Source organism: Haemaphysalis longicornis, unplaced genomic scaffold (genome assembly GCF_048455015.1).
Source record: "Haemaphysalis longicornis isolate Haplotype H1 unplaced genomic scaffold, Haemaphysalis longicornis Haplotype H1 scaffold_9, whole genome shotgun sequence".
Lineage (NCBI taxonomy): Eukaryota > Metazoa > Arthropoda > Arachnida > Ixodida > Ixodidae > Haemaphysalis > Haemaphysalis longicornis.
In genome coordinates, this window is record NW_027526460.1 from 121143924 (window position 1) to 121216012 (window position 72089).

The 72089-nt window shown below is 47.0% G+C and overlaps 1 protein-coding gene across 1 annotated transcript; it reads right to left on the reverse strand.

Annotated features, from left to right (window-relative positions):
* Positions 1 to 3135: 3135 nt before the first annotated feature.
* On the reverse strand, positions 3136 to 57458 carry LOC144152681 (uncharacterized). The gene is made up of 12 exons (XM_077684063.1): positions 57370 to 57458; positions 41560 to 41586; positions 31330 to 31383; positions 29757 to 29918; positions 27562 to 27600; positions 24864 to 24998; positions 21654 to 21892; positions 20482 to 20606; positions 19067 to 19181; positions 16073 to 16249; positions 13474 to 13590; positions 3136 to 3419 (listed from the first exon to the last, which is right to left on the reverse strand). The coding sequence occupies exons 1-12, from the start codon at positions 57398 to 57400 to the stop codon at positions 3237 to 3239; spliced, it is 1404 nt and encodes a 467-aa protein (XP_077540189.1). The 5' UTR covers positions 57401 to 57458; the 3' UTR covers positions 3136 to 3236.
* Between the last annotated feature and the right edge of the window lie 14631 nt (positions 57459 to 72089).

Genomic DNA, 72089 nt, shown 5'->3' on the forward strand with positions numbered 1-72089 from the left:
GACAAAGTTGGAGGGTGTCTTCGAAGATTTACCTCAAAACAGAAATTGTGACGGACGACGCTTCCGTATTTTCATTACCTACGGCTGAAACGTGTTTAATTTCATAGAAATGCTCTTACTACAGTCATCGGGAATCGTTGATAGAATAAATACCGCATAATAGTAGAATGTCATTACTTGTCGTGGAGAAGCATTTCTTCACAAGAATTGCAATGGTTGCTGGCTAGTTGGTAAATGGTTTTTCAAAAACCAATTCCTGCGTGGCTGAAGGACGCAAGACAGGAGGGTGCCCGAAACCTGTACTCAGCTTCACAACTGAATGCTGCGATCGGTTTACAAGCTGCCCCCTACGCTTGAAAAATCATGCACACCTCCGTCTAACGACGATGATAGTTTATCGCAAAGCTCTATCGTATGGGTTTCCTTGGTTGCCTTCTGGATTTAATCTGACTAGTTGAGCGTCGAATTTGACCAGCACGCAGTTTGGTCTTTTGATCGCAGCGTCTTTGACTTTGACCATTTCCAATTCGATTTCGCACGAAGAAAGCTTTGCGTTCAACCATCATAATCATTAAACGGAGGGCTAGATGATTTTGCTATTTAATTTTGAACTTCCATGCCCCCTCTCCAAATCTAAACTTTTTCCAGCGTGTCGGAAATGTGTCTGTGGTGGAGGACTCGGGCTCATGCACCCATATTTGAGGCAACTAATCGCGCGTTTTTGGTGTCTTCACCAGGCATTACACGATTTTTTTAGGTACTCTGTAAAAAATACTTACGCATTAAAAAGCACCGGCTGATGTAAACACTGCCACATTTTTTAACTATCGGGGCCAGCCTTTATTCTAGGCAGGTGGCAAAACGTGAAGCGGGGGAGTAATGGTTTGTAGCTTGGGCTGTTGAGTGGGTGAATAACTTTGGCTCTTGATAAAATGACCACCACAAACGTGGGATTTCCAATTAGGCTTTCAGGCTCCCATGCTGTCACAGCGTCGCTCACCCAAACCGAAGGTACAAAGCTCACAGTTACAGAAAGTGTAAACTACCGCAACATTTCTACGGCTACACGGTAATCCATCTCGTATGCAGGTGCCTTTCTATTTAAAGCACACGTATCGAGGTATTCCAGCGCTAAGGCTGGCGTGGAAACCGTAGTCATTGAAACCAGTGAAGATAATTTAAAGTGGTAGAAATTAATTCTAATATTGCTAATAGTTTTATTCCTACTCAGATCGCGCAGAGCCAGGCGCAGAGCGCTGCAAAAAGCGCTCGTGTCAATGTAGCCCTTCCCCAACCTTGCAAGCATCCAATACGTTTGCGTAGCCGTGATTGCATTTAAGAAAAAAATAATACTAATAATAGTAGTTTTATTCGTACTCAGAACGGGTACAGCCAAGCGCAGATCGCTGCAAAAAGCGCTCATGCTATTGCAGCCGATACCCAACTTTAGACGCTTCCGACAAGTTTACGTAGTCATTACTGCATCTAAGAACCCAACAAATCAGTTTAGACTTCGTTTCATCTCACATGTCTGCTCACAACGCCACCAAAACACACAAAGCACCGAAGCAAACACGACAAAAACAACGGGAGGCTGTGTAGTCCAATGCACCGACTCATTCCACTGAAGAGGGGAGCGCCGAGTGGTGGCGCCACCCGTCCAGCTGCCCGGTCCCTACACTCCTTACCACGCACAGCGTCTTCCTCCTCACTAATATAGGGCAATGCCGCGCTCCCTTCGGCTACCACCTGTGCGGCGCACTAGAGACATTCATTGTTTCTACCCACCAATCATGTGTGTCCCTAATCTGTGACGTTGAAATCTGCCCTTCTGATTGAACATAGCAAAACCCAAATATAGCTAAACCCCACATAGCAACTACAACCAGGGTTCAGTATTCGCTAGACTTCCCTTTTCGCCGAGTGTGAGGGCTCTGAATTTTTTAATTGCCCGAGAGGTGGTCAGTAACTTTCAAAGCTAACCGGCAGCTGCCGTACGGCGCATGGAGTAAACTCATCTGTGCAAAAATAAAAAAAGAATGGTATTTGTTTTGCATCTCCAAATATACGTTATGCGAACCTAGGTGACACTAAGGAGACTCTTACGGTGTTTTTATACTTTTATTGGTTCATCATCCGATAACCTAAAGGCACGTAAAATAAATCCGCGACTTGAGTTTTAATAGCAGGTAATTTCATCTCAGCAGTTTCAGTGCTGCCAATTCGATAACACAACCAAAACTGTTTCACCTTATCAAGCTCGACACCAATGCCGGATAAGGAAAAGGCCTTTAGAATGCCATCTTACCGTTACACCTGTGAAATGGTCTTATTTGTCGTCAGCACTTGCTTACCGAGCGTAATGACGCACCACAGAATGCAATATAGAATGGCATCTACGTGAGCCATCATGACGCTTATTTGGAACTGGAGCAAAGTGTTACACCGACGTTGAAACCTTAAGAAATAACCGTCTTGGGTACACGTGCTGGCAGGCACACGCAAAACAGATATCTTCGGAACCTCCGGTTATGTTGATTGCTTCGATAGGATCGACCAGGTACTCATTTGGTTACTCCTATCAATTCTGAACCTCCATTATTTCGTTTCTTGTGGTATTTTAGGCGTCAAACTTTCCACCTTACGCCAGCACTCATGACATAAATTGCGCGGGTATGGTAGAACAATGCAAGCGTGTTGAAACTTCTAGCACTCACGATTTTTTTTCATGCAGTTCCAACCCAAACTCCTCTGCTCCAGTGTCACGAAACTAGGCTTAGACGTAAAAAAGGTGTGGATATTCCACCCCATTTAGAGTACCGTGCTTTTCTTTTTCTTGAGTACACATTTAACGAAAATAAAGCGAACCGTAAATACAGAGCCCACAACTACAACCATTATAAGTAGTGCCTACACGCAAGTGGTGTCTACAATTAGCGTCTATAGCCAGAAAAAAATTGTTTGGGAGCCGTTGATGCCTCCTCCAGGCGTTACCACGATAGCGCCAGCCACAGGCCACACGCCTGTATTTATTTTTCCTCTCTCGTGCTTCTGAATATAACTTTGGACCAAAAGCTTACAATGAAAGGAAACGAAACAGGAGAAAGGAACAGCGAGGGTACGAGTGAAGAGGCGGGTATGCAGCAGAGGACAGCTCTCATCCCAAGGCAGGTTTATGGGCATCTAAAAGGCTGTACAGTGAGTGACATGGATGGTGAAAGCGCGGTGCCCGGTGCTCAGAAGTCGTGTCCGAACAAATCGATGTCCTCGTCGATTTGTGTGCGCTTGTTCAGGATCTCGCGGATGGCCTTGAGACGAGGGAAGGCGATCTTCCCGTGGCACATGCCGTAGTAGTCCTCGTAGTCCACGTAGTAGGCGGCCAGGCACGTCCTGTTAGCCTGGTCCAGGATCAAGTCCACCTGGAGGCGGCAACACATCGCTGAATCAGTAAAGCTCGGAACATCATCATATCCCTGAAGCACTAAATAATTCTCCTTTAGTTTGAAGGTTTGTTTGGAACTTGTTCAAGTTTGTTTTGTTTGAAACTGGCTTAACGTGGCAACTAGGGTCATTTAAGGCGCACCCCCCCCCCTAAAAAAAAAAGCAATGGCATTGACCTTTTACAGCAAGCACTTCGGCCCACCCAACACAGTTGCTCTGGCGCCGCATTTGTTGTTACGGACTTTGACAATTTACGTTTTTTTTTCTAGACTACCATGGTTCGCCGCCAAGTATGTCCCAACAGAAACATAAATGCAAGGAGAACGACCATAATTTCATGTCGACGCAGTCGGAGCTCATGCTTTTTGTCGCCAAGCAAAACAAAGTTCGCGATACCGTTTCAGGGTCGTGCTAAGTACGACAAGTACATCACACATGGTGTAGAAAAACCAGCGAAAAAAACGTTTTGATGTTTTACCACAATTGCGGCTCGGAATGTGTTTTCAAAGTTAGCGCCCTCTGCTAGTATGACGTACGCTGCTGAAGCCACCCTGAAGGGTACGAATATCTGTGAAATCTTTAGCGACACATTTTGTCCCGCAAGGTGAAGGTTGAACGAATTAGTCGTTACATTATGATCGAACAGTGACACAGCATCGCAACTGAAAGCCTGCCACAAGAGGGAGGTTAGTTAGTTCTAATCTCAGTACTTAAATCATATGTAGCGTTCTAATCGGCGACATCAATTTTTATCGCGCAAAGCCAGGAATAAAAAAGGTTATTTCAGCATTTCTGACAAAGGTTACTACATGAGTAGCTAAGCAAAAATAAAAATAAAAATTGCCACGTGTCTGCTCACTCTCCTCCACATGTCGTCGAAAGACGACAGTCTTCTACTGCCTCTGCCACCTAAACGCCTCCCTTCAGTTCCCTGCCTACCGCTCACGCTCTTCTTCTCCCGTTTTGCTTCTCCGACGTTAATAACTGAGGAAATTCGCTATTTAAGTCAATTCCAATTTTCCGCGTTCTACTACTCCCGTCACATTCCGGAACCTTTCGCTACAACTGGGCTTTTTTTCTGAACAATTATTTTGACAAGTATGAACAGTGCCACCAGATGTAGTTCGGAAATATTTTGCTTAATAAACGTCTGGTTCAGGGTTTCTTATAACTTTTCTCCAGGGGGCAGAATAGACAGACCGACAGACAGACAGACAGACATTTTTCGAGTTTAAGCAACCCAAGAAAGACTGTTGTCCTTCAAAATAAAAAGTGAGTACGACAAAAAATTGCCGCGTCACATTGGCTGCCCATTGAATTCTGTTGTGCATAATGAAAAGGAAAAATTAAACTTTAACAGCCTTATGCATGAGAATTCTGAAAAATATTTCATGTGGTGGCTTGATCACTAGATCTGAGCGTTTAATACCTCACTGTACGCGCTAAGTATTTCTTATTTCGTGGACAAGCGCACTTCACGTTACTTGTTTCGTGGCACATCGGCTATTTTCCCGACTATTGTATGCGCCATATGAAAGTTTTGACATGTGTGATTATATAGACACTAGATAACAGGCACAAGGCGCAAGCTAACCGGTAACAAGAACGCAAAACAAGTGCGCAAGGTTAACCTCGTCAGCTTTCCACAAGTCAAGTGTCGCTTAACACTAAGCCCTGCACCTTTTCCATCACACCTTCAACCATAAGAAGTGGTTAAGGAGAAACATACAACTTTCACATCCATGGCTGCGTTTCGTCGTTTTACAGCCCTTCATAATCATCAACTGTCCAATCACAGCCAACCATTTTAGCGTGGGCTAGAAATGAAAGATTTCAAAACAAACTTTAAACAATATCAATACATGCAGAGTTCTCCCACACTACATGATGCCACAGCCCTAAGGCTTTTCTGATCTAAGAGATCACGCAGATATAGAAAAAGGTAAAGCTGTAGGACAAACTAATACGGACGAAACGCGTGAGCATGAAGCCAGACGACGGATGCAAATCAAGACAGCGCCTCAAGAACATTTATGGGCGATTTTTCGAAGTTCTCTGAAATTTAGCAAGAAATACCTATCCGGACGAGCAGCCATGTTCAAAGCACACTTGAAAAAACCATCAAATTCTCTTTCTGAAGAGAAAGATTGCGAAATCCACCCTCCCAAAGCCCAATATCCAAAGTCTTAAAGCCAAAGTCCACTTCAACTAAGCCAAAGCCTAAGGCGAACGCCGGCACAACGAACCCAAAGGACATACTGAGGGACTCGAATGCAATGATGAAACGTCCATCATCATCAGCGATTCTATTACGACACGAATGTGTCTTTTAGTGATATACCGTATCGAGTTTTGTGAGGGAAGATTTCCCTGGCTACGTGCGTGGTATGAGGGATGTGCCTTTGTGCAAACCCATTGTGTAAAGGTGACTTTCCTGCTGGGCATTCTGGCGTAGCTACATAACCGTCAGTGAAACAAAGAAAACTTCTCTTTAGTAGCATGTCCGTCTCGTGCAATCGGAAAGACGTCGGCTTCATAACGCGAAGGACCCGGGGTTGATGTCTGTCACGAGAAGCGTTTTTTCCTGAGGCGCTTCGTTTTTTGGAACACCATCACGAGTATGATATGCCTTTGTGGAAGCCCACTGTATAAACGTGGCTTTCCTGCAGTGCGTTTTGGCGTAACTACATCGCCAACAGTGAGGGATAGGAAGCTTCGGTTTAAAACGTACTCACGTACTCGGATTCGCCCGTCAAGCCGCGCCAGCTCTCATTTAAGGGCAAGGGCACCAGGGAATACCACGCCAAGACACGCGTTCTAAAAGGTCGAACCACCTGACATCGCTCAACATGGATGCATCCATTGCGGGCCCGATAATAAAATTCGAGTGCAAAGGCCATTCGTCCTGCAGTGGACAGGTTGGTGATGACAAAGATGCCGAATTGTAAGTAATGTTCTGATGGATTCCTACATACCCCTCCTCTCATCATAACGTACTCACCGGGCCTTTTCATATGCTTTTCCCCGTGTTGTTTCCAGAGTGGGTCATCATCATCATCATCATCACAATCCTATCTACGCCCACTGCAGGGCAAAGGCCTCTCCCATTACCCCGGTCCTGTGCTAACTGCGACCAATTTATCCCCGCAAACGTCTTGATCTCATCGGCTCATCTAACTTTCTGCCGTCTCTGCTACGCTTGCCTTCTCTAGGGATCCACTCTGTTACCCTTAATGACCAACGGTTATCTTGCCTTCGCATTACATGCCCTGCCCACGTCAATTTCTTCTTCTTAATTTCTACTAATAGGGCCTTAACATGCGTTTGTTCCCTCACCCACTCCGCTCTCTCCTTGTCCCTTAATGCCACCCCTACCATCTTCCATTCCATTTCCCGCTGAGTCGTTCTCAATTTAAGCTGTACCCTCCTAGTGAGCCCCCAAGTTTCTGCCCCGTAGGTGAGTACCGTTACACTGTCCAGCGTGCGTACAGTGTGGGTACAGTGATTACAGTCCAGTGTGGGTACACTGTCGTAATCAGTAAATATATCCGCCTGTGGCGTGTTTGCCTTTCTAGATGACGTTACGGGGTTACGACGACTCCGTTGCAAAACGTCTGTGCACTCCAGCCCAGGCAGGTGGATGACCAGCGGAGCGGGTCGAGAGTTATTAATTGGCACCAAACGCCCACTCAGACCACGTCTTCGAGACAGGGAAGTCTTCGGCGGAGTCATTAGTAGGCTTCCGTCTGCGACTCACAATTTGGGAGGGCCAACTTAGAAACTCCCGCCGATCTCAATATAGTCGGCTTCATCTGTGAACACAAATGCATTGCTCGGAGGACGTCTTTGTGGGCATTATGCGTCATCCTGTATCAAAATATGAAGCTCCGGAGGTGAACACAGAACCCAGACCAAATGGAGAGGGTTGCCGAAATGAGGAGTGATAGGGTTGGCTGTGCAACACGCAATGAGGGAAAGCCAGCTTACACAGATGAAACTCACAACGATCTCCATCGTCCAGTGCACTCCTAGACAAATTCATGGCGCTCGGAGGCGGTTATTAAAGGCGATAGCCTTTTTTTGCTTCTTAAACGCTGAAAGTTTGGTCTGCCAGTATGTCTGTTTGTCTGTCTGTCTGTGACTCGATTCAGCCACCCGGCCTAAGTGAAACATACTGGGTCTTATATACCCATAGTCTTATATACCCACAACGAAATCAAAAAATCTAAAATAACATTGTTGAACAAGAACGAAACATTACGCAAATGTGAGGCAGAAAATCAAATCATAAGTGATATTTGCAGTGTTCCTTATTAAATTTATGGATGCTTGGTTTTTACGATATCAAATTAAATACTAAATCAACTTGAGAAAATCGTCGCCTGCTCTTCCCCGCGCCACTATAGCTCCTGGCGGAATTTTAAGAAATCAAACAGCAACAGTATACGAAAGGTTCCACTAGATAGGTCCCATGTTCCGCTTGGAATGCATGTGCAGAAGGACAACGTGGTTCTGTAAACATTGTAGTAGGGTGCCTCGAGTTACGCGCGTCTCCGTCATACGGCAGCGCTGGCATCGAAGCATCCGACCTAGTGCAATAGAACACGGTAAATTTAAGTTGACTTGAGCAAGCCTCTAGCATATTATCTTAAGAACGATACGGGAGAGGAAACGCATGATAAATGATCGCGAAAGAGAATGGAGGCGTTTGCATGGCAGGGGCGCCAGTCAACTATCGTCCTTCGTCGATATTTGCAAGGAAACGAGCAGATACACGGCCATTTTTTCGGTGGCAACATACCGCATCATTTAACAAAGTATGAAGGCTTGGAGGAGAACAGGTCGCAGCGAGAGTCTGTGCAAAAGTTAGCAGGAGTAAGTGGGCTTCGTTGTGCATCACTCAATGTGAAGACCAGCTTGCAAAGACCAAGTTCACACTGATCTGGTCACATTGAAGTCGGTTTCACTTCTAAACCCAAACACATCGCTGTGAACACTTTGTTCTACGGGAAGATACCCCATCTTATATAAAATGCGCAGCGCCGGGGGCGAACATGTGACGAAAGAAAGGGTGAGGTGAAGAGAGGAGGAACAGCTTCTGTCGTCCTGCGGACGCCAAAAATAAACACGGTTGAATTGGCCTGTTACAGATCGTGCTGTCCAAATTGCTGGATAGGCGTGCTCCACCAAGCTGGCGATTTAGCTAGATTGCGGTGGTAACTCGCCCATTCCATATTTCAGCAATCACAGCCAATACGAATTACTCGTGATTCATTCTTCTGTGGACAGAATGTAACAATGCATGTCAGCAGCTCTTCTCGATTCGCAGAATAAGGCATGTGTGCCTCATAAGAAATCATAAAAATATGTATTCATTTGAATGGCTCTAGGCAAATATATGGTACGTTTTACCTCCAGTGCAACCCGTTGGCATTCTTTTGTCACCCAAAAGCTTATCAAATATACGTTGGACCATTTGTTAGCAAATAAAAGGCTCAATCCATAACGTGAGTTCTGCCCTCTTAGTGCACACATCAGTATTGGCGGTGAGCGCGAACACAGGCGGCGCTGCGAAGCCCGCCTCCATGACGTCAGCTTAGGGATTCTCGCATTTGTCGTCTGCTTCACTCAGGCTCGCTCTCTCTGCTGTTTCTTTGCGCTCGGTCAACGTCTGATGCTTGCCCGCACCAGAATTGGCGTGTGGGTAACTTTTTATCATACGAATAGGCTTAAAATCGCATACACTAACTCATGGTGTCAATTAAAGTATAGTTTTGGATACCGCTACGGGAGAAACATTTCCGGCGCCACCCCAATCCTTGCGAAGCCGGTCCTGAGCTGAGCGTGAAGAGTCGGAGCTAGGCGTCAGCTTCTCAAGTAAGCATTAGAACAAAAGGAACAGTCAGCTGCTACAACAGCGAAAATGGAAGACCAAAACAAATTCTAGGCCTTCAGGGCTGTTGGCTTTGGCAGAAGGCATTACGATTCCCGGTAATCATATGTAAGGTAACACAGTTTTTGCAACCTTGCCGAACGCTCGAACGTGTTTTGTCACATCACTTTACGTTGTCAAGGCATGAAAATTTGCCGACATGCACTGTAGACTGCAAAAACTTTAGGTTGAGTTCCAAATAACCCAGTGTGTATATACGCGCGTGCTGTTTCTATACCAGGCATCTAACCAGTATGGAGGTTTATTGAGCAAAACGAGTCACGTCTTCGTTAAATTTATAGCAACACATATATGTTTGTTAAGACCTGGAGGGATATTTCGGAACATTTTGCACAGCCATATCTTCCCGATATTCGGATATGCGTCATAGGAAAACTGCACTCAAGAGGAGGAGGAGGATAAAGGGGAGGAGGGGAAATCTTTATTTAACAATTAAATCGATCTCGTTAGTGGGACAGGTCCTCAGTCCCGGACAAGAGAGTAAAAGTAATTTTCTTCGAATCATAGAACGCCATCCCGAGTAGAATAGGATTTGTTCTTCGCGCCTGGAAGGGTTGAAAAGCAATAAAGACCTACTTGGAATTCTTCTTCGGTCTCGATTCTTGTAATATATGCAGGTATACTATTTATTACGTTAGTTAGCGAGTATATCATGCCTGCAACACTGTAATCATGTCATCATTGTTCGATTTGAGAGTCAGTTCGTTATGATAACGATATAATTACGATATAAATTCGGAGCACAAAAGCCGCCTTCGAGTACTGTGGACCACGTCGTTTAGGGCGCGATCGCGGGGGCGTAGCACAAACCTTCTCATTGTATTTGCATGTGAATAAACAAAGCACGTTGCGGATATGCACCTTCTTGCACGCAGCCGTAATGAAAGCAAATTTGTGAATAATGGAATGTATGACATACAACATGAAGGAAGTATCCACACGACCTTTGTGAGCCTCCCAAACTCCCGAAACCTCCTAATAAGAAGTTGGTGACGGCGCAGAAAAATTAATGCGTTGGGCAGAAAAAAAGCAAGAAACATTAATCTGATACAAGGCAACAATGAAAGAAACAGACGAAAGCCGCTTTATTTCCTTCTGTGCGATGCGCGTGTAGAGGCCGATGCTTGGTACGTAGCATTAAACTGTTGAGTCTTCATAGGAGCATCTCAAAAATACTGCAGGGAAGTTTACGCATTTTAAATACTTATCGAGAAGCTCTGATCGCTGATCCTCACGAAGAAGCAAGAAAGGACGAGTTGCAGACGATCTTCTGACCGATACTCTGAAGAAATCTCTTTGTGTTTTGCAAACTTGGGGGGATAGAGCTTCAAATTATTCAGGTGCGTCATAAGCTGGCAAAATAACTTAGTCGCTAGAAATACGCTTTTTAACGCACTACAGCAACGAAGCGGGCGATTTCTAGCCCAGGCACTGTTGCCCCTCACAAGCGGAGTGTAGCAGAAGACAGCGGCGCGAGTCCCTAAGCCGACGTCAGAGCCAGGGGGCGCCACTCAAACATCTCACCGCCAATAAAGGAATGCACTAAGTTCTTTTCTAATGACCGGTCTGTGGTATTTTTAGTTGAAACTTAACGTTGCGTTCGACCTCAGGAGCAGGAGTACACACATCCGTGTAAAGGAATGCACTAAGTTTCTTTCTAATAACGGGTCTGTGCTATTTTTACATGAAACTTAACGTTGCGTTCGACCTCAGGAGCAGAAGTTACATAAAGGCACTGTTTAAATAAAAACAGCAGATCTGCATACGGCAGATATTCTCAGGTAATGACTGGCAGCCTACCATTGTCCCTGAAGAAGAAAGTGTATGACAGCTGCATATTACCGGTACTCACCTACGGGGCAGAAACTTGGGTGCTTACTAAGAGCGTTCAACTTAAATTGAAAACAACTCGGCGGGCAATGGAAGGGAAGATGATAGGTGTAGCATTAAGGAACAAGAAGAGAGCGGAGTGGGTCAGGGAACAAACGCGTGTTAAGGACATATTAGTAGAAATTAAGAAGAAGAAATGGACGTGGGCAGGGCATGTAATCTTGCGAAGGCAAGATAACCGTTGGTCATTAAAGGAGCCATGAAGAGAAAATGCAAGTTGGTTTTATTCGAAAGATTTCGTGTTTTATAGTGCCCCCAGCGCTTGTCCGGATACCAACGGTGCTTTATTCACTGAGAAATTAAACCATTTAGGTTAAAATTTTGATTTTCCCGCTCAATCGTGCGTTTTCGTGGTCCCAAATGACATCACAGGAACCGACCGCTCTGCAGCCTAGAGTACCTTCATTCACGCATCCGCCGTACAGGGTAGAGACACGTATACGCTGGCGCCGCCATTTTCGGTTGCTCGCTCGCCGCCGAAGCAAGTCATTGTGTCAAAACCGCGCTAAAATTATCGCCGCAACGCGGTTTACTGAAGAAGTTTGAATCATATTGTCTGTTTCGCGTTGCTAGGTCTCGTGGGAAACGAAAAGAATAACGCGTTGAGCCCGTTGGCCCAATTGCGGCGGCACGGGACCGTTCAAAGGTTGTCACCACCCTGTACAGCGGTGTTGGTTTGTTCCCGCGTTTCTTTACGTTCCGTAACCTAGATGGCGCCACCATACCGTGGCAAGCGTTTGGTTTGTTTTTGCCCGCATTTAAACCTGGCTTATTTTTGTTCTGGGAGAAAATTTTCGTTCCCTGAAACAGTGCTCGCTCGACAAATGGGGTCACGTAAGACACCGTTGCTTGCGTCAATCGGCCAGTGTCGTCTGAGACAACCCCAAGCCCCGTAGTGCTGTGCAGCTAAACCAAGCATGCTGTGCGCAGTACGAACAGCAGAACGCATCAGTACTTCTATGTTTACATGTGCTTTCGTAACTTCCACTGTTTGTCCCATCATTCTTATTGCTTTGTAAAGAATGTGCCCTAAATTTAAGCGCAAATCGCTCGTTCGTCTAGTTTGTAAGCTCTACCTAATTTTCGTCTGCTTCTGCCAGCCTCCGCCAATCGCAAAGCTTAGCTCATGTGACATCATAGGTTCTGTTGCGGGAAATGAGCTGGTGGGTCGCATGACCATTCCCGTTTTTCCTAATTATGTAGCTTATTTGAGCGAAGTTTACGTTAAAAGTGGTGTCAGTATGATTCTAACGAGACAATCTTTTGAGTGAACCAAACTTGTGTTTTCTCTTCATGGCTCCTTTAAGGGTAACAGAGTGGATCCCTAGAGAAGGCAAGCGTAGCAAGGTGGCGGCAGAAAGATAGATGGCCAGATGAGATCAAGAAGTTTGCGGGGATAAATTGGTCGCATTTAGCGCAGGACCGGGGTAGTTGGAGAATAATGGGAGATGCCTTTGCCCTGCAGTGGTCGTGATGATGAGTGTTTAAATTCCGCGAACTTGCTATCACGTCTTTGTAATGTCGGAAAATTTTACTTTGATACAGTTTTCTTTTTTTAGCTATGTGTTGTTTTTACAAGCAAGGGAACCACAATTCGGCATATTCAGTATGAGAGTCAGCCATCATCCGTCAATTAGTATAAAAAGGAAAAAAAAAAAAGAAAAAAAGTTTCCGGAGTCATTCCTGCGAAAATTCACATCAATCTAGATATATACTTCCCTTTACACAAAAGCGTAATAGTCGTGACTTTACCCAACAATGACTAACTAAAATTCCTACGATGCTGATGCAGCGCACACTCATAGTAAAATGTCCACATGCCGTTCCAGAAGTTCCAAGGCCTCCAATAAGTAAATGAGCCGAACGCTCCACCGAAATCGAAATATTTTTGCTCTAATTACAACCAACAACTCATGGTAAAACTTTGAAGTATATTATTTGTGCATTGCAATTTTTTTGGCATGACCTGGGAACTTTTGACAAAGACTGTCGTGCTGTGATCGCTGGTCGTTTCCTGGAGACGTCAACCGAGCAAGACACAGTTACAATAAGGCTTTCCGATGTGAGCAGAGGAATTATACGCTCCTTTGAATTTAAAACGAAAACATCATCAAACTACTGGTTGCTCCTCTGCACTTCTAAACGCTGCATGAACTTTCGGTTCCCCGAGAAAGATGACAGATGCTTGCCTTCCTGGTCACAGTGATGTCTGTGTCGAAGGATTGCCAGAACTTGATCTTATGCCGGAAGGACGACATGGCCGAGGGATGCGTCTTCACATTGCTCCATCCATGCCCGATGCAAGTCTGGAAAATTAGCGCAATCAGTTATTCGAAAAAAATGAATGCCGTTCCACTCAACGTGAAAGCTGTCGGAAGTGCAGAGCAGTGATTCGCCATAATGGCATGTGGCGCCATTATCCGCTCACTCTTACCACCCATCACGCTCTTCGCCGCCATGTCTCACTCTGTTGATGAGTGGAATGGAGGTTTCGTCCAAAGCAATTCAAAGTTCCCGCCCTCGCAGCACTCGCACGCACACTGGCTAGAACGGCACTAGCGATAGTTTCGTTGTTTTTGTGCTTGCTCTTTCATCCTGCACGAGTCGGTGCCTTACTGCGTGCTTTGGAACGCGTCGTTTTTAGCCGACACTTTTTTTCGCGTACTACCACAAAAACCAACCCAACAGGCGTTCTTAACTTAATAGACGTGGTAGCTGCCGGTTATTTACACAGATTTTGCCTCAAATATAAGTGCAGTTTTCTTCGCCCTAAACAACGGGGATTTGTACGACAAGCGTACCGGTTCAGTAATTTAGAATGGTTATAGCTATATAAACCACTTGGTTTTCGAAGCCTATGTAAGACGCCATTACAGTAGAACGTCGGGCTCTTCAGGAGCCCATATTTCGCTGCGCGGTCTCATTCCGGCAGTCGCGTGACGTCGCAGCATTACAGCGAGCAAGCTACGACGATAGAGTGAGCCCCTAAGGTGCTGTGCACTTATAAATGGTTGAGGTTAAATACTTCTAAACATAGTTACCACGAGTGAGAGAAAATACTTTGCAATAAATGTTTCGTGAAAGTTTGCCTTTGCTTGATACTCTGGAGGTTGCCGTCTAGCTATCTGTACTGGACGATCGGATTCATCCTGATTCTTGCCCTGAAGTGCACCCGCGCACAGCCCAACTGGTGTGCCAGAGGCAGTGACTGAGGTACCAAGCACGCGAACAGCCAACGGGAACGGATGAGTGCGTGCATGGTGTGTCCCTCTAGTCCTAAACTCACTCAGCGCAATGTTTCGGTTTATTTATTTATTTATTTATTTATTTATTTATTTATTTATTTATTTATTTATTTATTTATTTATTTATTTATTTATTTATTTATTTATTTATTTATTTATTTATTTATTCATTCATTCAATACTGCAGGCCATAGGCGGCCGAAGCAGGGGTGGGGGTGTGCACAAATTGTTACATAAATAGTAGAAATAGACATCAAAGGTAAACGTACAGAAGTGCATTGCACGAAAAGGAAAAGTTGAGAAAAAAAAAGCCAGAAGATGCAAGTGCGATCTAATAGGTCGGAGAAAATAAGGAAAAAAGAAAAAGGTGGGGGTCGGGGTGAGGGATCATTATGCAAATATAATAAAGAGTCAATCTTGTAACCGTTCGGTAAATGAACCTACATTTCTTGACAAACATTTCGGGAGGCCGCGCATTCCAGTAACTTCTATTACGAGGGAAAAAAACAGTGTTCGAATTTGTTTGCGCGAGCAAAAATCGGAGTCAATTTTGCAGGGTGATAGTTCCTGGTCCGCCGAGATGAAGGAGGCTGTAAGTGCAATGAAGGGTCAACTAGAAATTCGCGGCTCCTGAGTTGGTAGAGCAACTTGTCTCGCAATTTTCGGCGAGCCTGCAGTGTTTTTATGTTGTTTATTTTCATTAAATTAAATATAACCCCCGCCTAGTCACGTTGCTCGCTTGCGCTCAACCGTACGCACAGATTGCCCAGCAGCCTATATGAATAGGCTAGCCGCCACCCGGCAGACCAACTAAGCACCTAGGCCAGCCGCCAGGGCGATAAGCCGCTGGTGAAGCCGACGTTTCACCCTCGCCTAGTCCCGTGGTACCACAGCGTAGAAGCTCCGAGCGAGCAAAGCAATAATAAAGAAAGCTGCAGGTTATGCGTCGTCTTCTCAAGGTCATTTCGATGCGATGAATGACCCTGAAAGATGTAGCGCAGTAAAGCTTTAGCTATAAAAGCGAACTCGATTCATAGCTACAACGGCAGCGTGGAAAGCAATTTTGAAGCAACCCATGGTATGCGTTTATCAAAGATAGCCAACCGTGGTTACATTTCTTAGCGTAATCAGTAAACGTGAATTAGTAACGGGCCCTGGAGAAGGCTAGATAATACGGCGCCATTCTTTTGTAACCCTCATTAGGCTTATTTGCGACTTCAGTGCGGTCGTGTCTAGCTTTTTTCTTGATCCGTTTACACTCCATTGCGCGGCACGCTAACCAACCAGCCAAGCCTTCCGTATAGATTACATTTGATGTTTTCGTTATTGTTTCTAAGTTTTTCTTTTATTCCTTTAAGGTTACTGTTGAAGTTACTGTTTAATGAACGACATTGACATAAAATTTCGGCCAACTTATAACTTTAGTCCTGAACTCAGCGAGTGGGTTACGAATTGAGTGCAGCAATGCTTCCAGCAACGAGGTCGTCGCTTGAAAATGACCGTGTTTTTAAGACGGCGAGGTCCTTTAAGAAGTGCCTCCTACCTCGGCGTAGTTCATCCAGATTTCCTCGAAGCAGGCGTTTCCGGGCTGCAGGTGGTCCACCGTGCCTGAGATTTTGAACAGAAGCGCCACCATGCTGAGCGACATGCAGACGCTTCCCTTGGTCTTGGCCGTCGTTCGCGGGGGCACCATCGCCTTCAGCCAGTTGATCCCCATAGTCTGCGATACGGCAAGGATGGCTTCCATAAGCGCACGCTGTACATCGGAACCCTTCACCCGCTGACACAGCCCATGCTGAAGGGGCATCGTTATCTCAAAGAAAAGAAGTAATCCCTAGCCCCGGGCTCAAACAGTTACCCTGGAGTCGGCCAGTGATATGAACTCTGCTGGGCGAGCACGCCAAAGAAAATCATAGAGAAGCCGTTCTCCGCTTTGCAATGCACTTATTACAACGAAGCTGTTTGTCTAACCCCGCGTAGTTCTCGCGCCCGTGTGGAACGAAAACTCATGAAATAGGATCAGCATCCAATGGGCAGTACGATTAACGTTTGCTGGTGACTTACGCAGCTCGTTGGGAGGCGGCGCCTCTTTCTCGTGCGTGCCTTAATTTACTCACCAGCGTGTGTTCAGAGTACCCAAACGTTCATAGAAAAGATAGGCCTCCATATTTCGATACAGGACGCCTTATATTGCTCCTGCAAAATGTCTTCTCAACAATGCATTAACGTTTAGAAGTGAAGTCGCCATTAGGAGGTGGGTGTAACCTTGGTCTTTGTAGCCAGGCTTTCCCGCAGTGTATGTTGCGCAGTAACGCATGGCCAACTACGGAGGGAGTATAGTTACAGCCCCCCCCCCCTTTGTACCCCCCCCCCTCCTTTACCGCAGCCTCTTTACCGAGCCCCGTAGATTCCTCGCCATGAGCGGCGTCTCTCTACCACCTTGCATTGCGCAATGCAGCCCGCTCTTCGGCGGCTGCCTGAGCCGCGTACTAGAGTTTGCGTTGTTATTAGATTCTTAGCACTCCGTAGGCCTAGTATGTTCCGGGATCCGACTGGGCACTTTGGCATTCGTTCCAGTTGGGAGGATTACTTCCGCGGGCTGGCCCTCGCCATCCTCGCGCATTTGTTACGTTGGGGCGTTTCCTCCGATTGCAGGCCCAGTCGGATCCGGGTCAACACGGTAGGAACGGAACAGACGGAGCATACAGCGTGCTAGAACTATCTATTGATGTAGGCGCGGTATAATAAAGCGTCATTATCTACACTCTACAATTGCGCGTGTCCTTACTCCGCGTAGTAGAGGGCGGACCACTGTCCTTAGAACTGAACATAGCAAATCACCAATATAGGTACCCTCCAACATAGCAAATGCAACAAGACCACCAGCTTCGTTGCAATTCTCTCTTCGCAGGAAGGAACGGCTGTGATTGTTTCAGCTCGTCGTAATGCATGGTGGGACTACCGGACACCGAGGACGTCTAAAATGTTGACATTATTTATTCTGCGAAGGAACGTTTGACATACACCTGAATGCAGCCATACGGCTACAAAGGAAAGCTATACAGCATCCTCAGAAACTTCGCAGTTGAAGAAAAGTTCTTCCTGGTTCAGGATTCGTTCCCGGGACCACCGCTTAAAAGGAGCAGTCGCTCTACCAACTGAGCTAAACTGGGGGCTAGCAGTTTGTAGCGCGAGAAGGAATTCATCAACAAATCGAAGTGAAGGACAGGTGTTATTCGACCACATTTAGGGGAAATCCCCAAGGGGGAGTAAGTTTCCGCAAAGGAAAACCTTCCCTTGTAGCCATTTGGCTGCATTCAGGTGGATGCCAAACTCTCCTTCGCAGAAACCTACTTCACCTTTGGGATTTCCCCTAAATCTGGTCGATTATCCATTCTGCTTAAAGGGCCATACCGCGATTCTCAACCGCGTACGTTTACCCTCGATTCCAGACCTTATACAGAGGTTGAATGAAGTAGAGGATTGGCTATTAGCAGAACGACTGTTTAGATGTGACGCCACCGCCCCTGTGTACGTTAAAAGTTACTTAAATGTGGAATTGTCCCGAGCAAACGCGTTGCATGTTGGGGCCATTTAGCCTGCCATGGCCCACCGATCTGGCACACCCGGCCACCAAGCGGCGTATGTGCATTGTTTCGACAGTATCCAACAGAGTGTATCTGGTTGCCAGTGCGTCGGTCATGTGTAGTGCCGCCGCAACAAAGCCATTGTGACCGTCGTTACCAAATGACGACTGTGCAGCTCCGCTGGTCATCCACATTCCCAGGGAGGAATGACCTCCAATTTCTACCTCCTGTTGCATTGTTTTTTATTTTCTGTACATATCCGCTCTGCTCTTCTTTTACACATCTTTTTTTTTTTTTAATTAGGGCTCCAGGGTCGTGGAATACAACCTATTTGCTTAATGCCTCCGTGCTCCGTATGCTTATTAAAAGCGTCCGCAAATATTCTATACTTCGAGTGCATTTATCTCGGCACTAGTATTCCTGCAGCTTGTAAAAGTGTTTGTACAAAAAGATCTCTTCCTTCATTAAAAATAAAACTTGCTGCCATCTCATCTCTCATGGTTTTTTTTTTACAATACATTTACAACTACGCACCAAACTAAAAATGTCTGCTTAAGATATTCAGCGCTGGTACAGGGTTGGTGCTCATGCCAATTGGATACCAATGATTCTCAGCGAAGACCATTTGTTTTGATCTGGGTAACCCGTCTTGCAGCGGGCAAAAAAACGAACTGAGGTTTCATGCCTCAAAATAGCCCCTCAAGTAACGATATGGTAAATTAGTGTGGTAAAAGAGCTGCTGGGCGACATATTTTAGTGAAGCAATTAGCACGATTACGTTACACTGTAGCAGAAAGGAATGTTGGGCTGGTCGGTGTGGATTCACGATGTTCAAAACAGTGCAAGAAAGACATGAACAAAAGTTGCTTGTCCATCGTCGTTATCTTTTTTTTAACTGTCTGTTTTGCACTGTTTCGAACTAAAGGAATGGCGGAGCCGGGCGCACTCACCATCGGGACGCTGGGCGTAAACGAGCCATAGCTGTTGAACGCGGTCGGGAAGACTGTCTTGCACAGAGGAAGCGGTCGCTGGTAGTGCGTCTCGATGATGAAGATGTCCACTTCTCTGATTAAATGAGAAACGACACAGAACAATGCTGCGTTTACGTGCGATTAAAGACCTCATATAGTCTTTAAAAGGACTAAAAGTGAAACCATGCTCTGAAAAACCCCGTGGAGAAAACTGGGCCCCCAAACACCACACTCACAAGAGAGCAATGACAGATTAGATGTGACGACAAACGTTCCCCTGTGTCCGGTGATGGGGGCACCTGTTACCTCATTGAAACCTTGTTAAATACATTTAGCTTCCCGTTGTTTAATTCTATCCGAATATAAACCAGAGCATCCAGTCTAACATTTTCAGCAAGAACTGAATCATTGACGACGCGACTGCGCCGGCGAAATGGTCTCAATTATAGACTGATCTCCCTCTCATAGTAAATCCGCTCGCATTGGTCAGACGTAGCCAGCGTATTGACTGTCCGCTTTATTCTCTACGCTTCCATAAGTCATCACACCTATCGGTGCCACCTCATGGGCCATTTTATGGAGCCGGTAGGATAAAATACGCAGTTTCAAATGCAACGGAAAACATTCCTTTGTCCCTAAAAATCCTAAATATGTTATCATGAGTCACGAAGAGCACAGCCTTTCGAATGACGCCAAGGGCAGCGTTTTTTTCATGATCCCTTTCGACCCCTTTTCCTAGATTTCCGTCGGTATTTTGTTACATTTATTAACCAGTGATGGTTATGGATAGTTCGAGGGGAATCCTCACAACAACTATAAATGGGGTGGAAATTCTAAACTGAGCCTTGTTTAGTTCTGGGCCCTTCAGAACTTCTATTCGGGGAGACCTTCCAGTTGTGGTGTGTTCGTGGCTTTTTATCGTGCCACTCAAGGTATTTTTCTAATGCAGGTTACATTTTTTTTATGTTTGCTTCCAAATATTGAACGATGTTTTTCGTCTTTTTTTTTTCTATTTCTCACCGTCTTCATTGTTCGGGTGTTCTTTTGCTACTTCGATGCCCCCAATGCGTAATTAGCCCTGTAACCTATAGGGCAAAAAAAATGAATCAAGTATCCTTTCTGTTCGACAAAAATATCTTTTGTGAGCTCGCATGCTTGCTGGAGAGCAACCGCAAGTCTGATAGCGCATTTAGAAGTGCTGTTTCGTAAGAGAGGTCATTTCCTCGTATGCATTCCTACCTACATGAACTAGTGCTGTCCTGTTATTTTCCGGTCCGCATTCCGGCCCACTCTACACAATGACGGCATCCATCGGCAGCTGGAGTTGCGACCTACGGTTTTAGGCATCACATACTACTTTATATCACCGGATATCGAAGCTGATAAAGCCTTACTCAGCAATGGTCTTCATGCGGGTGGCCACCTCGGTCGGCTCCAAGTCCTGCTCGCTAACGAAGCCACCGAACACCAGCTGGAAGAACTGCCTTGATGGCTTCTTCTTCAAGGCCTCCTTCAGTCGCTGTTGCGTACAAAGAGAGCGGCACAGGCGAAAACGTTATCAGCAGCCAAAACTACAAATAGCATACTGGCTTTGCTCTTAACCAAGGGGATACAACATAAGAAAACAGTATGAAAGCAGTTTCTTATTTAGTACTGCCCGGAACAACGGAACGGAGCCTTGTCTCTAGTTTGCTTTTGGCCATCGGAAAGCAATAACAAAACATGTAAGCAATATCCTTGCCGACCTGTACAGTTGTTTAAACGTTTATTGTCAAGCTCTCTTCACTATGGCATGATCATAATCGGGGATTGTGAAAGCGGAAATAGACTCTTCAAATTACTTATTATCCATGTTGGGTGTTACCGGAAGGCTGTGGAGCAATATTGTGCTGGACACCGCCTCACGACTTATATTATACCCACAGCTTGGCGTTAAGTGAGAAACTGGTACTGAACCGCCGTAATATCCTTGCCTTCTAGGGACTGAAACAATTAATGAAGCCCCATGACACATTTATGTATCTTCTTCTTCAAACTTGGCGTACGGATGGAAAATTTATTCCATGTTGTAGCCATACAGCCGCCTAGACAAATTTAATTTTTCACTTTATAGCTATACCGTCCTTATTTTACAGTGGCTCTGCATTTCGTACGTAGCAACGCGATCGCCTCATACTTGTTCCGAATGTGTAGTTCAAATAAATTCATTTTACCGGGCGTAAACTAAGCGCCCCACCTTCTAACATTGCGTCTGTCGCGGGTCAAGACCTCCACTTATGTTCCCCCGGCAAAAGAAGGCTCGCCACCAACAGCCCTGAAATTCACCTCGGTAAAACGGCGTTCAAGTTTTTCGTTGTTCTTTAATTAAGACTCCTAGCTTTTCTTATCCTGCGAATCACAACGACTGCTGCAGTTTTGGGAGTTCTGCATACCCTTCTCACTGTAATTTGTGAAGTTGCTTTAGCACGTAAATAAATATTGTGCTACCAATTAGGTAGGACGATGTCAACAATAATAATTAAAGAAAAACTATCATTACACAGGGAAATTCGCCCGCAACACTCACGTCTATGACCCTGGAGAACTGCTGGACGTTATCCCGCGACAGCTCGATGCCGATGAAGGCGACGCCGTCGAAGTGAAAGTCGTTCGCCAGGGACTCGATCATCTGCACGAAGTACCACTGGACTTCGATGTCCGTGAGCCCGTTGAGATACACGTTCAGGGTCTGGTGTGGGTTCAACGCCACCAGATTGCTCATGTTCGCAGATCGCTGGTTACGCCGGAACAGCTCGAAGCTCTTGTCTGTTCATTACAGGAAGCGGAACGGTACAATTTTTGGCGACAGTTTTCAAGCTGACAGAATAAAAATAGCGCCAAATTTAACACCCTTTTTCTCATCCCATGTGTTTGCATACGGAGTAATTTGCCCAACGAAAACAAAATACGTAACCGTTCGCGACAAAAATTGACGCCATCATGCAAATAATTTTCGCAGGGCTGACACATGCATTCCTCTCTACTATACCGACAGGACCTCAATCACTTAGGGGAAAAACACCATCACTATAGCAATCACACCTACTTGCCACAAGATTCTTGATTATTTACATTTATTGCCAACCTGAACTGAACTGCCAGAAAGCAAATAGTGCTCACGGCTCGACCCAATATCAAGCTGTTCTTACCACGTACCGTAAAAACCCGCGTATAATACGGACCCGCGTATAATACGAGGTGTAATTCGGGGGCAGCAAAATCAGGAAAAAAGTTTTCATCCGCATATAATGCGAGGTAAAGAGCACAGAAAACATTTATTTGCACTGCAGTTACCGTTCAGTCATTGTCAGTTTGCGCTGGCACTGCCTCCCGACGTCCCTCGAGTCATCGTCAGGTTCGCTGCCGCTGTCTCCTAAAGTCGCCTTGTCGGAAATTCCTTCCTACAGAAAGTGGTCCTCAGTGCCATCAAGGGCGTTCGAGATGCCGCATTTCTTAAAAGAGCGACTGACGAGCTCCTCTGGGATGCTGGCCCACGCATCCGCGATCCAGCCACAAAGCACCGCTGGAGAAACCCGCGTCAGCCATTCGGTAGTTGTCACTTACGGGTCTCCTGACCTCATCCACTCTTGGTAGCAGGACCTGATGCTGTCTTTGAAAGGCTTGTTGATGCAAACGTCTAGCGGTGGCAGCTGGGATGTCATTACTCCTGGCATGACAATGAGTTCGGTGGGGGTTTCGCGAAACAGCTTCTTCACGGAATTGGCCAGGTAGCAGCGAAAGGCGTCCAACACGAGCACTGACGGGAATCCCCAACAGTGCTCCAGCCCGCTGACACCACACAGACTGTATCCAAGCACCAGTTGCTTTCGCCACCTACGAATGCTGGCTTCGGTGACGCCGAACTGCCGTCCTGCGGCGCAATTCCTGATGGTCTCGGCACATAAAATAACTTTTCCTTTTATTGCAGCCGAATACTGTTTTCTTGGACCCGACATCGTGATAGACTGCGGTGAACGTGCCGAGATCCTTCGCGTGGTCAAAACAATCAAAATGGCACCGCCTGAGAGAAGCAGCAGCCAGCTAACGCAACCGCACGATGGCGCACCCTCCGCTGAAACCGAAAGTGTAAATTTTTGGCTGAAAACTTTGGGATCCACATATAATACGAGGCACAAATTTTACGTAGTAAAATTCGGAAAAAAAACTTCGTATTATACGCGGGTTTTTACGGTATTCGTACCAGCAGGTTTGTGTATCTGGGCCCTTATCCACGGTTATTGCTCCCGGCTTGATAGAAATAAAAGAATTTATGAAATGGTCGTGCTGTTGCAGCCTAAAACAAATGCGTCCCAGTTTCTTGGGGCGGCATTGCCCGTTCTTGTACAAAGGTATTCGGTGTCGTTTTTACCGAAATGCCAAACGTGTTTCAAACACCACTGTATAGCAACCGCATTTCGTCTTCTGAGCACTCTGTTCTTGGGTAATGTGGATCGCCATCGCCCTTAAACAAGTAAGCTTCAGTTGACCATTCGCGCCCAGGCGTACACGATGGAAGATTTACGCATCACTGAGTTCCTTTTCGGCCGTCCTCACAATCGCCAGTATTTTGTTACTGCCATTCCTCTCAACCTCACGGTGTTTAGACGTCCGGTGGCGCCTTTCGGAGCGTGGTGCCTCTGACGACATAGTGCCAACTAAAACTCAGCACACGCTGTTACATTTGCCAATGTACACCTGCTTTCACGAAAGTTAGATTATCGGCGAAATCAGCAGTTAGTTAACAAGGGGATTATTGAGGCCGTTTAAACCGCACGTATGGGCAACGCTGTCTCAAGCCTATACGCTTCTCCAAAACACCTTGGACGGAACTTTTACTTAACCTTCCGCCCACGCTGTCTCTTGATCAAACCAAATTATCGTGTCTTCTACTGTATAGTGTCCGATCACACAACTGGTCATGAGCGCGTCTTGTGTCTTTCATTCGGGTTTGGCTCGCGAGGTGTTTGGGGTGGAGGAAGGAGGGTACTAAGCTCGCTCAGCTTGCGCCGATGTAAGTCTGCAAACATGCAGTGTTTACATATGAACGTATGTTCTACCTTTTACAATAATTACAAGTAAGCGCTCATCCACATTATTTCTGTTCGCCTTTTTGCAACTTACCCGCCGAATATTTTTACTTCATGCACTACTAACTCGAAGGAATTATTACCTGACCTACATAAAAGTTCCAAGCCCGCTCCAAATACACCATCCCTGATTTTACGGCTGTTTATGTCAGGCCAAGCCTGTCGAGCCCACAGTCGCACAGTATCGCCTACGTCTTACTAGTATTCATAGCTGTATGGTCAAAATCCGTAATCAAAACCAAGTATGCAATTGTGGGGTAGTATCCCAATGCCTCAAACCTGAGGCAAACTATTATTTCGGGAACCATTGTTGCGACTATATTATGTCCTGAATACGAATGAGTGTTACAGGCCTCACTCGAAGCAACTATGGCCATGGAACCAGCGCATATAAGTTCCAGTAACTCGCTTTGGTTGCAACAGCTAGACTTAACGTCAGGTGGTTTGTATAAAGTAGCCTGGCCACATTTATTTGAGGAATAGGTGATGTCTACACGAAGAAACGCGGGGGAAGAAATGCAGGAACGCGCACATTTTTTTTTAGATCACTATACCAAAAAAGAGCAGCCTCTGCACTATCTCCAACGAGACACCCATGGCAAAAAGCCTCTGAAGAGAAGAGCGACATCATTTGATCGCGGCATAGGTACCGTTCTTTGTGGCGAGGAACTTGCGATGCTTGGGGTCGTAGACCACATCCGAGTAGATCAGATGCGTGCAGTAGGCATTCGGATACTGGTCTATTTGGGTCGTCATCTCCGTCACGATGCACACCAGTTCTCTTGCTTGATAACGGCGGTTGAGAAGAGGCAAAGAACATTCCATTAATTGCGATCGTGTCGAGCGCTAACCCGCGCTACAGCTGTCCATTGCACGTTCACGTTCGTAACGCTGTTAACTTCTGCCTTCGAAGAGCAGACCCCGAATGTCACAGAATGTCGCCAGAAAGTGCCGAAATTACGTGTATTGAAAGGGGGTCATGGTGTAAAACTAGTTTCACCCAACGGTTGCCATTTAACGTTAAACCTCTTGTGCTTTCATTACAGGTGTCTAAAATGTTAAAGGGACCCTGCAACACTTTTTTCAACTTTTTTTGAAATCAAATACTTGCAGAATGTAGTTACCCACCCCACCCAGTACTTAGATTAGGGGGTCGCAAAGTACATCGGCCCAAAATTATTGCTGTATGCTCAACAGATAACTTGTAAACTCGCTCAAAAGATTTCTCTCTCTTTCCCAGTGTTGACGTTCTTCGACGGCTCGAATTACGTCACTGAGGCCATGTAGCGGCTGTTGACCGGTTTTCCTTTAGTTGCAGCAATAAACGCTTCTCTGTAGTAATTTCAAAAAAAACTACGAAAACAAAGGAGAAACGGAAGGCGTAACTCGTGCGAAGAGCAAATCACGCGGTGCCGGTCCATGCTAGCGATAACTATAGCTTTAACAGTGGTTCCAGACGCGAAGGAGAGGGGGAAAGCGCTTATCCAAAGGGTTGCAGGGTCTCTTTAAACAGTCGAACCCCGTTAATATGAAGTCCTCGGGGACTGCAAAACACTTCGAATTACCCGAAATTCTAATTTAAAAGAAAAGGCACAAAAACAGTGTTGTTATACTTCTGCAACCCGTCTCCCTTGATTTCCTTAGAATCCCAACTATCATCGCAAAATCAAGCGTACGACACGGGTCGTCATGGTAGTTGGGACTTGTCCCTAAAATCGAAGCCTGAAGCGTCTACAATACCAACTGTGCACACGGCGAATGTGCGCAACTAAAAAGGTTGATGATCTCGAAAAAGTGGCCGCGTGTTTGCTTCCTTAGTTGCAAATGTCGACGCAAGACGATAGTCGACTGGTGCCCGTGGCAAGTAAATGCCTCCCTTCTAATTTCCGCTCACCTCTCATGCTCTTCCTGTCCCCTATCGTTCCTTCTAAGATAACACGCTAGAGGTTTTCTCAAGTCAATGTAAATTTACCGCATTGCACTGTCCAGGTCGGGTGCCTCGATGCCAGCGCTGCCGTATGACAGAGACGCGAGTGAATCGAGGCACCCGACTATAACAATTGTAGAACCACGTTGCTCTACTCCACGAGCGTTCCAAGCGGAAAGCGGAACCAATATAGTGGAACCTTTCGTTGCTGTTGCCGTTTGATTTTTTCGAATTCCACCAGGTAGCGGGGGCCACAGCAGGCGACCATTTTTTTGCAGTTGATGTAGTATATATTATTGCTATCGCAAAAACCAAGCATCCGTAAATTTGTAATAAAGGAACACTGCAGATATCACTCATGTATTAATTTTCTGCCTTATATTTGCCCAGTGTCTTGTTCTTGTTCAACGATGTTGATAAGTATGACCATTAAAACCGGGCTTAGACGTTTAGATGTGCCTGTGAGTATATAAGACTATTGCGCAGTAGCTGCTTCACTTTGACCGGCTGGCTGAATCGAGTGACAGACAGACAGACAGACAGACAAATAGACAGACAAAAATTTTCCCGTTGAAGTAGTCCAGGAAAGACTATCGTCTTTAAAAGAGAGGCGTGCACCGGCGGAGGGCGCTGCCTCAGACGCGATGGCGCCGACAACCGTACAGAACACGAGGCTTATGTTGCGCTTAAACATTTCGAATTTTATATAGATAGGGACACTTCAATGCTTTCATTCGAAATCACCTCAAATAAGCGATATAAGCGATTGCAGCTTCGAACTATCCTGCCATTGGATTGCATGTAAAATTGCTTTGGCCAGAACATCACTTCTAATAAACCTTAAATTTCAATTAGACTATTCAGAACAATTGAGAACTGACTGTATCCCCAAGTAAGGCGTCTGCGCATAGCGTCTGCGCATTGCGTCGTGAAGATAAATTCAAAGCAATTAACCTTCAATTCGGCACGACGGGTTCAACAGGTGCGACCCTGCTGAATCGTCACACAATTTTCTAGACGATGAATAGTTTCAAACGCAGTAAAATTGAGATCGTACATAAAAACCTTAGCCAATGTGTCACAAGACCTACGGATTCTTTTTATGTCACTGTTCTATTTTTTCCGGAGTAAAATTGCGTATGCCGACCTTTAGTCTGTTTTAAACGCTGCAAAATACAGGAAGCTTTATATTCATCATGCTGTGAAACTTCCGTGCCACTGGTTTCCTTGTTCAATGGAGTAATAGACTTGTTATATGGAGCTTAGTTAAGTAATAAAGGAAGACATTTTTGATCACGGTGTAGAAAACCCAACTACTCGTTTTGCGTCAGAGCATCCCTCATTAGGCCATACTTTCAAAACATTTCCTAAATACAATTCAACCTTGCATGCTTGAGCGAAAAAGTTTTTATTTCTCTTACCAGAGCTTCTCCGTCTTTTGAATGACCTTCCCTGGGCAACTGCAAGTGAAAATAGTGCACACCATACGCTTAATCAGTATCCCACCTCAACGTAAGGGACGCGTTTGTTGCACTGCCGTCCTGAGAAGACCATAGACGACATGTTGGTCAGTCACTTCTGTAAAAAAGCCTTTTTAAGTGCAGAGCACTTTAGGGGCTCGCCTCTTCGTAGCCCGCTTGCTGGACCCAAGTAGAGCCACAAGGCGTTCCGTCATGGCGCATGTCGTCACGACGTAACCCAGAGGCTTCGAAAGCCAAGCGGTTTATATAGTCATAAGCGTTCGAAACTCGTAACCGTCTGGCGCTGGTCATACAGCTCCCCGTTTCTTAGCGCTAAGGAAATTTTAGGTACATTTGAGGGAAAAAATAAGTACTTAACCGGCAGCGCCCGCACTCATTTAGGTAGGAGCGCTCTTCAGGTTGGTTTTTACGATGGTAAGCGAAAAAAAAAGTCTCAGTGCACCGCCGGCACGTGCCGGAGGAAAAAAGCACAAAAGGAACACCTGCCGCGGTCGCGCCCTTTCAGGCAGGGGGCGCGCGAGCACTGCGAAGGCGGGAAATTTGAATTGCACTGAGTGGTAGCAGTGAGCGGATAACGGCGCTACAGCCCATTATGGCGAAACACTGCTCTGAACTTCCGACAGCTTTCTCATTGAGTGGAACGGCTTTAATTTTTGTTGTCGTCAGAGGATCAAAAAAGTTATCCTTGCATGGTACGGTAGTACTTCTTTATTAAACGGGCTCATGAACTGAAACCCTTCCCGTTCCACCGAGGTATAATGGGTACTGCATAATTTGTCGCTGGATAGTTCACCTTGGAGCCCCAGAAAGGGCCACAAAAGATAAACATTTTCCCCACTAGGGTGGGTGCTGCTGATTACACTTATCTCGGCTCCCAACTCCTCCCGCCTTAACAATCGCGAAAAGAAAAAAAAATGGCCGCATATTTGCTCACTTTGCTGCAAATGTCATCGGAAGACCGTAGTCTCCTGACACCCCTGGCATCTAAATATCCGACTTCCCCGACCAGCTACACCGCTGCTGTCCTCCCGTCTCGCTCTTCCCACGATAAAGAAGGCGGCGTACACAAGTGAATTCAATTTTCCCGCCCACGCATTTCTCGCGCGCCATCTATTATAACGTTTCTTTTCTGTTGGAGGTGGAATGCCGCCTCCCCGGCTATGCTAGGGTGAGAGCCCTTTTTGTATTTTGAGGTCAAAACATTGTTTTCAGCGCATTTTAAAATTCTTTTAAAATCGACCCCAGATCTATTTTAATTACAACACCACTAGTACCAGTCCTTTATTGATGTTTTGCCTCAAATACGAATAATGGTTTCTCTTCGGTGGACAATGTTGACAAGTATGGACTATTGTACAAGATTTGAACATTTGGAAAAGTTTTGCTAGTATTAACCTACTTGTTATGAGATTGCCTAAATTTTTGCCGGGTGTTAGAATCACGAGACCGGCAGACAGACCAAAAGTTTTGTGGTCAGGTAGCCCAATAAAAAAATATTCCTAACCTCACACTAACACTTAAGACTTGAAGGTAGCGAAGCTGTACGCAACCTTCACGACAACCAGGAAGGTTGAAGTCGACGATTGCCGCCGATTTGATTCTTCGCTACCCCAACGACCTTTAGTCCATTATTGTTGCTACAAGTGCGAGCTTCCTTCATTTTTCTGGTCGTGATATTTATTAGACATCTGTATAGTGGCGTACGCATGTATTTCTCGTTGCGAGCAAGCGTTGCCACAAGTACGGCAAACACTGGATTTTTTTTTTTGCCAACCTCGGCCAATCTCCCTGTATGCTTGTCTTGACAAACGTGCGACGGGGATGCTGGCCGGTTCCTTCAAGGCACGCACACACGAGCGCTCGGCATTTTCTTGGTTTTGTTAACGGCCGGGTGGTCTCCTCGAGGCACGGGCTAACGTGTGCGCGCTCGGCAGATTCTCGGCATCTTTAATTGCGGAGACGAAAAATTACGATTTGCTAAACAGCTTCGCTGTTAAGAAAACCTACCAAGTCACTACAGGTGGGCGTGCGGGAGGGGGGAGGAAGGGGGTGTAGTGTTGACTTTGAATACATGAAAACCACCAAGCTCGCTCACGACCTCAGCATGTCTGCATCTTCAGTAAAGATCAGCTCACCGGCGTCTGTTGAAGCCTCTGAAGCCGCCGTGCCGCCAGGCTGCGTCGTCGTCGTGTCCTCTGTTGGGCTCACGCTGCTGCTCACCGCGGCGTTTGAACTGGACGTAGCCGGCGGCGGCGGCGGCTGTGTTTGCGTGGGAGGAGGCGGAGGTATCGACGGGGCTGCGAGCAAGAGGACAAACGAGGACATCAGAGAGCTATGGCATCACTCCAGTGGGGTACACACCCTGCAACACTTTCAAACAGCGTAGCTGTTGTATGTCGAGCACTTTCATTAGGTCTGCTGTAGGTCCTACGTCACGCAGGCGGTCTCGCACGGACGGGTTCCTCTCCCTCCAGCCAGAGGAGGGAAAGGGGAGGGAACCTCCCGACAATGGCGTTTAACAGCTGATTCTTTTGCGCGAGCCGAAGAAATTGCGAAAGGGGACAGCGCTGCCATCCTCAGGCAAGCGCCCATTGACGTTCGAGTCGACAAAACAGGACCACAGCTGCGCTGTTTTCGCAGAGTTTACACTGGGTAGAACGGGGTTTAATTTTTTTCAAGTCTTTTATATGGGGAGAGGTTCTTTAAATTTTTTCAATATGCGCATCCACTACCGATATTACGGCGTCACAGAATACCCGAAACAAAAATCACGGCTGTACACCCAAGGAAGAGGTAACGTAGATACTTTCCCAAAAAAAATTTCTCTTTCTCGAGTAACGTGCACGATCTGGCTACACTCGGTTTACAACTTTAGAACGGCAACGGGAGTTGCCGCTGTGCCTCATCACCGCAGCCGAATGTTACTACACGCGGCGCAAGTAGTGCGTTACTGGTAACACTTTGAATATGGCACGAGCCGTTTGCGCGTTTTATCGGGCTTAATATGCTTATATCCTACTCCAGCGACGAAAAACGCCGACTGTGCAAATGCTGTGAAGGGCAGCCAGCCACGTAGCACACGCCTAGCGTAGCATGTGCTTAGTAGCACGCGCCAAAGAGCCCCGGGAAGATTGGCCTCAGAGAAACTATTTAGTGCACCCACACGACGACAGTGGTGCGAATCCTTCTGGAACTGGTACAATTGAAAGAGCAGGGCCTATTTAGGCATTTTTGCAGTGTATCCGCTTGTTTTAGTTCCCATCGTGGCTTAATAATTTGTTGTAAAGAAATATCATATATGTATGGTTTTAATTAAAATTTGCACTGAAATGTACATCACGCGTGTGAAGACGCATTAGTTTTATTACTATTTTTTGCTGGATATTTCGCTAGAGATTAGCCTTAGCCACAATCTAACAATTGTGATTAACGTTTTTCCAGCATTTCCAGGCGTCATCCCGTAGGTCAGCAACAACGCGAGCCCCTTTAGTTGCACCTCCCTTGTGCTCCTAAAATGTCCCACCCCGCGCTACAAAGTACATTCAGTGGTGATTGAGGTGGCCATGACTGAACCCTTCGCTGGTCATTCCCGTCGAAAAACAAAAACTAACGGTGATTCAACGGTCATGTTTTGCTACCTGCGCAGAAATAGTGTTGCAGGCATACAGAAACCGTCGCACGTTCGAACGCTATAACAAAACCACTCACGTGGCGGCGGCGGCGGTGTTCTCGCCTTTTGTGGCGGCGTTTGGTACCCTGTAACTGAGGAGAGAATGCAAAAATTAACAGCCGATATGAGACACAAAATTCAAGGATATCTCACAACTATTTAAATACTGTACATAGGTTGTATTTTGGGTATAATGTTTTTTTTTAATTCATAGTTAACAGCACTCCATTTCCGCTGGAGAGCTCCTACGTTCGGGCGTGCGTGCTTGCGTGCGTACATGCGTGCGAGCTGGGACTATTTTTGTGGTTTAAGCGTAGAGACGGGAATTCAACGAGAAATAACAGCGATAAAAATAAATGTTTCACATCTTATTTGTACGCAGAGTTAAAATACCATGAACTCCCAAACCAATGGAATGTCGATCAGTCAACTGGGAAGCAATGAATTGTCCCGTTTAATAGCAACGTCACGTTTGTGTTCGCAAAGTACGGTTAATACTGGAGGCTTCAGTCAGTTGCGAACTGGTGCAAGTTCACTGAGTCGCTGATCTGTTGCAAAAGCGCTAGCGAGAAACTATACACGCTTATACGTCTGTATTCGAGAGAGTGGAATGCGCTAACACGCTTCTCGCAATCAGGGCGATTAGGTCCAAAAGTTAGTAGTGGTTAGGCGTATATAGGTCGTACAGGCGCATCATCATCATCATCATCATCATCATCACCAGCCTATCTACGGCCACTGCAGGGCAAAGGCCTCTCCCATTATTCTCCAATTACCCTGGTCCTCTGCCAACTGTGACCAATTTATCCCCGCAAACTTCTTCATCTCATCTGCCCATCTAACTTTCTGCCGCCCCCTGCAACGCTTGCCTTCTCTAGGGATCCACTCTGTTACCCTTAATGACCAGCGGTTATCACGCCTTCGCATTACATGCCCTGCCCACGTCCATTTCTTCTTCTTAATTTCTACTAATAAGTCTTTAACACCAGTTTGTTCCCTCACCCACTCCGTTCTCTTCTTTTCCCTTAATGCTACACCTATCATCTTCCGTACCAGTGCCCGCTGAGTCGTTCTCACTTTAAATTGAACCCTCTTCGTGAGCCCCCAAGTTTCTGCCCCGTAGGTGAGTACCGGTAATATGCAGCTGTCATACACTTTCTTATTCAGGGACAATGGTAGGCTGCCAGTCATTATCTGAGAATATCTGCGGTATGCAGACCAGCCGTTTGTATTTAAACAGTGCGCTTATCTAACTTCTGTTATCTATCCTGAGGTCGAACACAACGTAAAGTAAAAAGTGCACAGACCGATCATTAGTAAATAACTTAATGCATTCCTTTATAGTGATGTCTGCACTAGGTGGCAGAACTCACGTTATGCATCGATCCTTTTATTTGCTAACAAATGGTCCAACGATTATTTGATAAGCTTTTGGGTGACAAAAGAATGCCAACGGGTTGCACTGGAAAACCTACCGTATATTTGCCTAGAGCCATTCAAATGGATACATATTTTTAAGATTTCTCTTGATGCACACATGCCTTATTCTGCGAATTGAGAAGAGCTGCTGACATGCATTGTTACATTTTGTCCACAGAAGAAATAATCGCGAATACTTCCTATTTGCTGTGATTGCTGAAATACGCAATAAACGAGTTACCACCGCAATCCAGCTAAATCGACAGCTTGGTGGAGCGCGCCTATTCAGCAATTTGGACAGCACTATCTGTAACAGGTTAATTCCACCGTTTTTATTTTTGGCGTCCGCAGGGCGACAAAAGCTGTTCCTCCTCTCTTCACCTCACCCTGTCTTTTCGTCACATGCTCGCCTCTGGCGCTGCGTATTTTTATATAAGGTGAGGTATCTTGCCGTTGAACAAAGTGTTCACAGCGATGTGCTGGGGTTTAGAAATGAAACCGACTTCAATGTGACCAGATCAGTGTAAGGTTGGTCTTTGCAAGCTGGCTTTTCACATTGATGCACATCGAAGCCAACTTACTCCTTCTAACGTTTGCACACACTCTCGCTTCGGCGACCTGATCTTGACCTGACATGACCTGATCTTCTTGTGCCTTAATGTTACACCTATCACTTTACGCTCCATTGCCCGCTGAGTCGTTCTCAATTTAATTTGAACCCTCTTAGTGAGCCTCCATATGATGCTTTAAATTAACCCTGTCAGATAGCAGTAGGACACAATCTATAAAGCCATGTGGGTAATATGAATTTTGAGACGTAAATAATGTTGAAGGTGGTATTTTATAATAACGTTATCAAATGAAGATGGCTAGGTCATGGCACGAATGAGCTCTCGATATAACGCAATATAATAGTACAATGTTGGCTGTACTAGTTTGGGGCAGTTAAGCTTATGTACTGACGCCGATATACAAATGAAGCGTAATGTAAAGACGAAGATCTCAGACAGCTTTGCGTCCCGAACATGTGTTAGGCTATATTGTATCTATCACTAGTTGCACCACAAGTTCAGCTGTAATTTTGATTCTCGATATTTAACCGGCAGTCGGGTCACTCGACAATTTTCGCCCTTAGTCGTGAGTATGCGAAGCAACAGCGACCGAATCTTTTTTTTTTTTACATGCATTTACCAGAGTAAGCCAAACCTCAAGCGTTCAGTGCTGACATTGCATTTTAATTCGTAGTAAAACCTTGAAAAATCTGGAAAAAGCTGAAAAAAAGTCATCGGAAGCGTTCCAAAGTTGGGCAACGCAACACAAATTTATGTTCAACAACAAAAATATCAGAAAATGCCGCCCACCATAAAGTAGTGACGTTTTTTGTGAAAATATTCATTATGATTACAAAACTGTTTCAGCAATTTAAACCGGATGATATCCCCGGAAATAAAGCTAGAAGAATAATTCAGAAAGCCGAGTTACTACAAGCGAGACATTAACTAAATAAATATTTAAAACCGCACAGAAATATTCCCCAATGAAATGTCTCGGACAGGGGATACAGACTTCTCAATGGGTTGAAATGTGAAGCCCAGTCATAGGCATTTGCCCTTAAAATAACATTTAGCATAACGGGTTACTAGCTACTACTAGCTACTAGCTAGTCACTAGCATAACGGGTTAGAATAACGTATGAATCATTTAGTTGTCACCTATTTCTTCTAATTTTGGACTGTATTGCGGTAACGAAAACAAAAAATCAATCAAACCAACTGCCAATAGGCAATGCGAAAGTAATTACCGACAGCAACCCAACACGTACTTTAGAAGAAATAGCAAAAATTTACGAACGAGAACAGCCATTTCTTGGTTCCAGAGGGTTGCCGATAATGTAGAATTCATGATAGAGGGGTTGATACCACCGTAACGACATAATGCCCAGCACGTAATTTCCGTCAGTGTAACCCGCAATGAGTAAATAAGTAGGCCTATAGCTTTCGCGCCGGCCTTCGCCTGTCGAGAGGCACGCCATGGACTCCATAAAAAAGAATCTTTCTTATGCAGTTCTTCTTCCTGCTCGCTTTTGTTTTGGTCTCCCGCGCGCTGAGCATAGCGGCATTGGGTGCCTATTTTGCTGTCCACGGGTATCAGCATTTCGTTGCCATAATTGTTAATCCCTTTTTCCGGCCTGCTCTATCCTGCTCTCGCATCAGACTAGATTTTACGTAGCGTACAAGCTGTGACGGGGCCCGTCAAGAAGCGGCTCGATGGAGGCGTCGGGGAGAGGGAAGCGAGCCGGAATCGCTTCGACTTGACGTCTTCCTCGCAACGTCAAGTGATTCGATGTCGCCACAAATAATCTCTCTCTCTCTATCTCTCTCTCTCTCTCTCTCTCTTTCTCTTTCTCTCTCTCTCCCTCTCTCTCTCTCTCGAAGTGGGCCTCCTCTGCGCCGGCGCTGCAATGGAGGCACCCCAGCTTGACGTTGCCCTCTCCAAACCCGTGTTTAGTTCTCCGTTCATTTGTTTTTTGGTAGTGAAGAATGGAGGCGCAAGTTCTTGCCGACATGCTCATTCTGTTGGTCCTGCAATGAAAATTCCCTGCTTAGTGGTTTGGTTGGTGATCTTTCCTTATGAAACGCCCTAACGAAATAAATATTTGGAACAGAGCTTTCAGGCTAAGCCAACCAGCAAGGAGGGAAGCGAACAAGCAAAAAAATAAAAAACAAAACAACAGCAACAATAAAAAAACAAAAAACAACCAAAAACAAAACAAGATGTGTTCGTTCACGCAATTTGAACAAGCTTGTGCTCTTTCAAGGCTCGTGACCGATACTTCGGTTGCGCATGACGTCAAAAGCGTCGTTTTTTGAGCCCCACTTCTGGTTTCCTTAGTACTGACTGAAATGAGAGCGTTAGATAATTGCGCTGCGGGTGCCCTTGTCTGCAGTTTACAAGTACGAAAATCTGCTTGCGTTAGTGCTATCTTTTGAGAGAACGCTGAAGAGATCAGCTTGCTACAAATGACCGATTTTGGTAGTTAAGAGTGTATGTGATTGAAAGAGCGCCTCTGTATTACACAAGGTATGCGAAAGCCCAGGAGAATATAGTTTTAAACACTTATGACGACGGTGGGGCGCTCTGCAATATATGCGCTGGTGCTGGTTATTAAAGGTCTAGATGCAAAACGAATTTTTTTCCTGCCCTTATTCCTACTTGCTTGTGAGGGGCAACACGATGCCAACCTTACCAAACTATTTACTACAGAGGAAAGCTCTGCGATCAATAGCAAACTCGAAATTTGATGCTCATACAGGACCACTCTGAAAGTATTAATATCAGTCTGTCCCGCGTTTATATAATGAAACACTACATCAACGGTATCAAAAAGGGAAATAAAGCTGTAAGACTTCTCTTCAAATAGCAGACTTAACGCCCCACAGTCACGGCCATAATAGGCGTAAAGCAGAACTATGGCCTGTTCCCTCTGCGTGAATGAATTATGCAAGCAGTTCCTCTGTTACACCTTGTCTACGCTACTGAACTCGCATAACCAGTGATTTGTAATTTTTATTCCCTATTGGTTTTGGTACATATTTTAGGGTATTTCGCCCTGCGTTATGTCAGTATTTTTCGTCTTCTCAGATATCATGTCTTATTATATTGTATTTTTCCCTGCAGGCTTAGCGGATAAATTTCTGTTTTAGTTGATTGCTCCTAGATACGGTGGTGCTGCGCAATGCTAGCTCATTTTTACTGTATAAATGCGAATTTTATGCAAGCGCAGTCTGCACTACAATTTAATTGTGTATACTTTTCCATGACCTGTATATTAAGGGGCACAGATCTCATCAAGCCGATTTTGTTGGCTTTTTGTCCGTGGTTCCGACATGTGTAAGTGTGTGGATGTCAAATAAACAGATTATTGACTGACTCACTCATTTATTTATTTATTTATTTATTTATTTATTTATTTATTTATTTATTTATTTATTTATTTATTTATTTATTTATTTATTTATTTATTTATTTATTTATTTATTTATTTATTTATTTATTTATTTATTTATTTATTTATTTATTTATTTATTTTGGTTTGGCTCCATACAGCGCCAATGGCGAATGTCTGTTCAGCAATTAGCAAAGAATAGAGGGGCCGGGGACTAAAATACATAAAACACAAACGGTAAGGAAAAAATAAAATAATCTTCAAGGGATAATGCGAGTGGAGGGTGGTAAATGGAATTAAATAAAATTAAAGGAGGGAGAAGAATACCCTGCCTTGATGAGAACTTTGATCTGCTTGTTTTCCCTGTTTCTGAGAAGAACAAACTTGAATTAGGCCATTCCTCACTTGTTCTGCGCCTATCACAAACAGAATGGGATGTGGCGGAGTAGTGGCACTGCGAGCAGGGAGCGGAGTTTTTTAGAGCTAAATGCAATCAAGACCTATTTCACAGCGGTCTATGGTGGCTCTGTGATAAGTTGAGAATTCGCGTATAACGCCAATAAAGATCTTGAACTTAAACTAATTTATATTTCACCTGCTTCCCTATTTTCTGAAGGTACAAAAAAACCTCAATGTAAATTCTTAAACTGTATATCCTCTACAAATTTAAGTAGAAAAAAGGTTAAGGTTCCTGGTCCCGAAACAGTAAGGGCACAGTGACATTGAAAATACTAATATCCGATGAAGCTGTTATTTCTAACACCTGCGTTAAAAATAACGCACCGACACGCACTCCACACGCATGCATGTACGCCCGCGCATAATTTTGAAAGTTGGTTGAATACACGTAGATATGTTGACTGTATATGCTTCTGCATTAAGGTTTATCTGCTCGAATCTTTGTCGGAAAAATGGGGCGGCGGTTTGCTGTGAAAGCGATTATATCCCCAAGCACAAGTTAGACAGCGTTACGTAAATCCCCTGGTGGTATGCCCTGGAAATACATCCGGCTGAGGAAATATGTTACCACTGACGCTACCCTTTCTCCCTTAAAATGTTCCTGTTTTATCGCTGAATTTGCTGTATACAGTACCAATGGATGCAATGAACGCTTAGTACAGGCGATATTACGAGCCTTTCTCCTCCAAACAAGGCAAGCAACCCACCCTCAAACAAGATTTTCAAGAAATTCACGGATACACCAAGCACAAAAAGCAGACCTCACGAAGTTTTACAACGGAAGCTGACGACACTGGGAATCGATTTAGAGAAAGCAAGATGCCATGACGCCATGTTGGAAAGTGAGCCTTTTTTATATGAGAATTGAGTTGCGTCCTTCCTACTTGATCAAAATACATTGCTACCCTTTCCTTTCCATGGTGTATATCCTTTCATAATCTAGTGACCAATTTAGCTCCACTCGGTGAGAGATAAACGTGGCTCGTGAATAGGGGTACTAGATTAATGAATCCGTAGGGAAATGACAACGCAAACTGAAAACAAAGGTTTCGAGGTGCAACCAAACTCGTTGAATCCGCTGTAGCTGTGATCACAGAGGGGTCGGGGCATTGGTATATGCACTGTCGCTGTGTGACATTGCTTGAAAGACACCTTTACCAACGTTTGTAAAATTCATGAAGTAAAAATCCAAATTTCGGTAACTGACGGCGATAGAATCTAAGCATTTAGACTCGAGGAATTCCAAATTTCTGTTCATCTCTTGGAATGTGTACTTCCAGGTGTAATAGTGCGTTGTTAAATATGGCAACCTTGGTGGTAAAGGAAAGGTCTCTAATTGCGTGAGCCCGTTTAACACAGAAGTCAAATACGGCATAACAGAACAATTTCTCACAAAAGCTAACAAAGTGCCCTGATATTCCTCTATCTTTATTCGTGAGGGAAGAATATACTCGGCCTTTTTATTTTTTTTTTTTTACGATTTATCCGAAACGCTTTTGAACCTTTTTAATGGAACGACACACGACAGCTGCGATTGCGCTCCGGTACAGCGTTGCCGAGACAATTACAAATTATGTTCAGCGCTCCTCGAGGTACACAAAAGGGGTAGAAAAGCATTCTAACAGCCGGAAATTTCGTTGGATGACGTTGGGCCTCTCTTTCAAGAAAGTTTTTTTTTAATTTCGGCACAAAGGCAAACCAATAACATGTTTTTTTTTTGTATCACTTAACATGGTTGCTCAAACCTGCAAAGAATCTCCATGTGTGGCTTAAATTATACCAGTAACACAGCAACGAAACCGCAACAAGCAGCAGTGTTGCTCGAGAAGGCACAAAGGTATAGCGCCCATGCAGCTTGCATTTACGTTTATACAAGCGGCGTTGTTCCTAGCTCCTGTTTCTTTATCACACTGCATCACGCCAAGTAACTGCTTCACTGGCTTCATTTGCGCTTCACTGGGGCTTCAGTCTCTTCACTGGCATCCCATACTGGCAAAACACCGTCAAGATGCCTATTTCGCCATTTTCGGATGGTTAGGTTCACAAATTAAAATGATTATGTGTGCGACAACACGCGTTTTCTAATATTGTAACCATTCGCTTTTATGGTGTTGTTTTAGGTGAGTGAGAAAGTAATGTGAACAGTCTCTTTCGTAAACGCGTAGACGTACACTAACTATTTCAACGAATATTTTAGAACACGCTGTACATTTTTAAAACATTCATAATAATTTCACGGCACATATTTATTATCATTTGTTATGCACCAGGCTATGGAATATGCTTGCCGACCGCCCCTTGTTATAAGCCGCCTAAACATGAGTTGTCACAGCATCCTCATAGAAAACGTTCTTTCCCTTCCCAGTAAAAAAAAATTTGTTAAAATAAGGGACTTTATCCCTCTGAACGATTAAGCGCTTGCTGTGTCACGGCAAAAACGATCGAGAAATGACTCATTTATGTCTGCGCTGAGCTCTTTGATTAGAGATGTCCCTCAGCATACCTTTCAAAACGACATCCTATTGACGGTGATGGCGTTTAATTTCAATTACCATTACTTTGGGCCCGACAGCGGTATGACAGTGCGGTGTGAATAGATGTGACAGGCTGCCATCATTGCAAAACCTGTTTGTACTTACTTTGGCCGTAAAATCCGCGCGCTAAAAGAATTGTACACAAGTATGAATCAATTTCTTGGGAGAGTAGCTGCCAGATACTTCTATTGTCATTGATGCCCCTTACTTTTTCCGACAGCTTAAATAGGGTGAACTTTGTTTTACATGGACCTCGTGTGAATTGTAAGCGTAATTACGACATAAAAAAGTAATCACGACATATTGATAAGTGTTTCAGCGGTGCAGTCCACGAGTTGCGGATTCATAACTCGCAAATGACTAAACGTAGAACACAATTATCGAGTGAGCGCGGTAATATATAAGCACACCCTAAAGTACGCAAGCACGCACGCACGCAAGCAAGCATACACGTGCGTTAATTCATGAGTAAATGTGATTTTGTAATTCGTTTTGTAGCCTCCAGAATGCATAAAGTCACGCTCAGTATACTTGCTAGAGACACCACCCATATGAAGCGAAGACAGGAGTGCATCTGCAAAAGACAAGATGCCCTGATTAGGTGCAATAATGTGCAATGCCTGCCCAGGTCGGTACATTCTTATCAAGCGAGTAACAGGAAATCCAGAACGCTGTTCTGATGCCATTCATTGCGTACGCTGCGACAGAACAACGAGCACCCCGCATAAGCGCCCAATTTGTGAATCACCAAGCGAACTACCTATGTCGAGCCCGCATGCCGAAGTGCACTCAAGGTAGGTGCTCTCCGAAAATGTCTAAAATCTCGGAAATCACTGCTAGCTAGCATTAGATTTTTTATGTATAAATGTTTATTCATTTTCAATAAATCTCATTTGACAGTCAGCGCTCGTCCTGTCTGGTTATTTTCTTCGTGGTCCTGTTTTAACGCGCTGTTTTCAAGTAACCATGTCGCATTACCAACACGCCCAACTATTCATCCTGCTACTAGCAATCCCACCGCGGCGATGGCTTGCTGTTGTGCCGTCGTGGCGCAAATGTAACGCTCCTGTCTTGCAGCGGTCACAGTGCTTGAATAACGACTTGGTGTTACAATTCCACTCTTTTTTTTACTTACAATTGTTTACTACTGTTTAAAAATGCGCTTGCTAATAATTTGATGCAAGTCTACACGCTCTTTTCTGTTTTTGTTCTATTAATTTGTGCGTGTGTTTCGTTGACGCAACCATGATGAGTATTGATATCTTTTGTGAATCTGCCGTTCTAACTGCCCTGTATCTTGCCTACTGTGTCTTGCTTATTGTTTCCGTATTGTTATAGTTCATTTACTTTTGAAACTGCCATTGTATGTTTGTATATCTTATATGCTGCTTTTTGGTTTCCCCAAACTTTGTACACCCGCTCCTCTCTGTAATGATTCGGCCCTGAGAGTATTTAAATAAATAAATAAATAAATAAATAAATAAATAAATAAATAAATAAATAAATAAATAAATAAATAAATAAATAAATAAATAAATAAATAAATAAACTGCTTGTCTCCTCAATACACGCCTCCTTATTCAATCGTCTCTTAAATAAACATCTTTAAACAGAGCTCGGTAAAAAAACTGCATTGGTGAGACGCATGAGCACACAGAAAATTAAGCTTTCCACGCATGCGCACACTTAGCTCGGTGAAAGAGTGAATTGGTGAGGCGAGCGAGCGTAGCCAATAATAATGCAACGGCGCATTCGCAATGATGGCCTCCCGCTTCTTTATTCCCCGTTTGATCGCGCGGATACTCGGCATTTAATAGCGACCTCGTTCAAAGGGTCCGGAAATCAGGCCCCACGTCACGTTTTTCTATCCATTGAAATCAAGCTGAGATTCTCACCTTCAAGTTAATTACCGCTGCTCCGCAGTGGCTTCTGGTTGGCTGCAAGTCAAAAGAGAAAACACAGTGAGTTCGGTTTAATTTATTTAAAATGTTGTAGGTTTTACAGGCGTCTCCGGAAGCTAGCGCGGAAACATTTTAGGACCGCACAGCGGATTGATCCACGCCTCCCGTGCCGAGCTGTATGCCGGGTTAACCATCTCAGTTTATTTTTGCCTCACGTACAAACGGCTGCTTTCACGTCACTTTTCACTATTTGTGGTACCATCGGAGGGCACATGATACCACATTATACTTGCCAAACATTGGTTTCGTTGCGAAATAGCCATGAAAAAAAGATACTACCTACACGCCCGTTTTGCAACGCTCTTCCACCGGATAATGCGTTATTCGTTGTATACAGATTCCCCTTAAGTCGCTAATAACACTTAAAAATGGGAGAGGAGCGCCTTGGATATGGGAGCACGGATGGACACAATCTAGTTAAGATAGAGCAGTGAAGTTTGGCTGTGTTTGTAACGCAGATAACTGATAGCCTCAGCGCCAACAGTTCAAGAAAGAGGCTACGAGAGACGGAACAAGAAGTAGTGGACTGAAAACTCGACGGAAGTGCGAGATACAAAAATTTGCTGTCAAAGAACAGAATCGGACAGCGGAGGATTAAGCAGTTGAAAGTCCACGTCAGAGTGCTTGGCCCTCAAGTTGGCATAATTAGGCGGCAGAATTACGTCGCTTTTAATTAGAGAGTTTTAGCATAGCGTTACCGTGTTTACGTTACCATCTACAGCGTTTGCGGGAGTCGACTGCGCATGCGCGAGAGTTACCGCGAACGGTTACTTACAGGCACAGTGTACACTCGCGTATTGATTACAGCAAATCCAGTGCGCTCGGCTCCCTATGCTTGCTACAGCCAATGAAAGTAATCTGACTTGACGCTGTTCATTGCGTTTTTTTTTGTTAAATAATGCTCGCTAGAACGACAAACGACCATTTTTCTCAGATGGGCGAGCAAAATGGCCGCCTCTACTCGTGCTAAGCCTTTCCCGCCTCAAATACTTCAGATAAGTTTCTGAGCTCGCAGTGTGCTTTTAGGCCTCCAAAATTGCGCTGAGCAAGGTAGTGTAGGCTACTGAGTAATTAATTACGACAAAATATTTTACTCACATCTTGCCTAAATATTTAGCGCGGGGGCAAATTCTATATTTACTTAATTCTAGCTCTACTCAGTAGATTTCGCAACCGAAACGTTTTCTTTTTAAAGCTCTACCGGTGACGGCTGCAGTATTCTCAAAACAACTACAGTTATTGTGAACGCTTCATCCGAAAAGTTCGATATTCAAGCTACCTTAAACGAAAGGAAATAGATATGAGCAACAAAATTCCCCGTGATTTGCTTTGAGACTAATTAATCAGACGCCGCTACCTGCGTCACGGAGGCCGGAATACGCAAACCGAAATGGTCTGCTAAAACGTGTCCTACCGTTTTCAGCGGTAAGCGGAAACTCCGGCTTCCGCTAACACGGTAAACGGTAACGCAAGCACTGAAACGATATCGCAACATTTGTCTAAGTAAAATATATTTCGCAGTATGCATGTCTGTTCCTCCGTGTACTTAATACTCGACACACTACAACACGAAAGCACATTTTTACGCCTGCACTGGCGGCATAAGTCAAGCACGCCTGACAATCAAACCAAATGAATGGTTCCGTGTAGAGTAATTAGTCATTTTACTGTACAACTTTGGTAGATAACTATTTTTCATAATTTATAGCCGATACCACGGGGAATTCGCTCCTCGCAATGCGCTACTATGAAGTATTAGCGGTGTTGATTTTAGTGTGTGGGTATTGGATGGTGGGTGCTTTCGATGCGTGTACTAGGCGGACTCGGAAGAGACTCAAGTGTAAAGGGAAGTTCGCCTCTGTCGATATATTGCAGCGTCGTGCATGTAAAAGCACCACTTCACGACAGAGAAAGTTCTGGCATGCAATTATTATGGCATACAATTGCGAAAGCCTGAAAGTAGGTATCGCAGCCCTACGCTGTAAGAAATCGCCGCGGAGAACGGCTTCACTACGACGTACAAAAGCCACCTATCAGTGCAACTAAGTGTGTGAAGTTGGCGAATGACAGGGCCCTTCATGCGATTAGAATAGGAACTATAATCTGCGCTGTGACAACAGTGCACGTGCACGTGTTGTGCTATTGTCCCAGCGCAGATTATAGTTTGATACTTTAATCGCACGCTTATCCTTGTCATTCACCCAATTCGTGCATTTGGTTACGCTGATTGGGCGGTTTCGCACGCCGTAGTGAAGCGCTTCTACTGCGATTTCTTACAGTGTACACATTTTATAATGCTACGAATTTGTGACTACGCTTGTTAGGATTGGCGAAATTTAACTGGTCGACATTTTAACGGTTTAACGTTCGCAGCCAGAGCCGATTTTATGCCGCCGACGCCGTCTTGTTTGCCCCAACCGCCTATGCTTTCGCACGAAAACGTTCCTGCACCATTGCCAATGCTACGCGACAAATCGCGGACGATGCCGGCCAGGGCTCTCGAATTCCACCCGATGTGGTATTACTCAGTTCTTGACGCCATCTCGCTCCCACGAGTCTGCACGAAATGTAGAGCACAGGGAAAGCGTCAATCTTTTTTCTATTGGTACGTTAAACTGCAGTTATGTCAGTTTCAAAACTGCGTCCCTCTCTTGCAACAGAATAAGCTCTATAAGCAATTCTTTCTTTTCACTGCATCGCTTGTGACGGTGGTTTTTCCATAAATAGGAACAAATAAAAAAATTGGCTCGAATTCATGCTGTGAAGGTGTTTGGAAAGCACAGCTTTAAACGACACCCACAACCATTGCCCAAGCGACGTCACTTGAATTCACACACCTGGCTCTACAAAGAGTGAAACCAGAGATTCTGCCAGCCGTTACTTGGAATTCGCGGGTGCGGAATCGTGAACGCAGCAGCGTCGGCTACGGCCGGGCTAAGCGGGGGATGCCGCCGCCGTAGCCCGGCCGCGTATTCCCAAACCATATCCCGTAGGGGCCCAAGCCGACCACACCCCTTAAGCAGAGGCGCAGCCAATGAGGTTAAAAATATTGCAATTTTTTAACCGCCTTGGACGCAGCACCGTGACGCCTCTACTTTTATGTGCGCGACTTCATGCGAGGTGGATTTTTTTCTTTTTTACCCCTCCCTTCGTTTCGACTGCTTGGCAGGCGGCCGATGGTTTCGCTCCGTGGGCGGGGCGGGACTGCGGCGCTGGGGAAGCTGACGCACATGTGGTAGAAGCTAACCTTTTGTACCTGAGCCCCTGATCTCTCCGCGCTCTTCTTGCGCACCTGCAAGTTGACGCTGACCTCCGATCGTGTTCCTAGATAAGCTAGGAACAGCATGGGAGACCAGCGACTGACGGCGCACAAGAGAGCGCTGAGAGCGAGCTTCATCTTCCCAGCGCGTACGCCAGGCTTGTGCTAGGAGCGAAACCGTCGGCCGCCGCGAAGCAGCGCGATCACAAAAGATCAAAACAAATTTTTGTCTTCATTTTTATGAGAGTTTGCTTTCCGGGACTTGTATAATTGCCACATGTACGTGAAAGCGTCCTTCCGCGCGCGCGCACTTCGAGCACCGAGCCGAGCGCTTATCTAGGAACACGATCGGAGGTTAGCGTCAACTTGCAGGCGCCCAAGAAGAACGCGGAGAGATCAGGGGCTCAGGTACAAAAAGTTAATCTCTATCACATGTGCGTCAGCTTCCGCAGCGCCGCAGGCCAGCCCCGCCCACGGAGCGAAACCATCGGCCGCCCGCAAAGCAGCCGAAACGAGGGGAGGGGGAAAAAAGAAAAAACCCACCTCGCATGAAGTCGCGCACATATAGGTAGAGACGTCACGGTGCTGCGTCCAAGGAGGTTAAAAAATTGAAATTTTTTAACCTCCTTGGCTGCGCCTCTGCTTAAAAATGTGCTACCTCGGGGCTACACCACCACGCGACACAAGCGTAGACACCGAAACAATTCGGCATGTGAGCTTAGTAATTCCCATTTATGCACATTTAGACTAAGTTAGTTTAGTAAGTTTCAGAATTGCGAAAAGGCTGAGGCAACTTTTATAATCGTTATTTATGAGGACCAGTTGCTCCTTTCGACTTTTGAAATACCTTAAAACATAACTGAATTGGTATTCATCAATTCGTGGCAAGCAGTGCACAAAAGGGAGTGTTTATCTAACGGCCAGCTGTCTCTATGTGGTCTCTACATTTTGTTTTGCCACCCTTCAACCCGATGCTTAACGTATTTTTGCCGTATGACCACTTAATTCCATCGGTTCCGGGTCACTCAGGAGATAATGGCGATAAGCCGTGCGAAGGAAGCGCGCAATGGACGCGAAGCTGCGCCAAAACAGGCCCAAAGTAACTGTCGTTGAAGCAGACGACAAATCCGTACCGCCGTCGAGCAGGCACCTCCGCGCGGAGAACGCTGGGTAAATTTGCCGTTCCATCTGCAGTGTGCTCCGAAAGTGAACCCCCTCTCCCTCCTCCCCACCCCCTGCCGCCGCCTCCGCCTCGTTTGGAGTTTATTGTGCGGCACGCCGCGAAAGAACCGTTGACTGGTAAGGTAGAAAGCTTTGCTTTAAAACTCCGTGAAGGCGATCAGAAGCACTCCTTAAACTCAGCGGAACTATTACTGAACTTTTCTGAAAGCGTTCAAATGAGTCAACTGTAGTTAGTGCAGTCGTAATTCTTTGGCGTTCTCCGTTTCATTCTTCTCGGGCAGCTAGCCACACGACCCTAACAATAACTAGAGTAACTCGTTCCCTTCATTTGTGGGCGATTACACATAACTGTGGATGTTTCGAGCAAGCGAGAAGGTGAGTGAGTGAGTGAGTGAGTGAGTGAGTGAGTGAGTGAGTGAGTGAGTGAGTGAGTGAGTGAGTGAGTGAGTGAGTGAGTGAGTGAGTGAGTGAGTGAGTGAGTGAGTGAGTGAGTGAGTGGGTAGGTAAGGGTATGCGTACGTGTGCATGTGCGTGTGCGCATGCGTGCGTGCGCGAGGAGCGTTAGCGCGCTTTTGTGTCTGTATTCAAGTAGTTCGCAGAATTCAGTTTTGAGCGCAGAGCGTGTGTTTGAAGCGCGGGGTTTATGAGAGCGAGCTGGAGCGGTGCTAGAAAATGCATCGCAACGGAGGGTCCGGGAGTTAACTTTGTCCACGTGGAGATCTTGAACAGATGGACTTTTTCTTCCATCAAAGCAGCCCTTAGTGCTACGTCAACAACAATGAAAATCGGCGACTTCTGTCACGCAAAACATGTCTTCATACCTAAATGTGACGCTTCGGACAGTGGAACCGGCTGTCACTAAAAACAGTATTTTTTGTTTCTAACTAGGCAATGATAAAGTCCGTGTATAAACAATAATAACAAAAGCAAAGCATAGATAATAAAACTTGATAACTATGCTATAATAAAACTAAAATTAGTAACTATACAAAACATCTGCCAAGACCTCTGCTGTTGCAATATATATGCGGAACTGACAACATAATCCGAGTTGTCTTCTTGCGTTTTTTTTTTTTTTTTTGCAGATATGCATGCTAGTCACCTCTAGCTTTTTTATCATAGCCATATACTCTTTATTCAAGCCACGGATGAAAAAACTTACCCCCGGCTGCTGGAAAGTAAACATTACAATGTGTTAATTACGCTATCCTCCACCTATTGGCATCTACAAACAGGGCAAGGTGGGTTTTTGAGATACGGTGCATTACTTTTCATACCACTGCAATTTACAATACCCGTGCTGCACCATACGGGCACATTACAGACTTTAAGTAACTAAGTTATTGCGTTTGTGTCGCAATATCTTATTTAGGATACAAAGCAGCACACCCAAAATGAAGCAGTTGGCACGTACACCGATTCACAGCAGCGCCGGCCGAAATGACGGCTATAATCCTAAACCACCCAAGTGATCACCATAAGGCATGTCTGCAGACAAAGAGGCCCATGCGCACTCTGCATTCGCATGCTTGAGAAGCAAGCAACGCGAAAGAACGTCAGGTAACTGTGAAGAAGCTGCTTGTAATTTTGCAGCCACTGCTATTTTGGCGGCACTGCTACTACTTCGATGGACCCGCCGCGGTGGCTCAGTGGCTAAGGCGTTGCGCTGCTGAGCACGAGGTCGCGGGTTCGATTCCCGGCCGCGGCGGCCGCTTTTCTGATGGAGGCGAAGAGCAAAAACGCCCGTGTGTACGAGATTTCGGTGCACGATAAAGATCCCCAGGTGGTCAAAATTAGTCCGGAGCCCTCCACTACGGCGCGCCTCATCGCCTGCGTTGCGTCGGCGCGTTAAACCCAACAATCAATCAATCAATACTACTTCGATGGTAAACGCTACCGGTGCTAGCGCAGCTTTATCAGTGATATCACGCCGGGAAATGGGTATAACGTTTTTCGGCACACCATAGTGGCTAGCTCGTTGTAAATGCGGTCGCATCCAGTGACATCAAAACCACACCGCAACATAATGCGTTAAAGAAGTACGGCTGAGCCCTTAATTTGGATTCGGCCGAATTCGAATGCCAAATCGTATTACTCGTATTCTCTTCGCACTGTCTCGAAGTCACCGCTCGAAGTCACCGAAAACCCCGTTGTTTATTAGGTTTTTGCCGCCATGAGAGCACTGAAATTATATGAACATTGGGTTTGGGAGAGATGGCGCCCCTAAAGCAAGTAGAGATGAGGAGATGAAATTTGCTGATACGATCTAAGCGTGCTTTTCATTCAGTTACAAGACAAATCAGTGGGTTTCCCTGCAGTTCTTTTTTCCAAACCCATTTCATGGTCTGCTATAACGTTCTTAAATCTACTAAGTTCGCCATGATGAAACGTGTTACTGCGAAGCACGGAAACCTGATGACCTCGTTAACAGAAGCTTTACACAGGGCAAAGCAGCTGCAGAACCGGACTCAAGTTGCGCGGGAAGCGACGACGCAACGTGCGGCACTCATCAAGCACTATTCCAACTTTGTCAGCAAAATACCTCGGCAAGCTTCAAACCGTGTTTTTCATGTAACACTGCCGGAAGGCGAAATAATTCACGCGTGTATTCCGTATTTGCACGATTCTAACGCGCACCTTTTTCGCTCAAAGTAGCCTTAAAATTTGCGTGCGAGTTACAATTGGGCTTCATGCCAGCATTAGCTTTCAATGTTGCCAGTTTTTGTTGTAATGCGAGCAAGAGGTGGATAAGTATATTTTATGAAGTGCAAGATATTTCGCTGCCACAGTTGCATGCTTCAAATAAAATGGCTTCTGCTACGTACACGGTGTCATGACTGAGATCTCCCTGGTAGAATACTTACCGTGGTATGTATTCTACCACGGAGTATTCTACTTACCCTGGTAGAATACTCCGTGGTAGAATACTTACCGGCGCGTTACAATCAGGGGCGCATTATAATACTGCAAATGCGGTATACCTCTCAGCGTAAATCGAACGCTTCATCTGGGGCCCACCACCTTCTTTTAGAATGATTGATTGATTGATTGTAGGGTTTAACACGCCGACGCAACGCAGGCGATGAGGCGCGCCGTAGTGGAGGGCTCCGGATTAATTTTGACCACCTGGGGATCTTTAACGTGCGCCGAAATCTCGTACACACGGGCGTTTTTGCTTTTCGCCTCCATCAGAAAAGCGGCCGCCGCGGCCGGGAATCGAACCCGCGACCTCGTGCTCAGCAGCGCAACGCCTTAGCCACTGAGCCACCGCGGCGGGTTCTTTTAGAATGAAAAGAAAGCATTGTAGACCTAAAAGAGTTGTCTCCGTGGTTTCGCACATCGAAAATACACATACCATCAGGTAATGTAACAAGTTTAGCTTTTAAAGCAAAGCTTTATACCTCTACCAGCCAAAGGTTCTTTCGTGGCGTGCGGAACAAGAAACTCCCAACGCTTCTGGGGAGGCGGAGGGCGGTTTTTCATCACGGAGCACAGTGTAGATGGCGCAGCGATAGGGCGCTATTACCCAGCATTCCCCGCGCTCACCCCGGCGGGAGCGTCGGCGAGACTCTTCCGTCGGCTTTGTAGCCTGCTTTAGCGACGGTGTTTGGCCTGTTTTGGCGCAGCTTCGCGTCCATTTCGCGCTTACTTCGCCGGCTTGATTAACTTGTTCGACAGCCACTCCTGGGTAACCCGGACCCGACAGATTAAGTAGTTGTACGGCAAAGATACGTTAAGGATTGATTTGCAGGGCGGGAAGGCAAAATGTAGAGACCACTTACAGACATCTGGCCGCTAGAGAAACGCCACCTTTTGCGCACTGCTTGTCACGAATGGGACTGCGTTTTCAAACTTGGTGAATACCAATTCGGTTGTGTTCCAACAGGTATAACAAAATACAAATGGAGCAACTGGGTCTGATAAATAGCGATTATAAAAGTTCCTTCGAATTTTTCGCAATTCTCAAACTTACTGAACTAACTAGTTTAAATCTGAATAAATGGGAATCACTAAGCTCACATGCCGGATTGCTTCGATGTCTGCGCTTGTGTCGCGCGGTGGTGTAGCCCCGATCTAGCACATGAGGATGGCTAGGTTGCGCAATATCACCCTTCGAAAGACACTCATCTCCGTTTTCTTTCTACCGGTGCACGGCCGGGTTACGGCGGCGGCGTCCGCCGCTCCAGCCCGGCCGTGGCCGACGCTGCTGCGTTCGGAACGGCGCCCCCGCGAATCCCAGGTAACGGCTGGCAGAATCTCTGGTTTCACTCTTCGCAGAGCCACATGTGTGAATTCAAGTGACGTCGCATGGGCAATTGTTGTGGGGCTCTTTCACAGCTTTGCTTTCCAACCACTTTCACAGCGTGGATTGGAGGCATTTGTTTTTTTAATTTTGTTCCTACCGGCCGTGCATTCGAAGTATCCGTGGGCGTTTCAACTCGCCGCGTAAACAGCTTTTGATATATAGCCCTCAACTACGGTGTATTACCTAGCCCAGCAGTAGCTTTGGAAAGTAAACACCGCTTACGGCGAAGCTGTTTAAGTTTAAACCCCATGTTTTGGCGGGGGTTTTGGCGCTTTACTCAGCGGTTTGGGTTCAGCGTACGGATAAATTTATAAAAAGCGAAAAATTGAGAGGCGGTCCTCCATATTTTGATAAATGGTCGTCAATTGCGTCTGGTAGAAGGTCATCACTGGGAAGCAGAGATCGGTGTAAAATTGGTCATTGAAAGCTGGCTTCCCCACATGGTGTCCTGCGCAGTAAGGTATGGTTATCTACGGAGGGAGTATAGTTACAGTCCAACTTTGTACTAACCTCCACCGCCACCGCCTTTTTCCAGAGTCGTGTGTGCTGTTGGCTACGCGCCATTCCCACCTCCCCCTGGCCATTGCGCAATGCCGTGCGCTCCTCAGCGGCCACATGTGCGGCGGACAAGATTCAGCGCTGACATTGGCGCAGCCGAGGTATAAAACGTCCTTGTACCTACCCAAAATAAGCGTGCCCTTTGTCTGTGACGCAGATATAGGAGGTCACGCTGGCATGCTACGGACAGGCTTTTAAGCATAACGTCGTGCTCTAAAGCCGACGTCATCAAGCGTTACCCGCCACTCGACGCACAATGAGTATGGCGTTTCCTGACATGTGGTGAGACTCAACTAGAACATTGCCTAAGGTTAAGCCTAAGCGATGAAGTTAGGCCTAACGTGACCCTAACTCTGGAAACCGCAAAGCACTAAGTTTGCTCGCTATGCGTCAACGTTAGGCCTTAACGTTCGACATTAGAGAGTTTTAGTTTGGCGTTTTTACGCTCCGCTCAGCAGCTACGCAGAGCGGGAGTGGGGCTGCGCAAGCGCTCTCCGCTTAGCGGCTAAGCGGGCTAGCGGGGCGAGAAGCACGGTCCGCTAAAACACAGCCTTAGCAGACCGTCGCGGCCCTCTCCGCTAGCGCGGCGGGGCGATGCGGGCGCCCTCTCGCGCGCGTGCGACGACTTTGCTTATTCTAAGATGGCTGCCACGCCTGCGACGAGCTACAGTGCCTAGAATATTCTAGGCACTGTAGACGAGCGCCGCGGCTTCAGCGTCTTGTTTGAAGCGCAAACCGCGAAAGCGGTTCTGCATCGACGAGGGCTTGTGCTTGCTGCGAGAAGTGGCGACTTCGAACTGATTTAAAAACTACACAGAACTATTCAAGTTCACTGCAAGAAAACGCCGCGTTGGATCGTTGCCGTCGAAAAGGATTCGAATGGATCTGGAACGCAACTTTGTTGGCTATTGTGTGGCAATCGTCAAGTCGAAAATTTATTTTCATTCGTTGTAATTGACCAGTAACGCAATACGATTGTACGTGACAATACTTAATAAACAAATAAGCTATACGTACTGGTTTTACTTTTTTAAAGTGGCGAAATGGTTTTCGGTTCTGTTTAATTACGCCAAACTTAGCCAGACGGCGCTGCTACTCCGAAAGGACCGGTCCGCTGCGCATTACGCGTAACTAAAACGGGAAAATCGGCCGTCGCTCCGCTGCAGCTTAGCGGGGCTACCCGGAGCAACTAAAACTCTCTATTAGGCCTAACGTGACCATGACAGCTCCGAAAAGCAGTGCCCACTGCAAAGCGTTTATTTTGATTGTTATATGCCAAGTGGCGGGTCCACTGGATGTCACGAGACTTCAAAGCGACGCGTTAGGCCTAGCCTTGAGCATACCCTACAGGTGCTGGTGTTACCGTAATGTGCATAAAGTAACATACCCACAGCGTAGAACATACCCGCAATGGGGGATTGGCCAACGTTATAAAAAATCTGGTACTAAAAATGCTACGGCTTTACAGAGTGCCTATTCACTCTAGGCACTCAAACTACGTTGCATCAACATGAATGTATAATCCTTTCTCGAGAAAGATGCGTGGTTAGCTCAGGCCAACTATCTTCGAGATTTTTAAAGCGAAGCTTTAGTGTCCTCACTGATGCCGTGGTACACGAATACGTCCTGCAAGAAAGCCAACTTTCTCTGATGATGAATGATCGTGGGTGAACTGAAACAAAACAAAACAAACAAAAAAAAAACTCTTCCCCTGGCCGGAATCGAAGCTCGGTCCCTAGCGTTATGAAGCCGGTATGAATGCGATGGCTCCATTTCGACGGGGTCGAAGCGAACACCATGCATAGGGTGTTCGCGTTATGCCTACGTTAACCCAAACGTTAATCCTACGGACTGCACACCGGAGAGTTGCTGTGGGTAGTCTAGAAAAGTTGTGCGTACGTCCAGAGTACCCCATAGTCGCAGTGTGGGATTCGCCAACGAAACCTTCGAGAAAACTTCGCGTTCAACCGTCGTCGTCATTACACGGAGGGGTGCATAATTTTTTTCTCCGTCGTGTAAGTGGATTTGTGCAAGGAGGGAATTAATGCAGCAATGAGTAACATTTCAAGGATAACCAATTGCTTTGCGTCAAATGGCTGCTCTCAAGCTATATATGGGCTGCGGCAAATGAAGACCAGGAACTGGTGTAAAACGCACATTACCAACTTGTCTGGGAGAATATAAAGGTGCAGATACCTTTCGCGGGTAGCGAAAAGCCAAAAAAAATAATTCAGTCACTCTTACATGGCGGTGTGTACCACAAGTACAGACCGGAAACCGAGCGAGCAATTCTCTATTGCTGCTTGTTCTCGTGTGTAGCGTGCGCGCTGTTCTTGGCCTCGTTTTGCATAAAAGCCTAAAAACTGAAGAAACCTGAAGAAGGCTACGGGGCAATTTGTAACAGTTATATCACGGACGCTAACCATCTATATGTGGGAAAAACTTCGTCGCGGATGTGAGAAAGCAATGTCCCTTGTCTATTGAAATATCCATCTCTGCAATGAACTTTCCAGCAGGACCGGCTAGCAAGTACAGTAAAGCCCGCTTATATCAAACAGCGCGTGGATTGTAAAATAGTTCGATATAGCGAAAATTTGATATTTGAAAGTGAAGAAAAAAAGCTTACATGAAAGCAATCTTGCCGACGGAGTGGCGAGCTAACACTGAGCTCTTACCACCCTGCAATTCACTATATATACGACACTTTCTCGGAAAGAAACAATAATTTATAGGGGCGGAAGAACTGCGTGAGTGTAGCCTGCTTCTTGGAGCGCAACGCGTTGTTTGTGACTGCTTGCTCCACGGTATCTAAACAGTCAACAAGCACAAGGCCGCTGGCCTCAATGGCACTGCAGTATCGCGGTAGCAGGGCCACGGCAGCGACAGGTTCGCTCGTGCTCGGAAGCGGTACGGAGTCCTCGGCGTCTTTGACAGAGCGGAGACAAGCATAGACACAACCGAATAACGGCGAACCCAGCGAACCGAGCAAGTGCGGGCAGCGAGTGGCGTGCACTTGAAGTTCGGTGACACCGCAGCCCGCAGCGCCCCATGTGGTGCTTTCGGCTCCAACGGCATGCATGCGTGGAGCTGGTCCACTCTGACACAGCCGGTTTGGACGCTCCCGAGCTCGCGCGGAAGTCGCAAGCGACACCCACGACACCGCTGCGCGCCGAAGTATTGCGGGAAAGCCTGCCGCATGTCTAAGGGGAGCGAAAAATCCCGCGCGGGAGAGTTCGATATATCCATGGCGAGCAAAATCCCGTTCGGTATAAAAAGTTTTAAATGCATGTAATTTTTACAAGAATTATACAAGGGTTCGATATAGGCAATATTTCGATAGACCCGTGTTCGATATAAGCGGGCTTTACTGTAACTATTCGTCTTACTGGTAAAAACGTTCACAACCCGGAAACGATAGACCCGTGTAGTCTTTCTTCCTGAATCCCTGTCTCGTGAGCGCTTTGACCAGCAAGATGAATAGCTCTCAAGTCACCCATACCGCCACTCCACTCCCCACGAGTCCCCGATGCGATTGAAGGTGTGCTATCTTCCACATGACATTTTTCTAAATTGCGTTACTTCGATCTTGAGTAAATGAATTCCATCCCAAAATTTCATCAAATTTAGAGGTCGCGCACGGTATAAAGCCATTCATTTCGAATTCGTGTAATTGCATGTTCAGCCTATCCCGGCGGAGCTACAGTGGTCTGTAATAAATAATATTGACTCGCGAAGTCCTCTGGCAAAAAGAACAAACAGCATTGCCATACCTCGTGCTGGTACACGGCGTCAAGAGAGATGCTACTACCATTTCGAAAAATGGTCATTAGTTAAGGTGGCTATGTCTCGCCTATGAGGCATTCCCTTGGTTTAGTTCAACAGCAATGCACTCGACAGACCAATCGGGGCTGTCAAAAAATGATATTTAGGAGAAGGCCGATTTGAATCAAGTTAAACCAAGGTTCATTACACACGGCGCAGAAAACATTTTTGCGTCGAATGTTATGTACGTGGCTGTAGTTTTCTCCATTGCCTTTGTTGGCGACATGGATTGGTCGCAGAAGTGCATTGTGGTGAAGCTCCACCATGGGACTGGTCTGGAGGGGATCAGCACATGCTGACACGTATTGAAGTTTTCTGCTCAGTATTTCTGCTCAGTATTTTAACGCGAGGCTGTATGCTGGGGTATCGTGAATTCATCGGGTCTGTCCGCGAATGTGGATATACGAAGACTCAGCTCCCAAGTTAGATGCAAAACTTCATGTGCGTATGTTTGTCTCGATGTGCGTGGGGCACCTGCGATCGTGTTTGCTTGTTGGTTCGGTGAATTGTTTATTTGCTCGTACCTATTTGTTTGCTGGTTTCATTTTGTTTGTGTGTGTTTGTTTGCTTGTTTCTTTTGGTTGTTTTGCTTCTTCTTTCTTTTTTGTTTTTGTCTGTGTGTTTGTTGACAGACGACCGTCGCTTTAAAACGGCGTCGTTTTGACGTGGAAACTGTTTCAATCCGGGACGAGGTACTCGACAGGCAAAAAAAGAGGGCGCCAGGAGTCCGCTAGAAGTAAGAGTTCCTGTATAAACATCCCCCTCGCGAGGGGCACGATCAAATGCAGCGCATTTTTGGGGGCGCACGATGTTAAGTAGTTTGCGTTACATTAATGTTGTTGCACTTGTGGCAACTGCTGACGACAGAGCGCTCGTCAGCAGTAATTTGAATGAGTCAACGATATAAAGCGCGTCCGTAGCGTCCCATTCTGTGTCGGCTCTGTGGCGCAGTGGGTAGAGTACCATGTACATTGCGTTCCGCCCGCAGGGTCGAGGGATCGAAGCCTGGCGCCGGATAGTATTTTCTTTTATATAGTGTAGGGGGAGGGGTGCAGACAGCGACGGTGCGGACTACGACGGGACAACGCGGGTGACATGGTGAGTTACTGAAATGCTCTGCATTTAGAATAGAATTTACTCAGTCTCCCTTGCAGCGGCGATTGGAGCCCCACTGGGAACGACGCACTTGCATTGTGTCGTTTCTAGCGCAGCTTCAAACGGCACTTGTAAGCCGACATTCATGCGGCGCCCAACGCAGCTTGTTGTGCCGATTCAGTATTTGTATCTACTCCTCGCAGACCAATGCGAAGGCTATTTTTTATCGTTTCTGATTACGCGGGAACCCAAACTTGAATGTCTGGATGCTCCACGCTCGGGCCTCTCTGCGGTAAAATAGTTCCGCGGGATTTTTCTCGTTCTGCTTTGCAGCCAAGTGACGTTAAGCTTATACAGTGAGTGTCTCTAACCTGCGTAATATCGAATCATATTATCTCTTTCTTCTAAAATGGCGAGCACATTTGCACCACTTGTATCTGCACGTAATGTATCGCTCAAGATTGTCTCAAGACGCCCGAAAAGTTTTGTCGACGAAAAAACTACTCATACCAATGAGAACTAATGAAGAAAAAAGTTTTCCGCAAAATTTTGCAAAAAAAAAAAAGAAATTTGGTTTCAGCTTTCTCTGGCGAAAAAATACCTTCGTTTTCTTTTTCTTGTAGACTGAATGCGAAAGCGCTCTTGGCGATTTCACTTTTTGCACACTAGTAATGCTCGGGTCATTATTGTTTTACTAACATGTTCGTTCACACATAGAATAAGCATTTCTATAACTCCAGTTTCCTTAAAAAATAAATTTCCAATCAACAAAATGTCCATGCAGAACATCTTCCGGATGCCGTTAAACGTCTTTAGTGTGTCGCAGCATTGGTACTCGGTCGTACTGTCGCATTCCACACCCCCAGTTAACTAATACAGCCTTATTAGTTGTATGCTGTGAACATAGAGCTTTTTCCTGTGCATAACAATAGGCCTTGGGTATAACTATACGCCCTTACCACTCAAGCGACTAATATTACACGCTCCACGAACCCAAATTCAATTTCTACCAACTCCTGCTGCTGAACCAAGTCTGGGTGACTACGAGTTGCGGAGTAGATGTAGAGTAGATGTAGAGTAGATGTAGATGTAGTAGCAGAGTCTTGGACGTTCAGTGCAAAAATTCTGTGGCTAACATATCTGGGCGCTGGTGCATACATAGTGAGCCCTTCTCACAGCAGAATCGCGTTATGCGGATTCCTGCATTATTCCAAGTTTCCACTGCAGTGCATTCAGAGAGAATCATTCCCCCGTTTAAAGAAGTATCGCTTATAACGAAGCAACTTTTTTGTCAATGTCCTGAGGACTTCTTTTATAACAGATTTACAGTATAGTGAAGCCTAAGTTCACGGTAAACCGGTGTGATAATTTCTCGATATGTTTATCACAAACGAATGCTCGCAACATTTTTGCAGTAAGTCGTTCACTAAGCGCACTCGTCAAACGACCCTGCGGTATGAATTGGTTGAGGTTAGCTGCATCGAAGCAGGGTCGCGCACAGGATCGAAAAGAACGCAAGCATCACGCACGAACTCACATCTCTCGTTGATCATCCTGTAGATGATCATGGCGAACACCACGACGAGTATAAGCGAGACCACCACCGTGACCACCAGGCGGGCCCGGCGCTCCCTGTGGAAGCGAAAGAGAAGGCAAGAAGAACAAATTCAATCCGTTTCACTCAATGTGAAAGCTGTCGGAAGTGCAGAGCAGCGATTCGCCATAATGGCCTGTAGCGCCGTTATCGGCTGACTGCTGCCAGCCAATGTAATTAAAATTTCCCGCCTTCGCAGTGCACGCGCGCCCCTGCCTGAAACTGCGCCAGCGGAAGTAACATGTTCTTTCTGTGCTTGCTTTTCGTCCCGCACGTGCCGGCGTTGTAGTGCCCCTTTTTTTCGCTTAGTATCGTATAAAACAACCCAACGAGCGTTGCTAACTAAATTAACGCGGGTACTGCCGTTTAATTACGAATATTTTGCCTCAGACGTACCTACAATTTCCTTTGCGCTAACCAACGGGGACATGTATGGCAAGTTCCAGCGATTCAGAAGTTTCGAACGCTTATAACTATATAAACCACTTGGCTTTCCAAGGCTCTGGGTTACGCCGTTACGACGGAACGCTGTGTGGAGATCTACTTGGGTCCAGCGAGCGAGCTGCGACGACAAGGCGAGCCCCTAAGCTGTTCTGCACTTAAAAGATATGAGGGACGCGTGCATGAGGTTGGCCATATGAGCCAAAACGTCCATAACTTTCTGCAGCCTGAGGGTACTAATAAACACAGGCCCACACAACACACGAACGAAAGACACTCCTGTTGTCTGAGCACGCTCAGGGCTCCAAGTTCAGGAAGAAGTAATCCGTCTGGATGAGGACGCCACCAGGACTCACGGATTCCGACCGTATGGGAGCGGGACGCTGTCTAACCAAGGCAGTTTCCCCATTTCAGCGGTGATATATTAGTTCTTTTCTCTCAATCACTTTGGTCCGTTTGACACCAGATACGTGTCGCCTCAAAACCTGTCATTAGAGTTGATATTGGTTACACGTAGCCCGAAAGCTACAATGAAAATTCCCATCGGGGGTAGGTCCCTGGTAACATGCGCCCCTAAAGTGGATTTGCCAGTGACGATTACAGCTGCCGTCAAAAGTTCACTGCCGATTCAACAACGCTAGCCCTGCCGTTACGTTTTGGGTTCACTTTTGTCAACGAGAACCCGCCGCTTGACGTACATGAGTTGAGCATTGCTTGGTACGTCTTCAGGCTCGATGGTAAGGTCATCTAACACTAGCCCCGTGTACATGGACGCGACGGGGGCGGGGTGAGTTGAGTGGCAGGTTCAGCTTACCTCGACGCGTCCGAGTTTATATGAACCCCGTCCAAAGAATCGAGGTGAGGGGAGCGGCGGGGTTCGCGGAAGAGGGGCTACCGTATTTTCACGATTCTAACGCTCACCCTCTTTTGCTAAAAGGTAGCTTAATATTTGTGTGCGCGTTACAATCGGGCTCAAAACCGAAATAGGCTTTAAAGCGGCAAGCAGCATTCCCATGCGCAACGGACACTAAGTACCCGCAAAATCCAACTCAATCCAATAAAAAACAATCTGTCAACACCACGTGAGGGAATTTCGGAGCACTGAAGCCTCAATGGCATGCCGCATACCCTGGTCAGCTGTTGCACATTTTTTTGTGCTTCTGCTTAGCCCCTAACGCTTAGAATTATGAAGATCAAGGCACTTGAAATCGCAGGCAGCTTCAGTGTTCCCCGCTATAACTTTATTTCCAGCAGCAGCTGGATAAGCAACCTTGTGAAGCACAATTCATTATTGGCTTCCAGAGCTGCATACGCCAAATAAAATCTCTCTTCCAGGTACGTGGTGTCATGTCTTTTCCATCTGCGCAGTAACGTCAGTGTCACATTTTTTTTTTTTTTCGAATTTTCCTGCGCGAGGTTACCCGCGCGTTACGATTGGGGGCGCGTTAGAACCGCGCAGATACGGTATTCTGCTCCCCGCGGCCCGCCGACTCAGCCCGACGAGAGAGCTAACCCACCCCCTGCCTCCGAGTTGACTGGACTCGCCGCGACGGCTCTCTGACCCACCCCGTCCGCTTATACATGGGGGTGTCGAGTCCAAAAAACCTGTTTATTTAGACTCAACGCGCCCTCGTCGGGTCAATGTAAACGGGGCTACTAAGGCTCAATTTGTGCCTAACAGCACACCCACTCAAGTGGCTTGGTCAGTGCCCATGACAGCAGGCGTTAGAAGTTCATGGCGGTTTTACCAAATTGCATTTGACGCGACGTGAACACACCAATACACGATTCGCGCATGCCTAGGCAAAGTGATTGACTAATGACAATGACAGCAGCCTAGAGCAAATCACGTTCAATTCACAACACACGATACCACTATTGTCATACACCCTCCTAAGGGGTGATTGGCCAGCGACACCAAGCACGCGAGGCTCATGGCAGGTTCCCTAGTCCTCAATTCCCATTGGCTGTGAATTCAACATATCCACCCACACATGATTTCAAAACTGAAGAAGTACTTCTCACGCATTCCGAGAACATAATATAACACTTTAGGACTACCGTACTTTTTAAAGCAAAGTTTTCTACAGCTACCAGCCAACGGTGCTTTCGTGGCATTGGGGACAAACTTCCAACGCGGCAGAGGGGGCATCGTGGGGGGGGGGGGGGGGGGGGGGGGGGGAGGAGGGTTTCATTCACAGAGCACACTGTAGGTGGCGCGGCGAATTTACCAGAGTTCTCCGCGCGGGCGTGCCTGCTTGGCGGCGGGTGCGTCAACGGTACGGCTTTGTCGTCTGCTTTAGCGACGGTTGTTTCGGGAATGTTTTGGCGCAGCCTCGCGTCCACTGCACGCTTCCTACGCACGGCTTGATTAACTTGTTCGCCAGCACATCGTGGGTAACCCGGACCCGACGGAATTAAGTGGTCGTATGGCAAAGATAAGTTCAAGATTGGTTTGCACAGTGGGAAAACAAAATGTAGACACCACATGCAGACATCTGGCCGCTGCAGAAACGCTACCTTTTGCGCACTGCTTGCCACGAATGGGACTCCGTTCTCTAACTTGGTGAATACCAATTCGGTCAGTCCGCGGCATCTTAGCCTTCAACCCAGCGTCCCGCCTAATTCTGGTCGTAGCGCCAAATCCTCCCCTGGCGAGCCTGCGCGGGCAAAAGTGAGTTGTAATTGCCATAGCAACGTCACCGCCATCTTGAGCTTGGAGGTGTACTAATTGTCATGGCAACACAGCGAGGAGGCGCAAAATGGGGGGGGGGGGGGAGGAGAGGAGGGGGGGGGGCTGATGCTTTTTTTCCCCCCGCTTCTTCCCGCCGCTCCGCTGCCGGCCCCGCTAGCCCCGCGCCGCCCGCTAGGCCTCGCCGAGACCGGCGCGCCTCCATGCAGGCGTACGTACGCAGCTGGGACAGTAAGACGGCAGCAGAAATCGCACTTCAACACTTTATTCATGTTACGAAACTACGACCGAGCACAAACGCAACGTGCCGTGATAAGCACTGATGTTCGACACGGCATAGCACAAGTTGACATCGAACACGGTACACGTAGTTGTACAGCTCACGATACCGCGCTATCGTTCAGATTAAATTCACGCTTTACGAACGAGTGTCTCACCTTTTGCTAACACGAAGCAAAATCACTTCTTGCTGCGCTTCCTCCCTGTGCATGGGGCATATAACCGCTCTTCTGTGGTCTTCAGAACGCTGTCACGATATTTCCGCTATGCTACGACTCGCACGCGAGCCCCGCGGCTTCTCTCGCGCACCGGCGCCACCGGCGCCGCTGTTGCTCCGGCAGCTGCAGCGACCGGGCGACAGTTACCCCGCTGTCGCGCATGCGCGCCTAAAGTCGCGCCGGGAAGAGGTAGAGTGGGAAAAACAGTGAGAGAAGGAGGAGTGTTTTGCTTGCCCCGCGCCGCTGCGACTTGGAGCGCGTAAATCAAAGAGGAACTAGCAAAAAGTCACCTCGGACTGATTCGGTTGTGTTCTAAGAGGTATTACAAAAAGCGAAAGGAGCAACTGCTTCTGAGAAATAACGATTATAAAAGTTCCCCCAGCTTTTAGGGGCGAAGCTCCTTAAGGCGTGGGTCTGTCCATCCTCGACGTATGTATGTAGCCACCTCTAGTTTAGTTCTTGGATTGTTTACTAGATGGCATGGCTACCTCTAGTTTAGTTCTTGGATTGTTTACTAGATGGCGGTACTTGTATATGATGAAAAGATGCGCTTGGATTGTTTACTAGATGGCGTGGCTACCTCTAGTTTAGTTCTTGGATTGTTTACTAGATGGCGGGGAGCGTTGTAATAAAATCCGTTCGCTGTTGGCGCGCGCTCGGAGGCGCCCGATGGATAAGGCCGCAGATGTGCGAGCCCGCGAGGCAGAAGCGCTCCGTGAAGCTGCGCGACGCCGCCGCCAAGATCCTGCCGTACGAGAGCTGGAGGCCGAAGCGTGTCGTCTGGCTGCGCGACGACGCCGCCAAGATCCCAGCGTTCGAGAACGAGAGGCCCAAGCGTCACGGCAACGGCGCGAGGACCCTGCCGTACGCGAAGCGGCACGGCTGCGGCGCGAAGAGGATCTCCAAAACGTCAGAGAACGGGAAGCGGTGAGAAAGCGCGGGTATCGGCAGGCAGACCCCGATGCAGTGAGAGCTCGTGAGGAGTCTGCAAAACGCATCAGGCGAGCTTAGCCCCAAGGTGCCGACGCGCGGTTTAAGCGAGACTTTCTAGACGTTACGTTCGGACACAGATGTAGTGGGCGAACTTTCACTGAAGAGTCACGGTTTTACCGATGATTTCCCCTCAGGAGCTTCGCCCACTCATCATCATTCACCCCGTGGATATGCTGTGAATTTTTTTTCGCAATTCTCAAACTTACTGACTAGTTTTAATCGGCATAACGGAAATCACTAAGCTCACATGCAAAATTGTTTCGGTGTCTGCGCTTGTGTCGCGCGGTGGTGTAGCCCCGAGCTGGCTCATCAGTATGGCTATGTACCGCTGTCTCGCTCTTCGAAAGATTCTCCCCTCCGTTTCCTTCCTGGCGACGCACGGCCGGGCTACAGCGGCGGCGACCACCTGTCTAGCCCGGCCGTGGCCGACGCTGCTGCTGCGTTCGGGACGCCGCCCCCGCGAATTCCAGGTAACGGCTGGCAGAATCTCTGGTTTCACTCTTTGTAGAGCCACGAGTGTGAATTCAAGTGACGGTGCGTCGGCAATTGCTGCGGATGTCGTTTAAAGCTTTGCTTTCCAATCACCTTCACAGTGTGGATTGCAGCCAATTTTTGTTTATTTCGTTTCGTTGTTTTCAACTACCGCCAGAAAAACAACCAGTCCGCCAACATCGCCTTCTAGTAGCCCAAAACGTCCTGCCCACTGATCTACCACGGACGATGCATCTACAGAGTGCAAAGAAGCATCGTCTCATGTATCGCTATGCAGACCTAAATACAGCCCATTGCTGTCCACAGCAGCACGGATGACCTTCGCATGAATTATTTCCGCGCTCCCCCGCTTGCACAAATAACCTTTCGCTGTCGCGCACCGAACGCAAGACGTCTGCAGACTCCTTCGTCTCCAGCGTTACCACATCGGCCCGTCCCCCGGCCACTAAGCGATGGGCATCTATATTCATTGAGACCACCAAGGGCAGTTTAGTTGGTCGTTTGCCCACAAGTCACGCTAATGTGAGTGCCACCCCATCCCCATGCAGCGAGTCTGATCTTTCACCCTGGTTAATTCCGAAATCAAGAGTACGGTCTACCGTGACCATATAAGGCACCGTTCTTCATTTGGTATACGCGATTGGGACGGTATAGGGGATCACGGCCATTTTGGGGGCTGTGATGCGCAGAGAAATGCTTGCCAACTGCGAAAAGTTCGTTCGGCCAGTTGAACGTCTTCTATAGAGCCGCGAGAAAGGAAACTGCAGGAAGGGATTCAGATGAGACATGTATCTGCCAAGTAATGAAACGCTGGAGTAACAAAATTCGTTTACTTACGTAGGCTCAACCGACTCCGCCGAATCTGGACAAAAAAGAAATTTTAAGGTCAAAACTCGCAACATCATGATGTGAAAGGTAGGAACTAATATAGGAAGGCAGAAATTTTTGAACGCAATTCATAGCAAAGCTTTCAATATAGGCGTAAACATCTTCTGGGTATTGCATGCTCTTTGATAAGTTGCTTTCTGTTTACTCTAAAGAAAAACGAAACCAACGCACGCATAAATAAACAGGGACGGTCGAAAAAATACCACGCATCAATGGGAATCGACGTAAAGCGAAGCTTGCAAATGGGCATACCTGGGTTAAAGTGGGCTTGCTTGTGCCATTGCTAAGCGTGTTATATTGCGTGGCGTAGTTACTGATATTCCAAACACTTAGCAGCACTGTGGAGTGCATCGGGAGATACAAAACTTAACGAGAAACGTTCTTAATGTCCCTCGCGGTGACTACACCAGCTATAAGGGCAGATAACGCGATAGACACGTGAACTCGTGCTCCCCCTTTTTTACTTCATTGCTGGTCTTCTACACATAAAAAAGCAAAAAAAAAAACAAGTTAGATACACGAACATATCAAGAGAAAAGCTAGCAACCCGGTGTTGGGTGGTGTGGTCTCTCTAAAATTTCCTTAGTTTAGTCACGGGTTGCATACTTGTCCGCTCCTCGGGGACAAAGACCTCAGTCTGTTGTAGTTCAAAATACTGCGAAGTGGACTCGCGAAAACATCGTGCGTACGGCGCCCGTCCACACAACCGTGGAGCCAGGTTAAGAGGTCATGCGGGAATGCTATATTATATGTAGTGCCAGCGACATAATGAAATCAAAGGCGGCTCCCTCGTCCTTGTCCACAGCGAGAAAGCGTATGCCATGATGGCTCAACCCGGACATTTTGCCGCCAGGCGCTTGCCGGCCTTCCCTGCGGGAGCGGTACTGCAAGGCCAGCCCTATGTGGTGTATGCTGTCCGGGCACCTTATTTTCAGCCAGAAATTCATTACAGCTACACGGACTTTGCGCCTTTGCCTTCCTTTTCCTCTCTCTTTAGACGTGTTACTCCGATAGGCTCATCCACAGATACAGCACACCTTTTTTCGCTTTCCTTTTTATGTCCTATGGCGGGAATTACTTCAGCACGCAGACAAGCCACAGCTTTCCTAGAATTAATGTTCTGCATCCGTTCTGCTCACGTTTCATCACGTTCAGGTGTCATATTACACGAAACAAACTATTCTTTTGTTTCCAATTCACAGTTTTGTGGAATTCGAGCAGCGGGCTCATTATCCTCTGTGAAACCACTGATTCTTGACCCCTCCTCCAAGTGGGTATGTGCAACGAAAAAATGAACAATAACATTTGTTCCATCCCTGCAACGCGGGAATCATAGCCCAAAGGTAGCGCATTGGGTTTGCACCACAGTGATGGCCTTTTTCTTGACCGGACAACAACAACAAAATATGGAAATTATAGAGTTTAAAAAGCCGAACCTACACCTCGGGCTATGGGGCGCGCCATATTGGAGTTCTGCGAATTAATTTTAGCTACTTTGAATTCTTTAACGTGCGCCGAACCCTCGAAACACGGGCGCTTTCGTTTTTCGCCTCCATCAAACACGCAGCTAGTGCGACTTTGGGCGAACGTGTGTTTTTTTGTCTCAGCAGTGCAACATCCTAGCTACTGAGCCACCGCTGCGGGTAGGAGGAAATACTGCATTTGTAGCCGGTTTATTGCAGAAATTGATAAAATACTACGGCGCCTAGTCGTTAAGGCGATGGTGCAATCGTATTTTCTTAGATCATAGTACTGAAATTGAGATTCTCCGGATAAAGTACAGTCTTTGGCAAAATTTTGTGGGCCACGGCGACCGTGGCCGGCAGCAGGCGCGGCCGTGCAGGGGCGCTGCGCTTGCTGCTGTCGGCTGGTTGCGTGGCTACAGAGAGCGAGGGAAACTTTTGCTTTTGCTTTTGTAGTGTGTCCGGAGCGAGAAGTGCTGCGCAAAGTGCTTGCGCTGAAGCGAAGCGCGCCTCCTCTGAGAAACCGGCCTCGCTGCACTAATCGCGCCAGCCATACTACGAAAGGAAGCGAGAAAGTTCCCTCACTCTCTTTAGCGGGGTAACCAGCCGACAGCAGCAAGCGCAGCGCCCCTGCTCGGCCGCGCGCCTCCTCCGGCCGCGGTCGCCGTGGCCCACAAAATTTTGACAAAGACTGTACAGGTGCCGCCAGAAGTAATTGGAGCACGGGAGCTGTGGCCGAACCGCATAGGAGCGCCGTGTAGCTGCAGCGGCGGTAAACGAAAGGAACAGAACACGCTTGCGCACCTGCCGAAGCCGATAGCCTCTAATATTAACCCGGCTTCGAGCATTATTCGCAGAATACTGGTCTCAGCGATGGCGCTGATAGCAGAAGCGGTATCTGACAGCGTAGCTCACACACTTTCAGCGCCCGCGAGCTGCTGGAGAAGCGCCGAAATCGCAGGGATCTGAAGTGACAATTTTTCTTTTCTAATATTTTTAGGTTGGTCTGCTATCAGCGCCATCGCCAAGACGAGTATGCTGAGAACAACGCTCGAAGTCGCGTTAAAAGAAGTGGGTTGAGAAATATAGAGGGGCTGTCGGCGTCGGAAGGCGCGCATGCGTGTTCTGCTCCTTTAGTCTGCCGCCGGTGCAGCTACACGGCGCTCCTATGCGGCTTGGCCACAGCTCCCGTGCTCCAATTACATCTGACGGCACCTGTACAATAGGTGTTGTTTGGTACAAACGGTGAAATTAATTTCTGCACATGGGGAAGCGTAACACGCATGAACAAAAATCAGTTTAACATGGTCAAGAATTCCTGCAAAATATTTTGCAGCCTTTCACAGCGAAACTGTAGGCCGATACCCCCGTCCCCCCTTTTTGAAAGTCACTCTGCAACACTTCCGATGAAGGCATTCCCTCTTTCTTTCGCGTCTGGAAGCACTTGGGGAGCTCTAGTCATCGCCAACACGGAGTGGCACATGTGTGATTTGCTCGTATGACCGAGATACACCTTCCGTTTATGCTTTGATTTTGCGGCTTTCTCTTTAACACTTTCGCGACCGCGGAAAAATCGGTTGTTTTTGGGTCTTCCAGGAAATATTTTTTTTCTTGCCACAGACAGCGAGCCAAGCTGAAGTGTAAGACACGAAATGATAGAGAAAGAATGGGCTTTCTAACAGAAATAATTTTAAACAACAGAATTAGTACAAATTTTATAAAAAATTAACAAAGCGGAAAAGTAGCAAAAAGAAAAAGAAAATGATACAAACATAAATGCCACTTTGCACAGAGTACAGGTAAAAACATTTTCAAATATACAATTTGAACGTAAGGAGAATAATACTGCAAAAATGAGCTCTGTAAATACAAAAGTTATTTGCACACATACATTTATACAAACTCTACTGCCTACTGGTTATTTTTGGGTGGTCGAGGAAATGTTTTTTTTCTTGCCACAGAAAATGATGGATGCTAAAGTGTAAGCTATGGTTAGAGGAAGAATAGGGCTTTCCAACAGTAATAATTTAAAACAACAGACGCATTAAGAATTTTATCAAAAGATTGTGAAAAAAAAGTAACAATGGAATATGTTTAAATATCGAATACGTTCATTGCTGCTGGTGCGTTGCTGCTCGTCCTGTCGCTCGTGCGTGTGTGTGTTCGTTTCCACCTGCGCCAGCGTGTGCGTTCACGTGTGTGAGCACATGGGCACGTACCCAGGGTGCGCACCCTCACGCGCGTATGTGTGCGTGTCTGCGTGTATTTCCGCGAGCGCGTGCGGGAGTGCGTGCGTGCGTGCCTGTGCGCATATGTGCTTGTGTTTGTGTGCCTGTATCTGGTCACTCTAGGGTGGGTGTGGCTGCATGTGTGCGTACGCGTGTGTGTGCATGTGGGGGTATAGGTGTGCACCCTTTTGTGCGTATGCTTGTGCATGTGTGCACGTCTTTTCGCGCACGCGTGTCTGGGTGTTTGTGGGCGTGTTTATGTTATGTGTGTCAGTATATGTGCGTGTGTGTCCGCTTACTCGTGCGTGTGTGAGCATGCCTGCGCTTGGGATTCACCTTCGCTAGCATGTGTGCATTCTCGGGTGAGTACGTGTTCGTGTGTGTGTGTGTGTGTGTGTGTGTGTGTTTGTTCGCAGGCGTGCGTGGCTGTGTGTGCGCGTGCTTATGTGTATGTGTCATTCTGTGAGCGTGTTTTTCCGCTAGCTGGTACGCGTGTGTGGGCACGCCTGCGGGAGTGTGTGCGTGCATTTGTTTGCATCATCGTGCTCTGACATGTGCGCGTCCAGATTGTGTCCGTGTGCGTGCGTGAGTGTGGATCCTAGCGTACGTGTGTGCGTCTGTGTGCATGTATTTTTTCACACATGTGTGTGAGTGTGAGCGTGTGTGCCTGTGTGCACATGGGGATGTGTTTGTGCGTGTGCCTGCGTCCGCTCGCTTGTGCTTGTGTGCTCGCATGCGCGCGTGCGTGTGTGTGTGCGTGTGCGTGCGTGCGTGCGTGTGTGTGTGTATCCTCCTGCGCTGTCGTGCTTGAGACCGCGCTCGGGTGCATGCGCGTGCGTGAGCACCTTCTTTTGCGCATGTGTTCGCGCGTAGGCGTGTCTTTTTGTGCACGCATGCGTGTGTGCGCCTGCGTCCCCGCGTGCATATATGAATGTGTGTGCGCGCGCCCTCGTGCGTGGTTTGCGTGCGTGAACGTGTATCCACCTGCGCCAGCACGCGTGCATCCGCGCGTGTGTGGACGGCGTGCCTGGGTATGCACCCTCGAGTGCATATCCGTGCACATGCGTGTGTGGTTATGTTGGTCTGTGTGCGCGCATGCGCGCGTGCCTGTGTGTGTTTGTGGGGGGGGGGGGGCGCACGCGTGCGTGTGTGTGGATCATTTGCACTAGTGTGCATGAGCCCGCGCTGTGCGTGTGCGTGAGTGGGTGAGTACCGTCGCGTGGTATGCGTGTTTGTGCGTGCTTGCCCACTTGCGTATGTTTGTGTGTTTGTGCGTATGCGCGTGTGTGTTCGCGCACGGTTGCGTGGGTGTCTGTGTGTGCATTCACTTGCGCTAGCGTGTGTGCGTCCGTGTGTGTGTGTGCACCTCGCGCGCATATGTGAGTGCGTGTATGTCAGCGCCCTCGTGCGTGTGTTTGAGCGCGTTTTTGGTTGTTGTCGCGAAATTCATGTCCCTCCTTGACACGTTTTCTTGCCGCTCGCCATTTTCGGGCCGAGAGGAGCCGTACCGCGTAGCGGAGGAATGTTCCCGCCGCCATTGTCGCACTCGGGTCGGCTGGCCATGTGTTTCGGGGAGAGAGTTGGGCGAGAGTGCCGCGGCCTGCAGAAGGCTGCGCCCCGGGAATTCTTGGAAGACGCGCGGCCCGGTGGCCTGTGTGCGCGGTGCAGTGCGGGGTTTCCAGGGAGAATGGGCTGAGAACTGGTGGTGGCCGGACGTACGGCCGGGACGCGGCGTCGGCCTTGAGGGCTGTGCTGGGGAGGCCGAGCGACGACGGCGGTGAACTTCGGGCCCCCGAAGATTCCTCAAGGAGGCGACAGTGCGCGGCCGGAGTTCACCCAAATTGCGTCGCTGATCAGCGGTGCCCCACCACAGACGACCGACAGCCTCCGTCACCCCGGCGAGACCATCGGCCGGACCGCAGCTAAGATGTTCTCCCCTTCTCCATCTTTCTTCGGACTCTTCCTATTCATCTTCTGTGTTGTATTTCCCTAAGCGGACTGCACGGGCTTATCCGCCTCCTTCAGTGCACCACGCGGTATGTGTTTCTAGCGGGCCTATTGTTAGTAGTTGGGGGAAGCCTCCAACCCCGCCTATTGTATACTCTACTGTCCCCTTCATTTACTGTCGTCTTCTCCTCGGGCTCGTACCGGCGTGTACCTTTTCTCTCATTGTGTTTAATGTACTTCGTGTCGGTGTCTTGGCAGCTCTGACCCCAACGGGGTGTCAACTGCAGTGTGTATTAACTCGTCAAACCTCCTGTCTGTCTGTTTCAAATTTCCTGTGAATGTGAATTAAATGGCCGTTGTTTTGAAACTGTTTTCCCGTGCCCCGTCTCGTGCCTCACGCCAGCGGCCAATCAGGCGTGGACCTATCGCCGGTTAGCAGGTCCGAACCACATTCTCGAATTCGCACGTAAGGGGGAGTTGTTTGTCGCTCCTCCCGTCCGAGCCATCGGCCGCTAAATTATTACCTCGCACAATTCTGTGACAGTTGTGTCCACCTGGACTAGCGTGTGCGTGCCGGCCGCGCTTGTGTGCATGTGCGCACGTGGGAATACTCCCTCGTGTGTGTGTGTGTGTGTGTGTGTGTGTGTGTGTTTGTGTGTGTGTGTATTTTTGCGCATGCGTGTGTGTGCGTGCGCGGTGCTGTGTATTCGTGTCAGTATATGTACGTGAGTCTGCTCACCCGTTCGTGGGCGTGTGCGTGCGTGCGTGTGTGCGTGCTTGTATTTGTGTGTTTCGGTATATAGCTGTGCTAGAGTTCGCGCTTGCGTGCATATGCATGCGTTTGTGTTCATATGTGTGTGCGCGTGTTAGTTCTTGTGTATGAGCGCGTGCGTGCACCTCCTCGCATGCGTTTGAGTGTACGTGTGTATGTGCGCGCACATGTGTGTGGTTTTGCTCATGCGTGCGCGTATACCTATCCGTGTGCTTGCGTATGCGTGCGTGAGCATGCGTCTGTCTTTGCGTGCATGCGTGTGCGTGCGAGGGCGTACGTGCGCCCGTTTGCGCGTGTTTTCGTGCATGCGTGTGTATGCGCTCGTGTGCGTGCGTACGTCCGCGCGTGCCCATGTCAGTGCATGTGCTTGTGTGTGCGTCTCGTGTGCGTGCAGGCGTATGCGAGCGTGAGTTGAGCACCTTTTTAGTACTAATCTTAGGGAAGCAACGCTGTGTTCCGGTCAAGGTCGGCGAATTCGCGTATTATATTCGACCTGTTCAAACAGTAAAGACGCAGAAATGGGCTGTATAAAGAAATGAAGGGGTGTGCTTGAAACTTTCCTACCATGCGAAGCCGAAATACTAGTCAGACCTGTGGTCTGCTTTTCAACTTTCTGTTCAATGTTGCAGCCGCGACCATCACCACCATTGGACAGCCCTCTCCGCTGGTCGGCATCACGAGGAGCGTCCTGTTGGCCACCTAGTTACCCTCCCCTCTCAAGAGGAATCGGTTTGCCTGGCGTGCTCTCTCTTGCGCTACTGCCTCCCTTTCCTGGCGAGCGCTTCGTCAGGGCTCTCCTCCCACCTTCCTCCCACAATGCGGCTCCCCTTTCCTGATGCGAGATCTCCGGCTTTATCTTATTGGGTGCCCAATTACCTGTACCTCGCAACGCGCATACTCCGAACATAGGGATTTAAGTCTCTCGCCTTAAAAAGCAACACATATCAGACAGCCATCAGGCGAGCGATGTAACATGTTTTTCAAACTACCTGAACTTTGTATAAAAACTTGCTATGACGAAGAGGTGTTGGGTGATATCGGTTTCAACGGTGTAGTTAATACAATTTTCTAACCTTCGCTTCGGAGTAAACGTTGAAATGCCTCATTCCTATCGAGGCGAGGACCCTTTTTCCTCGCCGGCTGCGCCTAATCAACGATACTTCAAATTACTTTAACAAAAGAGAAGAAAAGTGGTTAGCCTATCCCAGCAATGAAAAGTTGCACCAATAAAGAAACTGAACATGACAACGCTGCCAAAATATGAAGCCAGCTAGGCAGAATAGGTAACCTCGTAAGCATTCTTTTGACACGCACAAATGCACGGTTGCTCTGTTTAGGTGTCATTGCTTAAAAACATATTGAAGACAGGAAATTAGTCAAAAAGGTGGTGAAGGGTGTGGTGTAGATAGAAGCTAGAATATGGGCCAACAGAAAAAATGTGGAATAGAGTAGGAAAGGGGGAGGATATAAAGCGAGAGGCGTGGGAGGAAGGAAAGTAGGGAGTAATTATAATAAATGAGATGAAGAGGAGGAAACATTACACAAAAGGAAATAGAAAGGGAGGGCGGTGAGTAAATGAAGGGGGCTGAAAGGCAGGACGGAAGGTTTATGCATGGAGTGGGAGGGGTGGAAGGTGTACGGGAATGTGTTGAGCCATAGCAAGGGCAGTAGCTGAGATTTAAAGGAAGATATGATCGGGTACCTAAAGTGTTTAGGTACGTGCACATGCAAAGCGTAGACACGCAATCGATAAGAAAGAATCGAAAGAAGCCCAAGCGTAACATATGTACCGGTCAGTGGGCAAGCAAGGACAACTAAGATAACCAAAGAAGAGGCGAAGAGAGACTAAAGGATGCCGGGGAAAAATGAAATCTAAAATGTAGTTAGAGATGCAAAGGGCAGAAAAGAGTGACATCAGAAATAAAAATTTGTGATACTCCCAGGGCCTTGCTCTGCTTTTTGAGGCTGTACCGGGCTGTTTGAGAAGAAAGAGCTTTGTTTGGAAGTATGCCTAAACTAACGCGGCACGTGTGGCCTACAGAAGGGAATAGAGGCGATGTCGGATATTATATTCGAATGTGATCGTATCCATCCAAACCATCATGTGGGAAATGTTAGGCGTCCAAAGAGTTTGGGTTTAAACGTGATACAGATAACATAGTGTGCAACGCGTTCGTGGTAGCTAAAAGATTATAGTGCTGGTGGGCGAAAAGCAGAGAGAGGTGCACAAGGTAGAGCCGCTAACACCTG

Coding starts and splice junctions, on each gene's coding strand:
- LOC144152681 (XM_077684063.1), bottom strand. CDS start 57,400: ATGATCATCTACAGGATGATCAACGAGAGAT. Junction 41,587..57,369: donor CAGGATGATCAACGAGAGAT/GTGAGTTCGTGC, acceptor TTTGACTTGCAG/CCAACCAGAAGCCACTGCGG. Junction 3,420..13,473: donor ACATCACTGTGACCAGGAAG/GCAAGCATCTGT, acceptor TGCCGCCTCCAG/GTGGACTTGATCCTGGACCA.